Source organism: Diplotaxodon limnothrissa, linkage group LG23 (genome assembly GCF_057381915.1).
Source record: "Diplotaxodon limnothrissa isolate DT_005_m linkage group LG23, D_limnothrissa_male_GT1.1, whole genome shotgun sequence".
Classification (NCBI taxonomy): domain Eukaryota; kingdom Metazoa; phylum Chordata; class Actinopteri; order Cichliformes; family Cichlidae; genus Diplotaxodon; species Diplotaxodon limnothrissa.
In genome coordinates, this window is record NC_140617.1 from 32,323,059 (window position 1) to 32,394,477 (window position 71,419).

A 71,419-nucleotide genomic window follows, 5' to 3' on the forward strand; every position below is an offset into this window, starting at 1 on the left:
GACTCCTAAAATTAATGTTTTCAGTGATTGGGCTTTCTCTGTGCTGTTAGACCACCCTGCTGCAGTTCTGGGAGAAAACTGCTCAGGCCATGTCAGAAATCCACAAGGCCTTCCAGGGACATGTACCATACCAGTTTACCACACTCAAGGTATTTCAGAATGTTGCCCTTTGCTTCTACTTAAACACCAAACTGTAGTGGTTCAAAGTACTTGAATCTAAAGTTTTCCATAGATTGAAATGTACCACTGTTTGTACTTCCCTCAGGATCTGCGGGATCCCCTGGAGCAAATCTCAGACTCTAAAAAACAAGAGGAGAAAGAGAAGGCAGCACTGCAGAGCAACACAGAAAGGTATGAGAACATGATGGGACAAATCTGAATTGAAAAGTGTCTCATGAAATCCTTTTGTACGATCAGGACTTGGAGCAGTGTTTACCCAAGTGGTTTCTAAAAGCGTCTCCAAATCAAATCAAGGCCACTGCATTGCTATAAATAGCAAAAGCATCCTATAAGACACTTTTTATCGTTATTTACCCTTTTCTCTCTTTCGTTTCTTAGTCTGCTTTCCTTGGATGATGACAACCTGTCAGGAAGTGCCACCGATGCAGGTATGTACTGCCACCTGTCGGCTAAAAGGCAGTCTGCACCAGCTACACTCGAAGCATCCAAGCATACCTATAAAATCGAGGAAGAAAAATATCGTCAATAGCAAATTACACATTACTAATGAATTGTTTTATTTTCCAGACCTCCCACTCAGTAGTGATGGGCAGAGGCAGACTGATGACTGCGGTAAGTGACTGTCTGCTTGTTTAACTGTGTTCTGTAGCTGGCACTCGTGCAAATACAACATGCATGCATGAATTGCTGCTGCTGATTGTGGAATGGATGTCTATTGGCTTTATGATCGTTTGATCTCAGCTCACCAAATTGCTATCACATCCACACCAGCCCTGCAAAACCTCAGTGGACTGTCAAGAAGCTCTGATGATGACCTGATGCTTATGGCCTGTGACATGCCACAGCCCACAGCCCCAGCAAATGCCCTACACCAGCCTCAGGGCTTTGGAAACCTCGAGTTTGGCCTCTCACAGCTGCCTGCCACCGGTAAACTGGTTGGCTGTCTTTTTCCTCTCATTCTAACTTCAACCTGCTTCACTAAGTGTCGGCGTCCTACTTGACTTTGCTTGGTGTCATCAGAAATTCACTCCTACTGAGGTTTCAACTTGTGGGTTCAGTCTTTTTGCTTCCACTATCAGTCTTTTCTAAATGTGTGATTAACATTAAGCAATTGGGACCAATTCATCTCTTTATTTTCGGACTCATTTTATAGAGGACGGATACATAGCTGCGTTTCCCTCATTGCATGTTGTTACTCAACAAGTAGCTGAACTGAAGTCTTAACCTTCTGTTCTAATTTTAGTCCTCTTTTTCATGGTCAGACCTCATCTGACTTTGTTCGTTTCGGATGTGTTTTGTCTCTGGTTTAATAACTTTCCTGTTCTTCCCCCTTCCCTCTAGATGGGAGTCTGCACACTGGCCGTCAGCCACAGGAGGACGGTGAACCAGGGGACATGGCCTTCCTCAAAGACCTTCTTAGCCCTGGTTCAGGAGCTAGTGATGAGTTCAGCAAAGAATGGCAGGATGCTTTTGGGATGTTTACCTCTCCCAGTGTCCCCACAACCAGCCAAGGAGCACAGAGTGGTGCAACAGCAGCACGTCCACCCTCTAACCCCCCTAGCCCCACAGGCTTTCTGCCCTCCCAGCTGCTGGATCACAGTTTGAGTTCCACAGGTGAGCCACATGTTGCTTACTGCAGCATACTATCTGATAACTGATTGTGCTACTGGATTCTTCACAATGGCTGTTTACCTTTTAGGTTGGGCAACCCCTCCTATGTTCCAAGCTCCACCCCTGCAGGTTCCTCAAAGTCCAAACCAATCAGCTCAGCCAGCTCCCAAATTTGCAGGTAATGGTAAGCTCTTCCTCATTCCTCAGAAAGTACACTACTTAAAAATACTCCCTGGAGGAAGTAATTTGTGTTCCTTGTTACGCATCTTATGCATCCGTGGCCTTGGATGCATTCTCACATAACTGCCAGTTAAGAGACTGTACTGTAACTTTAATTAGTTGATATTTGCTAAATATATTGCTGATCCAGGTGTGGCTGCTGTGCAGTAAACTTATAAAATGTATAAATATGTGTGTGTGTATATGCAGCTACCCCTGGGGGATCCAAAGACATGTCTGCCTGGTTCAACCTGTTTGCAGACCTCGACCCTCTTTCCAACCCTGATGCCATCGGACGATCTGCAGACGAGCTGCTCAATGCCTGAATATGTGCTTGTGTGTATGTGCGTGCATCTTCTCTCCCCAAGGATTCTTTGCAATGTTCCATGTCATCATTCAAGTAAACAAACACGAACAGTGAGAAAGACGCATATGAGTAAAAGATGGTGTTTTAAACAGGAAACATTGTCAGTGAAGACTGTTAACACTACCTGTGAAGTCATGTACACAGCAAACCTCATGTTTTGGGTTTCAGGTTTACTTTGAAGGGTTTTTTTCTGTGGGTCACTGTCAGGGACTCAAAATGTCTCATCATAGGATATATTACATGTTTTACACTATTTTATATAGTGTATTTCCAGCTGCACCAGGAACACAGTGTATCACCATCACTGGAGAAACTCTGAATCTTCGCGTCTGCATTACTTTGATTTACTTTATTGATAGAGCTCTGTAATAACTGGCCTGCATTGTATGCTTAATCAGCTGGAGTTAGAGTGCAGGCACAGAGTCTTCTATCTGTCCATCTTCATCTGTGATTTCACTCAAACTGGGTCAAAATGTATGTTTGAAATAGTCTCATCTGTTGTTTAACAATCACAAATCCAGGGCCAAGAAAAATCTGTGAAGGATTTATTCTGTACTTTTGAAGGAAATTTTGGCCATGGGATTTTTATTGTTATTGGTACATAAAAATGTACTGATTTACAAATGACAGCACTATTACTGGTTGGAGAAACGGAGTTTTTGTTGTGCAGCGTACTGTAAAGATGGAAGAAAAGCAACACTATCAAGTAACACTGTAACTGACTATTTTAACTTTGTGTGGTGTGTATTTTGAAGATACACAGATATATATGGTTTATATGGAGGAATCAACACTGGAGAGCTGTTACCATGTCACATATTTAAAAAACATGGATCCTTCACTTGCTGTAGATTTAGTGATTGTACTTCTTTGAGTGCGAAAAACTGCAGAAACCTGCATTTCTGAGTATTTATAAGTTTAGTGAAAAAATGTGCAGAGCTGTGTTTCTAAAACCGATTTGATGAAAACGAGTTATCATGTAAATATTCTCTCCACATGCACAGACTGAAACCAAATCCTTAGTTACGATATTTGTGTGCCTGTATAACCACACTCAGTTGAGCTAAAGTAATAAGACTGTGTGTCTCGAAGTTGAGCAACTCACAAAAATGACTTAATACCAGCTGCACATTATTATCTCAGCTTTTGGGAATACAAACAAACCTCACTACTACTCAGCAATTGAGGCAAGGGGACAAGAAAGCAAGAAGGAAGCCTGACACTATAACTATGTATATGTGTGTGTATGTATGTGTGTGTGTGTGTGTGTATATATATATATATATATATATATATATATATACACACACACACACACACACAACTGACTCTTGATTTCCTCACTTTAGGTAAAAGAATGTATTTCTCAAGTCAATCACAGATGCTTTATTTAACTATTCCTTTTTATTTCACTCAAAAGAATTTAACTTGGCAGTTGTTTCCAATAAACGGGACAAGCAAACAAAAAACTGACGTGTCGACTTTTTGCTGTGTCGTGCCTCACTCCAATACGACTAAAAGTGGGGAATAAATCTGTATTTTCACATATACAAATCTTTTTGTTCCTGTAAACACATCTGAAAAAGACAAAAGGGAATATGTAGGTGTGATTGTTTGTCAGCATTTTCTTCATAGTTTAAACATGTTTTTTGTTACATAATCATTTTTTAGGACTACCTATTATTCTGGACCAGGTCACTGAACAATGCTTCTGTCTACTTCAGCTCTGCTACATATTTAAGTAATTCAGGATCTCCACTGTGTGAGGCTACATAAACAGCAGCTGTTGGTTTGCTCTCGGTTCAGTAAACTTGTTAGTGCGCACTGAGAAGTCTGAGTATCTTGTTTTCTGTGCACTACAACCTGAGATGGATGATGATGAAATCTCTTCAGGATTAAAACTCTTAAGACCCAATTACACTCCTATCTGATAAATAAATACATTATTATTATTCACAATAATGAGACATGTAGGAATTCACAGTACTTGGTGAGGGAATAGGAGGGGGGAGTAGGGGAGTCGTACACTTGTGACTCATTCTGATACATATCTTTTTCAGCCGATAAATACAAACACATCGTGCCTCTATATTTACAAACCCGGTACATTCCTATCCTACCATAGCAGGCACAGTCGAGTAGTAGACATATACAAGAATACAAGAGGATGGGCCGAGGCAGGGAGAGGCTGGTGACCCATAAACTGCACAAGAATACAGTTGTCTTCATACAATGATCTTTCATGTTGCTCGCTGAATTTAAATCACAGACTATACTTTTGTGCGCCAATCAGATGTGCAGCTGCAGACAGTATAAAAACAGATGCAGTGAAGCTGACATGGAAGTGCCTTAAAACAGTAATCTTAAGACAGAAATCTCAGGGAAAATCACCCTCAACTATCTCGCTCCATGAGCTCAGTAAACACTTGATTACTTTAAAGCAGGTTTGGGGAACTCCAGGCCTCAGGGGCTGGTGTCCTACAGTTTTTAGGTGTGTCCTTGATCCAACACAGCTGATTTAAATGGCTAAATTACCTCCTCGCCTGGTAATGAACTAATCATTTGATTCAGGGGTGTTGACCCAGGGTGATATCTAAAACCTGCAGGACACCAGCCCTCAAAGCCTGGAGTTCCCCACCCCTGCTTTAAAGGCTCAGTCCCCATTTTCAGGTGTTGCTGAACAGAACAGCAAGTCTGTTTTTTAAAACTATGCTCACTCTAAAGTCAGAAAGTACAACATTCAGGATGCACTCCTGCTACATCCGGGTTTTACTGTCTACAGTTACATCAGATCCAACCACGGTTGTTTATTTTTACACTACATTCAACTCTGATATTATTTTTTAATATTACAATCTATCTTTTACCTTTATCTTTAGTCTCTACAAATTTCTGAGGGAACTATCTGTCTAAATAGCTCATTAATGCTCTACTACCTTCACCACTAGTCTCTAATCTTTCACTTCAAATTGCTGCCCGTCAGTTTGTAGACCGAATCTACACAGTAAAGTGGGTTCTAATTTGTACGCCCCCCCATCGACCAGTCTGCTGTGTAATACTCAGGTTCACCAACATCTCCGTACTCTCAGCCCTGCACGTCAGAAGGGAGCCTGTCCTGCAGGGAAGAGGGGCCCTACTGGACACATTTGAACACAAGCTGAGCAAGTCAGAAGGAAATTAGCATTACGGTGAAAGTGAGAGAAAAAAGGGGATAAAGAGCTGGAAAAAGAAGGAACAAATACGGCGGAGTAAAAAGAGGGAGACTTGGGAAGGAGGCTGAACATGCTGCACGCTTAGCCCTGGCCTGTGTTCCTCAAAGATACAAGCTGCCCAGCAGGGGACCAGTTCACTGCTACCAGTTAGCGTAACAAAGGCACTGCTTTGTCCCAGTTTTAGCTAACTTTTGTGGCAAACAGCTAATAAAAGTACAAAACAGATGTCTGGATTTGGTTTACAAGGTGGTCCAAATAAAGTATTTACTTGTTTCAAGGTGTGAATTATGCACCGTCTCATTGTTTGCTTGTTTTGAAGATGGTTCAGCCTTTCTCTATGAATATATGGCCACGATAGTGCAAAGATGTCTCATCTAAACGTCAACATCATCAGAGCACTATGATGACTCAGGGAAATCAGTGAAAAATATCAGGCACATTTTGAACTCGTCTTTTTCCCCATCTCTTGAAGTTTTGCTACTATATTTTCTGGCAGCACCAAAATTAGCCTCTGTGGTCAAACTCTTGGTCACTAAGGAAACCAGCAGCCTTTTTTTGTTATCATGGAAGGCATATTTCATATCAAGAGAAATAACTACAGATAGAAAAAAAGATATGTCCGTGGAAAGGCGCCATGGTATAATACGATGAAATAAAAAAGTCTGTCCTTCCTCCCTTTTCCTCCCAAAAAAACAGGAACAATAACCAGCACTAAGGTAGAAGAAAGCGATGAAATGTTAGCTGCAGAGGTCTGCTCAGGCCTGCAGGACTCTCACATTGTAGTTGTCTGATGAGGAGAGGCAGTGGGAAGCGCTTTTTGAACAAGATAAGGACATCAGAGAGAGCTTAGCTGGCATGCTGAAGGCAGTTTTTTAGAGCAGAAGGGCCATTTCCTCAAATGTTTTTGGATTATGTTGGTGGGGGGAGGCTGTTTTAGAGGAAAGGAAGGGGTGTGTGCGGACTGGAAGGCTGCAGGGGGGGCATCAGAAACTCTCCGGCTCCTCCAGGAGGCAGGGCTGGGTGGACAGAGGCACAAGGGATGGGGATAGGCTTTGCAGGCCCACGCCGGAGCGAAAGTTGAGGTCCGGGGCGGGGAGTAAGGGCTTGAGGATGCTGACGAGGCAGAAGGCAGAGCCGCTGTTAGGAATGAAGTTGACCTTGTTGCGGTCAGGACACAGAAAGGGAGGGATCTCCTGCAGAGGCTTGGGCCTGGAAACACATGCAGAGTCATATTTAGCCTACATGTTAACCTCTTGTTTTTATACAAGTTCATCATGATTTTGCAAAACTCTTGACACACTTAGAAAAACACTTAGACACCTTTAATGGCGTTTGGACAACAATGTAACTGTGGAGAGATAAATTAAGGTTCGCTCACACACACACAAACAGTACTTGGCATATTTGATGTCGATTTTGGTTGTTCTATGTGATTTTATGGGACACCAACTGGAAGGACGCTGAACACCTCCTTTTCCACTCACATTGACTCCTCAGACACTTTGACCTTCTCACAGCCCTCTGGAGGTTCTCTCTTGAACATGTAGCTGTTGTTGGGTCTAGGAGAGGCGGCGTATTTGGGCAGCGGGGAGCAAGGTCCCAGCTCTGAGAATAAGCAAGAAGGTGGGTTAGCGACACGTCGAGCTCACAAAGGCACCGCTATGTGTCTGGTTTTGACTCTTGTATGTATGCGTGCGTTGGTCACCTTTGTCCTCGTATGGGCTGCCTCCACACGTGTCGTTGAGGACGGTGAGGTAGGAGGGTGAGATGGAGTCGGGACGGCTACTGCAGTTGCTATGGTTACTGCTCAGGCCCCCGCCAGAGGGAGTCTGCGTGTCGATGCTGCGGGTACTGCTACTTCGCTGTAGGGGGACAGGAGGGGGTGCACGGTGCCCATCGGGGACATCTTGTGGCTGTTGCACGAACACACACACACACAAAATCACAATTATATCTCCAATCTTTAAAAAAGAAACCAATCTGAGATTAGTTTTTTTTTAGGGAAGGACACGACATTTAACACACTGGGAGCACGTTAACTCATTGAAACTCACAACAATAGTCTCATCCTTCTCGGGGGTGTCACGGATGATGATGCGTTCGATCTCCTGGTTAAGGCCCTCCACGCTGTTGCGGAAACGAGGGGCCGACGACTTGGATATAGGGATGGGTATCAGAATGGTCTTAGGCATAGGCGACTGCAAAAACACAGACAAACCGAATTTATTACAAACGTCATCTGGGGGTTTAGTGACTTTAAACCAGCGGTCCCCAACCCCCGGGCCATGGACCGGTACCAGTGTGTGAGTCATTTGGTACCAGACCGCGAGAGTGAGACTCGGGTGTGAAATGTATGGTTTTCAGGGTTTTTAGTGTTATTTTGTTATCGTTTTTTTCATTAACTCGGTTTTCCTGGGTCTTTTCACGTGTGTTATGAATAAATCTTCTTTTTTTCGGTACCGGTACTAGTTTTACTTTGTTGTATTTATCCGCGACACCTTAAAGGCCATTCCGTGAAAATATTGCCGGGCACAAACCGGTCCGTGGCGCAAAACAGGTTGGGGACCTCTGCTTTAAACGGTCAATGCCATAGAAAGAAACAAATGTGGAGATAATTTATCAGAACTAACGTTTGCTATAGCATAAATGCACTATATCTGAGCCAGTCATTCATTTTCTTCCAGGACATCCAGAATACAGGACAGCTGAATTGCAACAGACTCCACAGGGAACGTGTGAGTGGCCCTACTGCCATCTCTGTCGCATACAGTAGAATGACATGAGTGGCCACTAAATGTGTACATACGTCTACATCACACACACACTGGAGCTAAATAAGGACATCGAGAAAGTGGGACGTCCTCAAAAACCCAGATCAGGTACCCAACACAGTCTTCCTCCAACCTGCATGCTGTCTCTATTAGTCACCTGCGATTGGATAATGGTGTGGCTGCCATTGAAAGGGGCCTTGCGCTCTTTGTCCCTCCGATGGCGGCTGCTGCGTTTGCTGCGCTGTAGCTGCTGACGCAATTTGGCGATCTGAAGAGAGCACATACAGACATCAGTGTTAACGGTGGCATGCTGAGAAACAAGGGATTCAGTATGCTCCAGGACCCGTATTGTAATTTGTTGTTTATTTGGGCCTGTAATCAGGTAAGAAAGTGACCTCCTTGAGCTGGTCGGTGCTCCCACAGGAGGCCGAGCGTTTGTGTGAGCCCCTCCTCCTCTCATCTGCCCAGGCCCTGGGAGTCTGACACACACAGATCCACACATACACTGTTCAGAACTAAAGCTCAAACACACAAGCTTAAAACTGCTAAACAGGAAAAAAAAATACAGCTGAAACCAAAAAACATTTGACAGTTCTTAATCAAATATATAGGGATTATTTAAACAGACAACACCAACTCCCCATTTATAGAACTGACTTATAGGATGGGTGCAGAACATGTTTTTTATGTTATAACTGAGAAGCCAGTTAAGAGCCTGGGGAAGGTCTTCCAACAGCAAACCGAGTGACACAACCATAACTCATGAAACACAAGAGAGCTGAAAACCTGGCTTATATTGTTGGACAAATCAGTAAAGTGTTGGCAGTAAAGTTCAAGGGCTGGATTTACTGGCATGGCATCCTGCCACACTGCTGGTTTACAATGTCACACTGGCCATTATGGGTTTGGGAGCACGATTGCTAGTAGGTGGTTGGCCCTTCCTTGTAGCCTAAAGTGGATTTGTGGTTCAGCAAGGGTAGCACGCTGACAGTCTGTTAGCAGTCTGGGATGGCCTGTCTACCTGTGGAGAGCTCTGTTATCAAGGCAGTGTATAAAGTGTCTGGTAAAACCGGTTTGTGCACCACTCTTGCTTATGCTGCTGCTGGTTTGTCAGCCAGCTGCAGAAAAGAGTGCAGTCATAACATACAAAGTGCTGAAGTGAAAAATACTGCAAACACTGTTTCTGCTTTTCATTCTCTATTTTAAAAAATATATATTTTTCATGGTTCTTCTGTTCTCTTCTGTTCAGCTGTTTGCCCTGTTCCACCCACCGGTGAACCAATCAGCATTTGCCAGACACACAGTTATGTTCAGCTGGGATTTTAGAGGACTGCACGGAAGCATATATCTGTCCGCTTACTGTCCGAACTGAAGCGTGTACGCAGATAGACACTTTTGCAGGACTGTGAATTACACAGAGGCAGCTTTATATGGGAGGAAGAATAAGATGTGACTCCTCTTGAGCAGACTATCAGAAGAATTCATGGTTTTCAGTCAAACCCAAACAACAGAGATGATGCTGTATAGAGACTCCAGTAACACCAGAGTCTCCTTGGTTGGCATAAGAGGTAAGGACAGGCAGGAAGTGGAGAGCTCTGGAACCTCAATAGGGCAAGGCCCAAGGAAGGGAAAGAAGCCAGTAGGTCCAGGAACTGACCCAAGCAGGGGTAGAGGAAACCCAATGCAGTAGGATGGTTGGGACACGGCAGCAAAGAATGTGGAATTTATGGGAGCAGTTAATGAACTGGAATATCTTGTGGTTAAAACTATGGAAGGCTGAGCCACCCTAGATCAAGTTTATCCAGTCAGTCTATAATGTCCTCCCAAACCTAACCAACCTCTCTTCCTGCAGTCTTGCAGAAACCACCCACATATACCTGCTGTGCCTGGGAAGAGGATGACTGAAACGCATCTTAAGCTGTTGCCCAATAAGCCTGAAAAAGGGCAACATAAAATTCCTACAATTTATTTTTAAGATTGTTAATTTTTCTTCCTTATGTCAGTCAGCACTTTGGGTTCTTTCCTCTTCCAGTAACAGTAATAATACTTTTACTATGTATTATGGCCTACGCATATAAACAAAATGCAAACTTTGTGTATCTCACAATTATTACTACACAAAGAGACGCTATACTCACCTGCGTCGCTTTGTCCCTCATGTAGGGAATGTGTTGTTGCTGGCTGTCGTCCTGAGGCCAGGGACCTGTCAGGTGAGAGCCAGCGAGCGTGCCCTGTGAGGGCCACAGCTGGACGCGATGGCGGGAAACCGAGAGAAGAATGAGGGAGCAGACTGCTCAGAGGGAGAGAAGGGGGGAATGCCGGAGGCGTCGAGGACAATCAGAGGAGAAATCTAGAAGGTTAAGGCCACAGATGCAGTCTGAAGGGAAAACAGAAAATGAGTTTGAGTAGATCTAGAGATGTAAAGACGTTTGATGTAAACACATCAACAAATCACCAGACATACAGCTGGCCAATGGGATAAGCTCGCAATGTCTGTCTAGGTCTGTGTGTATTTACTTTTGTGTCAGGGAGTCTGTGTGTGTGTGTGTGTGTGTGTGTGTGTGTGTGTGTGTGTGTGTGTGTGTGTGTGTGTGTCTGTGTGTGGCCAGATTGATGTTAATCCATCCCATGCTGGGCAGAGCAGCTATGCCAGGCTCACACGACCCCCTGGTTAATGGCATTAAGACACCTTAAATGAGAGCAGGGGAGCGTACCCAACTGACCCTGGCTGCAGGTTGAGGTTTTGCAGTGATTCACTGACACCCATGGGTTCTTGCATCCAGGGTACCAGCACCATCAGTGAATTGCACAAAACCTCTAGGATTGTGTATAGGCAAAAATTTGGTATACACAGTATATTACAACCTTGTATATAACGCCACTTATAGTGATTCTGTCCATCTCACTGTAGGGTTGTTGATATAGCATTAACAACAGCTTCTTTTATGTAATTCTGAGTCTATGCATTCTCTGAGAACAGAGAATTCTTTGCATTCTAATGAATCACATTTTCAATATTGAGATCATGATTATTTACAAAGTTTAAATACCAAAAAGTACAGTTCAACATCAGAATTCTCCCTCATCTGCTATGACAGCAGAACGGCAGTGCAACAGTGCAAACACACACTGCAGACAGTTTTAATGGATAACAAAGAATCAACTCATTCATCTTCTCTTATAATGTTGAAATGAATAGAACATGAATCCATAAATGCAAACACACAGCTCTGACTGGTAGTGTGTGTGTGTCCTTGAGCTAAATTCGGCAGGGGCCTTGACCAGTGCATATAGCTGTTGCTAGGAAACGTCGGTGGTGTGTGTGTGTGTGGGGGGGGGGGGGGTTCTGATCATTATTAACACACAAGAGAACTTGGTTGTGTGTGTGACTAAGCGGGGTTTTCAGCATCAGCAGTCTGCCAGTGAAATGCTCCCACCACTTTATTTTGATGGCAGCTTTTTCCTGCCTCAGCGGCTGCCCACAAATCACCTGCACAGTGTACGCTACCAGCAATAGTAACACTGGTAGCAGCAGTAGTAGTAGCAGAAATAATAGAAGAGTGGCTCAACCTTCTGTTATGTTGTTGTCAGAACAACATGAACAGCAGAACATTTTTTGGCCTAAGAACATGACCCGAACCACTAAGAGAATAGATGTGGTTTTAATTGTAAATGTTGAACATTGCCTGTTTTATTACTATCTATCCTCCATGCTAACTTGACATATTAGGGGATGAAATATCCCTTAGATGAGAGGATCTTAATACGAAAAATAAATGCTCCCTGCACGTTCATCTCCATACAAAAGCCTGCACGGTGAAATGTAGGCCGATTGTGTTTGGTGGGAAGCACGCCACCCCTCCTCACACATACAAAAACATATTCCACGCTGGTGCTATAATCCATGCTCAGGAACAGCATCCAAATTTCTGACCTTGTGTATGTAAAATCAGACTCACCTGCAAAATGCAGTCTCGGTGCGCTGCATGCAAAGGGGCATGGGAGCTCTTCGGCAGCCCCGGACCCTGTTGCCACTACTCGAAGATGCTACAGATGCGATGAGAAAAGGCAGGGCAGAATGACCAGGGTGAAGATTACAAGTAAGGAAGGTAGACTCAGATATCAAAGGCAGACACCGAAAAAGAGGGAAAAAATAGAAACACGGCCTTCGTGAGGACAGCAGCGATACCGCTTGTGTCAAAATGGGCGTTGCTGTGTTCGCACCCTGCCTCCTCGAGACGTCGGGGATGGATGTTTTTCTCTCCCGGCTGAAGCAACGCGACAGCTTTAAGCGTCTAGCCAAACGCTTTGTGTTCGAAGAAAATAACTGTTAAAAACAGAGCGAGGGTGCCTCGTCTGTGGAGTTTGTGATGAGCTGGAAAAAAAACTAAACAAACAAACAACAACAACAAAAAACAAGACAGGAATAACACATTCAGAAAGGATAGAAAGAAGAAGGCGGTGATGCTGGGCTAGCCTCCGCTCACACAACGGGAGAGGGACCAGTGCAGTGTGAAGTCAGCCGGTGTAACCGATACTTCCGGTTGTTATCCTCTAAATCAAATCTGCACGCTGTCAGGTCCACGTAATCATGATCATTTGGTACTTTCACTTTAATATATATGATCACGACAACAGTCATCTTTGGTATTTACATCAACACCGGCAAATGAGGACAAGTGGGGCCGATGGCGCGATATGACAGCCTCGCTTCTGTCAGTCTGCCCCAGGGCAGCTGTGGCTACAACTGTAGCTTTGCCTCCACCAGTGTTTGAATGTGAGAGTGAATGAATAGTGGAATTGTAAAGCGCTTTGAGGGCCTCGAAAAGCGCTATATAAATGCAATCCATTATTATTATTATTATTATTATAAGTGCAATACGGAAATAATTGTGTTTTTCGTTTTTGTATAGACACACACACACACACACACACACAACTTTATTGTAGTTTTGTATTATTCTTTTGCACTGAGGATTGCATCTTAATTTCGTTGCTCAACTAATGAAATCATTAGAAAGTTGTATAAAGCAGATAACCATAATTTTTATAGTATCATTTTTACAAATAAACGATTATATTAGCCGTTTTCCACTTTGAATTTCTTAGTTATGATGATACAAAATAATAATAAAAAAACACGAAAAAGCGTAGGTTTGTGGCACTTTATTTTGAATGTAATGTGATCGACTTCCGGTACGTCCTGGCTGCTCCCGGCTGACTTGGCGCAGAAGAAGTAGTGCTCTGACGTAGCTTACCAACGCTGAGCTGCTCGTGCTGATGCTGCAGTTGCTAGGGCGCGTGGAGCAGACAGCGGAGAACAGAGGTGAAGTAAACAAGCGCGAGAGGATATGACTACCTAGTGTTGATTAATCACTGAGAATTAAGAGGGTTGGTCGACAGGGGTGCAAAAAAGACAAAAGCAAAACAAAACAAAAAAAACCCAACCGATATTATTTCTGTTTGAATGATTCCATTGATTTACGTCCAAGACAGCCAAGTGTTTCATCATGCGGCTGTATTAGTGTAGCTTAGTCCTTTGGTGCTGCCACTGTTGTTCTGTTAAGCGTCTTAAAACACTTTAGACTCTTTCCTTATTCACAAGAGGCCACCACAGCGATGTTTGAGTTGGAAGATTATAACGCCGATGTCCTTCCTGACGAAAAACAAAAAAACAAACAAAAGCAAAAGAAAACAATAAGTAATCACCTTTTTTTGTCAATATTGGCCTCAGTGACAGCTATCAGCAGATTTACCAGTGGCAGTGACCAACATTGTACCACATTAATTTTGCACAAACAAAATGTTTAAAAATTGTGTGACCAAGACCAGAAAAGACTATACAATATAGTTATTTTGAAAAAAAATTCTTGTTTTCATAGCATAAAAGTGGTAAATATGGTGTTAAATAAATAAAATAGCTATTTCACAGCAGGTTCTAACCTTGCACATCGTCCACAAATGTTTTTCTTCTGAATAATGCTGACAACACCTCAGGGGCACCAAAGGCATGAACCCAAACACAGATTAAATGTATATACCCAACAATTATTTCATACATTTATTGAGGGGTTTTTCTTCTTCCATATTGACTTGAAAATGTTTACAGAAACTGTACCAAGCAGATGCATAGCAATGGAATCAAAGGCAATGTCCATTGAATGCAAAACACAATACCATAAAAATGATGCAAATATTAATGCGATACATGTAAGGATTGTTTTTTTGATACAAACTACAGATTACAAAAACATAAATGAGATCTTTTCATATGCGCTGAAGCAGCGCTGAAAATACAGAATGAGTATGTCGACATTTCAGCACGCCTGTACAGCGCGAGTAAATAACACGTGCACATTCACGCAACACACACACATCACTCACTCCACCGTCAGGGGATGAGACGACAAGAAACAAAAAAGTAATATCCAGCGTGCTTCAGTGTGTTTTTTTTCTTCAGTTTTTGATTTGTGTTTGAACAGCAGAATCTGGGGTTTGTAATATTTCATGTCTTGCAGACAGACAGCTAAATGCAGAGTCCATACTGAGGTCAAATGATAGTGGTACAGTGACTCCAGTCAGCCACTGTAACAGATGCCTCTGTAAGTTCAGCTCCAGTGATTGTAAGACCCCAGAATGAGATTTGTTACTGGTGTAATTGTGCAAGCAGACAAGTTCCACGTCAGCCCACTTTTAAGTCAGCTGGGACTGATTCTTTTGTGTTAGCGTTCCCATAAAGATAGTCCAAAGAGGAGGATTGTCAGCTATTTTCTCCTCGTGAGTCAGGTTGGGGGGAGCGAGGGTTACAATAGTGTGCGATGGATTGTTTACAAAACGACTGTGACTATTCATAAGTGCAACAGAGATTAACATATCAAAATAACAACAGGATAAAAAAATTGAAGCAATAAAAACACTGAAAGCATCTAAAAGCTACATCCTATTGCACAATTAAAAGGTATGATACAAAAAGAGGATACAAAGTCATGAGACAACAATTGGTATTGCATACAAGGAAAATGTTTAAAAAGTTGCTTTGTCTTTTAAGACCATTAATTTGTTTACAGAGCCCACTCTCACTTTACTCGATAGAGCAAAGGGGGAGTAACCGAGCGCTCGAGTGTTGATTGTTTTTTCATCGCCTGTTTAAGTTTAGAGACCAATCTTCGTCTTGGTCGCAACAGACACGTTTAGGAAACACTGATTTCAAATTCATTCAAAGTGCACAAATAAAAAAAAAAAAAGAATTAATGTACCACTATGAAACTTCAAACCAAGATTTAAAAAACACAAAACAAACAATGCAGAAACAGAAGCCAATGAAAATGCTGCATAGCTGGATTCCATTTAAAGCAATGCCATCAGAAGGACACACAGGAGCGGGACAGACCTAATTACTGTACATGATCAGACTCTATTGTTGGTTTGTGACATATTCCATAGCTTCCTCGTGCTGATTCAGAGCAGAGAGCTCCACACAAAATAAAATAATAAGTGCTCTCTAGATAGTGTTGTCGGGCCTGTTAGAGGGTCCAAGTTTACACATGCGTGTCACTGGGTTCGCTGGCCAAGCTGCCCCCCCGCAGGTAGATGGCTGAACTGGACTTGGGCCGGTTCTGACTGTGACTTTGACCTCGGGTAGAGCCATTGTTGTTAACTTCTGGCCCCCGGGTATCTGTAGAGATGACCCATGTGGTGGGTCGCCACTTTTTCAGAGAATAAGGGGTTTTGACGCGCTTCTTGATCTTATCTCCGGTCCCCAACGCTCCATCTGGCTGGACTAAACCATCTCCTGGAAAACAGGGTGGAACAATGATTAATGAGCAATGTAGCAACACCTTTGTGCATGAAAATCATTAAAGAGACCATGAAAAACTACACATTTTGATAAGGACCTTCTTTTCTATTAACCACTGATTATTAACTGAATTGCTGGATTAGACATTTAATTTCTAAAATATTCTAAATGAAACAAAGAATAAAATATGTTTCTTATTTTGACCAACAATTCAGTTTAAACTATTGATTTCTACATTTCACAAGCCTCTTTTTTCCAACATTATTATTATTATTATTATTTTTTAAATAGATAAAAAACTACTGATAATAAATCCAATAACTGGAGCACAAAAAAAGAAGAAGAAGAAAAAAGAAGAATGACCAAAATCAAAGCAGCAGAAGCAGCAATTTTGACTGTGTAACCTACAAAAAGCTTTGGACCCTACATTTCCCATAATGCAACAACACTCTCTGTGCCTAGTAAACATTATGTCTTTCAAACTTCATGCTTCCATTATATATTGCAGACATCTGTTATGAGCAAATTGACTTTCATGTGCATAGTTAATAACGGATGGATTACAATTAGTTATAATACAATTTAGCAACAGAGGGCTGTTTGAAGTACTTTATTAAATGAAATATGCCAAACATTTGTAGGTTCCAGTTTGTCAAATGTGATTATTAGATTTAGTCTAGTGATACTCTGGGGCTTCTTGCCAATTCGTTTTATCTGCAGTCAAATTAACACTGAATGTATCTACAATATGTGTGGTTCAAAGCCCGAAATATATATAGACACTAGGGCTGCCACGATTTGTCGACTAGTCACGATTACGTCGACTATCAAAATCGTCGACGACTGATTTAATAGTCGACGTGTCGTTTGAAGCTTTGTAAGATCGCAAAAGACGCAGGAATAATAGCAGGATTTAAGAGTGTAATAACGGACTGAAACAGAAGATGGCAGCACAGCATGTACAAGGATGCTAGCTGCCGTTAAACCCCGAAGAAGAAGAAGCAGCTGTGTCCCAGAATTCATAGCGCGGCCCAGCTTAGTTTCCAACAATGGCGGTAGCTAGTTAGTTTTAATATTACTCTTATTATTCTTTCTGGGTCACAAAATAAACGTTTAACATATTTTCAGGCGAGAATGTAGCTGTGTAAACCTCAAATATCTGCTCAGTTTATCAGGACACCACATATTTTCAAAAGCGCTCCGACGTTTTCGGAGACGTCTGTTACCCACTAGCTCGATAGCTAGCCGGGGGCTAGGTCACTAGCGCCGTGAGAACACCGGACTCCCGGCAAATTGTTTTCAAACCCACCGCCGTCTTTCGCGACTCAGGTTAAATATATATGAGTCACTTAGATAAATTAAAAATGTTATTGTTTGGCTTTTTTTTAGTATTTTATTTGTTCCTGAGTAAATCGGTTTGGCTGAGATTAAAGTTATAGTTTTTACACAGCTGAATAAACGTCAAGCAGACAGCTGATTATCAGAAGTGTGAGATGCTCCAGAATATACTCCAGTGTCCTGTTATATTTTAGATAGCAAGGAGTTTATTAAACTTTACCGAAACAATCTGCAAATTTCATTAAAATTGAATAAACTATCATCTTGTCTTTATTTTTAGTTAGCACCTTAAAAGCTTAAAGCTGTAAGCTAATGATAGTTATATAAGAGCAGATGCTGCTGGTGCAATAAGCTGTAGTTTTATGTCCAGTGGATGATGATCTGATTAGTCGACTAATCGCATAAATAATCGGTGACTAGTCGACTATCAAAATAATCGTTTGTGGCAGCCCTAATAGACACACACACACACCTTTGTGCTTCCAAAAATAGTCAGTTTAGCAACAAATTGGATTAGCTGCCACTGAAAACAGCCCCTCATGGAGATGTACCATTTCTCCATGTTCAGTAATATTTAATATAAACAACAGAGACCTGCTCTGTTTGGAAATTACTGAACCCTCTGAGAAATTTAAGAGTTGTTTTTAGACAATTAAACTGCAGTATGATCCAATGGGCCAATACAACTACAGAATACTTGCAAATGATTTTCACCTAGTGAGGCCAGGTCCTGTGTTGTGAAGGACAGATCCAGAGAGTTAGGTCTCTCTGGCCTACGGGCTCTGGGCTGCCTGAGCAGGGCCTCTCCTCTCATGGTGACTGGAGCTTCCCCCTGGGGGTCTGTTGCAACAGTGCCCGACAGTGAGCTTTCTCCTGGGGGCACCGTAGTTTCCCTGCTTGTCCCCTCACTGCTTCCCTCTGGCTCGCCTTCATCACTTTCTCCGCCGCTGTCGCCATCCCCCTGGCCATGCCCCGTGTTGCTGTTGTTGTTGTTGGTGTTGGGTCGGGCCGAGCGGAGAGCGGTCACATTCGTGGACGCGTCTCTTTGATCAGGCTGCTCTCGTTCTTGGCTCAAAAGAGGCTCGTGTTCATCGGGGCTCGCTGTGATGACGCCGAGGGACAGCCGGCTGTCATCTGACCTCAGAGCTCCAGATCCATTGTGAGTTATGTTGGAGCCTCCAAAACCTGTCGCTCCACCTGTTACTATGGATGAGATCCCAGCACTGATGTGACCATTGACGGTGCCGTTAATGGCTGCATTGGCATGTGTATCCCGTCGAACAGGTAAGTTGTTTGTGCCTGTGCCTCGGTGAACCTCTCCAGCCGAATTTGTGCCCGTAACTGTACTAATGTTCATCTTTGTTCCCTCCACCTGGCGCAGGTTGGACTTTCCTGAGCGCCCAAACTTAAACCTTAGTGAAGAGGAGGAGGATTCCTTCTTGACAGGCTTGTTGCGCAGGGGCAGACTGGATGGTCTCTTGGGCAAGTTTTGCTGCTTGGGCAAGGGAAAGATGGTAGGGGGCATTGTGGCAGCAGTGTCTGATGTACCGGAGACCTCACTCGCCATCTTTATAAGTGGATAAAGCAGGCTGGAACTGCCAGGACTAAGTGGGTCTGGTGAGCAGAACTGCTTCTGGGAGTGCTCCATTAAGTTCTCATCCGAGCTCTCCTTCAGGTTTTTGTCTACTTCTTTAGGGTCCAGCTTTGTGGTTTCCAGGTCTTCTTGGGTAAGATGTAGGCACACGGGCACTGTGGTGGCCCCTGCGAGTCCCTCTGACTCAGAGATGATAGTGGTAGTCGTAGTAGAGGCTGAAGGGCTACCTCTCATGCCCATGCTGGTGGTGCTGCTTTCTGGGCTGGGCAGACGGGCGTTTGCTTGCTGCTGACGCTCCTGGTTGATGGAATTCCTGTTCCTCTCTCCGGTCCCAACCCCAACTCTACCAGTCAAAGAACTAGTTGCATCCACCTGCGTGTTCTTGGCTACACCTTCATGCTCTTCAATGTACGTAGACGAATGGTCTGTGTACGGGCCAGACTTTGGCGTCATGCGATTTCTGGATCAAAGAAACAGTGTTGAAAACCTCAGCAAGATCATTTGAAACAATGAATACAATGACAGGATGTGGCTTTGTTGAAACATACCTCTCGTTGTGCAGTGTAGTGGACATGGGGTTGAGTGTAGGGCTGACAGACTTGGAGCGGTCCCATATGAGGAGCAGCTCCGCCAGACGCTCCTCAGCGCACTGAGCTGTGAGACGAGCCTCTGCGTCCTGGTCCCAGCAGTCCTCCATTGTCTCTTTCAGAGATCGAACCGCCTGGAAAACACAGCATATTATGGCTATTAACTACATGACTAGTATCAACAATATCAACACTGCAGTGCTTGTAATAGAAACACTTTCTGCATTTTGTCATTTATCCCCTAAGCTGGAGTAACTTTAGAAAATGAACTCTCCACCTGCAACACACACAGAGAAATTATAAACAATTGGGGGGTTTGGTGGTTTGCTTTGGACTATGTAATCAAGTGTATGTCCAATTGAACCAAACCCAGAGCTAGGTTTCTGGAAACAGTGGTCATTTCGACTGCAAATTTTGATTTTGTTTTATTCATTCTTTTCACTAAAACTTCTAAGTTCTTAAAATTTTAGTGAACTAAGTATCATAAGACTAAGAGATATCATAAGACTAAATCTAAAGTTATCAGTTGATTTTTAGTGTTTTTACCGGTGAGATTAGCTTCACAAATTGTCCTTGATATCAATACGTCTACTCTTCTCTCCTTCTGAGCACTGGCATTTTGTTGCATTTTCATGGGCTGAGGCCATCCTCCCAGCCTGTTTGTTGGGAGCAGATCAAATTGTGCGTGTCTGACCTTACTGAGATTACTTCTGATTGGATCGCTTCCAAACTCGTCCTGCCTTTCTACACAACTTCATCATCTTCACCATCCACATGTACGCAAGTATTTTTGTAAACATTACTAGTTTTTCCCTCACACATAAACAGGATTTTGGAGCTACAGAAAAATTAGCTTCTGAACAAATAAAGCCAGGGTAAACATCTTTGGAAAAGATTGATGGGGAAAAAAATATTTTGCTATATAGCCAAGCTCCAAAACAGACTATTTCTAAGCTTTTTTGTTTGCGGAATTGTTTTGCTATCCTGTTACAATGTGGCAGTATTCTCAAAGCATTCTCATTTTAGCCCTATTCCCTACATACATACGCACCAGACTGTTCTCTTTCCAGGCCTCAGGGAATTTAGGCCTTTGCTTCTCCCTGGATACCAGAACTTGCATGTCCTCAAATGTTGGGTGGTTCCCTGCTTCCGCCTGGAAGGCCATCTGGTACTCTGGCACAGACTCTCCTAGGGATAAGCAGGGACAGGAAGAGAAAAGCCTCGTTTTAGATGTCTATGACATATCAGAAATACCCATTAAGTTTGTTAAAAATGCACCTTTCACCTGGTGCTTCCTTTCCTGAGCATAACACAAGTAGCTTTACAGTCTTTTCTATATTTAATGTGTGCCTTTTTCTTATTTTGTATACATTTTGTCTGTTTGCTATTTATTCCTGCTGTCTTACTATTTATATTTTACTCCTGCACAGTTGGTGTGCAGCACACATAATTTCGTTGTACATGCAGAATGACAATAAATGGCTATTCTGTTCTATTCTTAAGTTGCAGTCCCACAGTAGGAATGACTTAACACAAAGCAGATATAACTCACCAGGGAAAAGGTCAGTACATCTCATGAAGGTCTCCCAGTAGACTAGGCCTAGGGCATACATGTCCACCTGCTTTAGTGCTGCCTCACAGTCCCTCAGGTTCACCGCGCCCTCAAGCACCTCGGGGGCCATGTAACGGATAGTCCCCACCTGGAAGACAAAGAAGGTGTAAGTGGGGGTGTGGTGGAACTGTTAAACTGTCCAGAAATACTGTAACACCGACACAGGTGGGTTTTGTTTGCTGTGGATGTAGTTGGATCACATTATTAGATCTCATAATCTCAGCTTTGACAAAATATCAGCAGGCTATATCTTTGCTGACAAAGTGCTAAACTAAATGAATGCATATATGCCAGAAACCACATTGACTGTTTTCTATAGAAACATAATCTCCTGTAGCCTATAGCCTCTCCGTGTTTAGTTCAGTAGCCATGCCATTTTATTTCATCTGAACTTGATGCTTGTAAGATGCAGTCTATTCTTTGCTGTTTGCTGTCTACTCCCGTTTTAGTAAGCAAATACAGAGACGTGCTTAACCCTGACTGCCTGCCTCTGCTGCTGTCTTTCTAGTAGACTACACTCATCAATACAGGTGCATCCTCTGCTTCCTCCTGAACGCTCACCTCACTTATAGCGGCGTTTTCCTCTTCCCCGTGCCGTGCTGCTCTGTTCCCTGTCAGCTTCATGGAAAGGCCAAAGTCGATAATGACACACGTGCCATCGGCTTTGACGAGGATGTTTCGGCTGTTCAGGTCCCTGTGTGAAACCGCTGGCTTATACAAGTCTTGAAGGGAGAATTGCAAAATTTAGGCTAATTTCTTTTTCATTAAGGATGTTAGCATGTACAGTACTCCCAAAACCTCTCAGACAGCACACTCAAGCAGGTTTTGTGGGATTTGCTAATGAATGATAATTGATTAAAAAAGGCTTCATATATGCATAGATTCAGATTTCCCTCATTACTCACTGTTCAAAACAAGCTGCACTATTAACAGACAACTAAATCCTCTAATCTAATCTACAACAATGGGATTAAGATCATATCAATGGCCTCCACTTGCAGTATCCTTCTGTCCAGCAGAGGGTGCACTGAAGACTGCTGCAAGCTGTGGAAGTCACCACAGCTATGTGCTGCCTGCTATTGATGTGCAGGACCAATGGGGGGGCGGGGGGGCAAGAGATTCTGCTGTTAGCTGCTGCACAGAGCTAACAAACACCAACTCCCTCTGTCCCTGTTGCCTGTGACTTTAGCCCCCTCTGTCTTTTTTCCTTTGCAAAATAATACAAGTTTATCTTGTTTGTGCTGCAAGTTGGGCTTACAGTCTCTCTTACTCACAAAAAGTATTAGTGTACCTTCTTTCCCATGCCATTTCTTAAAAAAGAAAAAAAGGAGGGCCAAGTGTAGCCAATCAGTCTGAGGTTTGGTGACTTGAGACTCTGGCTCCAGCGAGCTCTATGCTACAGGGATATTCGCATATTACCTCAATTCCTATCTCTCCTCTCTTGTTTGTCTCCCTTTTCCCCTCTCTCTGAGGCTAGCTTGAGGCCAGTCTATAAATACCCATGGCTGGGCGTGTGCTAAGTGTGTACGTGTGTTTTTCAAAATGCAGGGATATACAGCACTCTAAGACAAATTGACCCACGTGCAGCTGCAGTGTGCCGCAAGTAAGACAGCTGAAAGTACTAGGAACAGAGCGGAGAAAGAGAAACACAGGCTATCCAAAGCATTTCTTTAAAAAAACAAAACAAAACACAGCAACAAACTAACTGGGCTAAAAACAAAGATACTTTCCCATTTCCCACGACAATTCTTTAAATGTGTTTGTGCTTCAGTAACAGGAGAAAGCGGCAGTCTTGGTAGTAATTAACTCTAAATCTCTCTGTGTAGCTCACCTCCTTTAAAGAGCTCGGTGTGCAGGTAGGCCAGGCCGCGGGTGACAGAGTGAGCCAGTCGGCAGCTGCCCACCCAATCGTTGGTCTGGATGTTCAGGTAGCGACTGAGAGAGCCCTGAGAACCACATGGAGGACAAGAATATAGAGGACAAAGAAATTAAGATGGTGTAGGATGCAGAGTTTCACAGTGTAACTGAACCAAACATCTTATCACTGCACTTCCGTCGAGTTTTGAGGCAACTGCAGTGATTTTATTGTTCTGCAGTAGAAAAGTCATTTATGATTTAGATGAAAAAAATCTGGCATAAAGTTATGACATCTTATGATAGGTATCAGCAACAACTCTATGAAAACTGGTTAGTGGAAATTATATTGGATATTATTAATTTCCTGCTTCAATTATCTCCATCAGTCTTGGCTGGGCCTAGTGCACCAAACAACCCCCCCCGCCCCCTCCCTCCCAACACACACACATTTAATTTTTTTCTCTCACAATCAATCACAAGGCAATTTGTGCATCCGTTACTACAGAAAATTACATTACATCTGTTCATTTTAAATTGATTATATTATCATTTACTTGAATGCATTATGTGTCCCAGTCTCCTGTCCTGGACTGCACTGTGTTTCCATGACAATGTGTATTAGGACTAATGGTTATCATAAATTAGAGGTTCCTTTTATAGGCTGGACTGCAAGTCAGCTGACTAGTAATTAGCTCAAGGTTTGGACAACAAGCATATTGAGCTTTTTGCTAAGTACACATTAAAATTGAAGTTGAGTTCCTAAGAGTAGCTTTCAGCAGTCAGTGTTAAGGTTCTTTTTATGTGCCTCTTTTTAACCTACTCAACATTTTTTCTCTTCTCTGCTACATTTTGAGAATGGCTGGAAGCACACTTCCAATAATGACACTGAAAAAACAGGATAAGTTAGCCATTTTTGTTTGCAATAAAGACATGTTAGATGTTGGTTGTGGGAGATTTTACATAGACTGAAGAGGTTTTAATCATCTTCTCATGCTGCTACTTCAAATTACTATCTTCCTATTGGCAAAACAAAGGTGGCCTTAACTGTGAAACACTGACAGGAAACACATTCAAATTATCAAGTGTGTGTCCACAATTTTCTCTCAGTGAACCTGCTTTAATATGTCCAGATGTTATGGAGGCACTATAAACAGCCAGTGTTTATGTTACCTTTCTAGCTGGAGAATGCCCTTTAATTGGCTGAGCTAGTGTGAGGAGAATTATTGATGCTGGATGCAGCATGAAATCGTATTACAGTTGCTGTAATTATTGACTGACTTCCTTATTAAAACGCCATGAGTTTGATTTGCTGCACCAGCTGTGTTTGCTTCTCCCAGAATTCTGTAGTATTAAATTAAACAGGCGTTGTCAATCCTCCATTACTCAAAGCTTAACAAATAGTTCAAGGAACAGCAGGTAAAAAGAAAAAGAAAACACTCTGTATGCTGAACACACATGCTTCATGTATAACACTTACATGGGTACTGCTTCCCCTGTACTCACATGTGGGTAGTAGTCCATGACCAGCAGGTACTCTGTGCGTCCCTCTGGGCCCGTCCGCTCATCGGCTGCCACGAACCGAGAAATGTTATCATGCTCTAGCAGCGGCAGCCGGTAGATAGAGCATTCGTTGAGGAAGTTCTGTCTGTTGGCTGCAGTAAACACCTTTACGGCGACAGGCCGCTCATCCAGAGAGCCGCAGTACACAGCTCCATATCTGCCACGCCCAATCAGCTGAAAGAGGTGGTGACAGCAGACTTCTTTGACATTCTAGACCTTTGGTACTTGTTTGTCTAGTAAGAGAATATCTGAATGAAGCGGTAATTATGTCTGAGTTGGTTTGAGTCCTATTACAGAAACACTAGCACACAGAAAAGACTTTTTGCAAACACGAAAGAGCCAAAAACAGAAACGGTAACAGAGGTAGGTACGACAACAAACCCAGACAGGCAGGGAAGAAGACAGATAGGAAAGAAAGTAAATTACAGGCAAACAGCAGAGTTAAACAGCCAAATCATTCAATTAGAGAGCTGAAAAAACAGCAAGCCATTAAGCCCCAAACAGTCTGGCTAAAAAGTCATCAGCAAGAGGTTAAGAACTGAATTTACCAGGGCATTTATTTCTGGGCAATTTTCATCTCCAAACATTCGTGCCTGGTTATAAAATCTACTGCGGGAAACAATGGACCCTGTTTTGTCTGAGTAAGGTTTGCTGGCTTTCCAGCCTTCAGTTTAACGTGAAGGAACATGTGCCTGCGTTTGATAAACTGCAAGGACAGTGTTCTGAATTCAACTCCTGCCTGAACAAAATGTCACTCTCTCTCTCTCACTGACTCTGAATTTAAACCCACTGAACAGATGTCAGAAAGAGGAGAAAAACATGCCTGCACCAGTGTCGTTGGGTCATTATGTTCATATCTTATTTCTCTCATGAAAGTACACAACGGAAATTGTATTTTCTAGCTGTTGTTCATTTTAACTGGCCTAACATATACTAACACACACACACTCGCTTCTTTTTTGTGGGACAATCAACTGCTGTGACTCTTGGATCTATTTACTATCATTTTGTGATAAGGTGACTAAAAGTAAAGAGTTTGCTTATGTCTTTTAAAGAATATACTTTATGTACTAAAATGTAAGATTGAATGTTTTATTTCTTCTCCTAAAAGGTCAGTTTGAACCTTCGGGATCCCCGACAGCCGAAAACTGAATGTTTTAGGTCAATTAGTAGTTACTGACACAACTACACATATTTTTTCAGAATATTTAAGTGTTTACCTCTTTGAAATAAATGGTGAATACTACTAAGGACAAACTGGCAGGTTGATAACCAATCCTAGCTTTAAAAGGAAAGCTCATGCTTGCCATACACCACAGTGGGATAGTGCACTCAGCATGAGTCACAGACTGAGAGTCAGGCTGAAAAATGCCAGAATTTCATTTGAGGAATCAGGTTGTAAACAACCAAAAAATAGCCCGTGTTGCTTTGGAAATTTCAGCATATTGCAGAAATTGAGTTTGTAGGAAACTGAACTATGATGATGACATTAAATGGAAACATTTTAATAAGTGAAACTGTGATTTTGAAATTTTGCTGCCATCCTGCTGTCTCCCTGGACTTACTTTAATCAGATCCAGCATTAATTTGTATTCCAGTCCTTTGTTTATATTGCTAACGTGGCTGCATCCAAACTCTGCCGACTTCCTATCACATTATGAGCTCTCCCTCTTTAGTATCAGGATTTCAGGATCCTGTGACAGTGTAAGCACATTTCTATTTTTGTATGCCTGCCCCTGTCACTGAATGCCTCCTGTTGTGATCAGATGATAAAAGTCACATTGAAATGACAAACATAACCAGAATCCTTGATGTATTTTGAGTGCATTTTTGTTTTCTCCTTTCTCTTTCTAGCTTAGAGTCTCTGTACTCTCAAAAACACACTACCTTGTGCAGAGATGCTGGAGAAGCAACATCATCTCTTTAAAGAAAAAACAAAAAAAACCCACCAGTATAAAGGCCTCAGGATTTGGAGGAGAAAAAAAGAAGAAGAGGGATTTACTTTACTATTTTCACATACATCCCTATTGTACCAATTAAAAACTAAGAATAATGTGCTGTGTGGAACCATGGCAGTAATCTTACTAAATCTAGAGTATTTAAATAGCTGGACAACAATTCAGTCATGGCTGTATTTTCTTCCTATTGGCTCATTTGATCATGTTGAGCTGGCACATCCCACCGCTACACTAAATACTCTGGCTCTTTCCTGGGCCAGAAAACAAACTGATTCAACTTATGAAAGATGACTGCGCAGCTCCAAACTAAATATATTCCAAGTCACAGCTCCTGCAGCCACAAAAGAGGACAAGGAGTCTGATATGCGCACTGACCTCCAGCAGTTTGAGATTGTCCAGGTCCAGAGAACTTTCCGAACCCGCAGCTTCCATCATATTCAGATTGTGAAGGCCTTGTTTGCCATTTCCTATAATACACAGGATACAAAAAACACAAATATATAGACACATTTATGTGTATGAATGTGAGAGTGAATGAATAGTGGTATTGTAAAGCGCTTTGGGTGCCTTGAAAAGCACTATATAAATCCAATCCATTATTATTATTTAAGCAAAACAACAGCTCTGATTTAGTTCATCAAATTCTACCAAAAAACATTTAAAAAGCCTTGAATAATGAATTCTCTTCCTCACACCTTGGCGTCATGGCAACTCACCATGCATCATGCGGTAACCAAAGAAGGCTGCTGCAGCTACCACAGCCAGCACGGAGACTGTTGCCAGGGCGATAATTACCGTCTCTTTGTAGCCCAGTGTGGGAGGATCTACAAGCAGATGAAAACATTGTAAATAAAAGTAAAAATCAAACTGTGACCTTTCTGTTATATTTGGGCCTGAGGCTGGGGGTTAATGGTCAAAGCCACTCTCTGGCCTTTGATTTCTAAATAAGAGTCAGAGGAAAGAAATGTACTACAGCTACACCCAGCTACCAGTTCTAAAAGGTACAGTCTGATGCAATGGAGCACAAGAGATGTGCAATACAACAGTATTGATTCATTTATGCCTATAAAAAGGGTGTAAATCTTCACGAGCATCATCAGATAAAAATACAAACCATTACCATTAAGAAGATTTTATTTAAATCAGGTGATTAAAACAACATAACTGGACATTTTCACAGGTTTTTTTTTCCTTTTTACCACGGCATAGCTTAGGGTTTTATCTCTTTATGAAGCGCCTTGAGGCGACTTATGTTGTGATTTGGCGCTATATAAATAAAATTGAATTGAATTGAATCTCTACTGTAATTCTAAACTGTAATTACATTCAGTTAAATTTTATTTAAATTTTATTTATACCACACCAAATCACAACAACAGTCACCTCAAGGCGCTTTGTATTGTCAGGTAGATCCTACAATAATACAGAGAAAAACCCAATAATCATATGACCCCCTATGAGCAAGCATCTCTGAAAACATTAGAGCACTTATGCAAATATGTGATGTCTTGATAAATCGAGCAGATATTTGAAGTTTACACAGCACCATTCTCGCATGAAAATATCTTAAAAGTTTATTTTGTGACCCAGAAGGAGTAATATTTCAAACTCCGCCACTCTGTGTTCCTCCGCCACTGCCTCATTTGAGTTTTGGACGAAATGGATTCTGGGATATTGCATTTCATCATTTCGAGCTGATTGGAGACCAAAACAGCCAATCAGATTTTTTTGCACGAAGTCTGTGATTGGCTGGTTTTGTAGCACAAATATAACGTGTAGAGAAAGAGTTGAACATGCACGGGCAGAAATGTTGAGAGCGCAAGTAACACATTGCGAGCGAGCGCAAATGCAAAAACTGAGCAAGCGGGGCTGCTATTGTGTGTGTGTATGGATAATAGCAAACACTGAAATACATTTTCAGCAATGAATTTTGTTCACTCAAATTTAGCTTTTCTTTGCTCAAAATAAATTTCTCCTCAAAATGCAACACTTGCACCTGCAAATTTTTTTTTTAACATGTGCTCAATTTTTTTTTACGTGCGCTCAGAATAGTGGCACAAAAATAACGCCATACACAACCAGTAGTAGTAAGATATACTGGAAAGTTTGTTTTACTATCAATTATTTTTAAATCCTGTTTCCATCGATGATTGTTATCTGTACTTGTACAGATAATTGCTTCTATCACATACGGGCACAAGGACACACATTTACGCACCAAGCTGAACAGTGGTGCAACACATATTCCAGCAGGGTTTTTTCTTCTTTTCTGCTCTTGTGCTGAAGCAGCGTGCCAAAATACAGGTAAGAAAACACAGCTTGTACTAAAAATGGATGTATAATTTAAGGAAATGCATTCACTATTATAATTTCATGTACAACAGGATTGTTTTTCCAAATACCCCTATACTGGTGGAGTCCCACAGAGGCTATTTTATTAATTGCTGTCTGGAGCACTGTGAAAAACATTGTTTTTCCTCTTCCGAGGTTACGCCCACACTAGCCCGGATAGATTTGAAAACGCTGCACGTCCACACTACCGTTTTTGGTCGTTTTCACAGAGTTGCGCGTCCACATTGAAATGGCCAAAAACGCTTACGTTCCAGTAAGTGTTTTCGGCCAGTAAGAAGATTCAACCTGCCTCATTTCGGTCTGCCACTTATTTACTTTCCGGCTCTTTGAAATGTCATGGCAAAATATCGAGGAAAAGCACAGAGTTTTTTTAAATAGACTAACAATGAGGTGGAGTTGTTGCTGCGAGTAACACAAAAGTACAAAGTTGCAAAAGCAAGTGAGAATTAAAGAATTTGAGGAAAAGCTATCTGTAGCATGTACAGACTGATATTAATCTTTAATAGGGCTGTCAAAATTGCCCTCCGCTATCTTAGTTTAATTGGTCACATGACTGCATCACATGACTAACATGCGTCAATGTTTTAGAAATTCTCCGTTTTCGCTGTCTACACTGCGATGCGAAAGCACAGTTTTCAAATGTATGTTTTCGAGAGCATTTTCAAAACGCTGCGTTTTCCATGAGCGAAAACGCCGTCTCAGTGTGGTCGGGAGGCCAAAAGGGAGAGAAAACGGACAGACGGAAGGACGTAGCCTTACTCACAGATGTAATCATAATATTAAAGATAAACCATTTGCAACTCTATAACACACATTTACAAAATGACAATGCTGCACCACATGCTGGGTTACGTTAGCAAGACAGGTAGCTGAATATTGTTTTAAAAGCTGTGACAGAAGACAGATTAAAGATGATGAGAGGAAAGCAGAAATACATCAAAATAACGAGACCAGTGACTAGCTGTGCTCTTAACTACATTTCACATCTCGGATAATGCTAATGAGGGAGTTGTTGATGGCAAAAGGGAAAAACGTACACTGCATAAAGGCAGAACAAGCAGCCTGTTAAGGACTTACTGGATTGCTGCATTACAAAACTTTTCATAGTATAATTATTTATTGTGTTTGCTCTGTGGTGTAATGTTTGGCTGTTTGTTTAATTTCTTCTTTCTTTGTATTCTATGAACAGAAGAATATAAAGGGGCCCATTAATGCTTAAATTATATTGGTGATGACTGATGATGCAATTGGAAACCAAAAGGGAGGTAGGGGTGCACAACAAATGGAGATTAGCAGGTTAGTGGTGTTAAACTCAGAATCTCCTGTGTCATAAAGTTGGCTTTTTTTCACCATGGTAAATTATAGAATTTCAAGAGTTTCTGTAAAGAGGAGTGGGCCAAGTAGTCTCTGCCGCATACTAAAATCATGTTTTGCTTCAGGATCAAATACGTAACTTACTTTTTACTCAATGACTGCAAATTCAGCAGGAGATCAAATATTTTTCATTGATCCTTTGATTTGCAGCCAGCTTTCTGCTAGGGATACATGTACAAGGTGATGCCTGCTCTAGCATGCAGCCATCACCGCATGCAGCATAAAATAAATAACTTGTGCGATAAATATACAGATTAACGATTTTCTGCAGCATTAACATCTCATCCTACTTATAAAAATGCTGCAAACTGGTATATTTTCTATGCTGTTCAATAGATTTTTAATACCATTTTATCCTCATCATCTGATAATAACCCTGATTGGAGTAGCTGGCACTTATAGGAAAGATTTTTATGCTTACATCTATTTTTATGCTAGTGCACCTGGAGCCAGAAGTAGACTGACCGGCTTAACAGAGAAAACTGATAACCACTGTCATGACGCACATCACCTCTAACTGAGGGTTTAGGTTTTGTCGAGCCAGCTAACACAGTGTTTAGCTGTGTTTAACATTGTTCCTAGAATAACATTTCACACAACTTTGCATTAAAAGGTACAGTCAATCGTTTTTTGAGTTTATTAATGGGGAAAAAAATAACACTATAAAAAATGGCAAGAATTTCAAAGCAATGTTTGATGATCTTAGTATAATACTTTGGCTAAATAAAAACAATTACTGCTGCTTTGGTAAAAGCAGTAACTCTCGCTCTAAAGTGGTCTACAAAACAAGCAGATTTTAAACATACTAAAAAAGTACGTTGCAATTTTTCTTCCTTCCCAAATAGCAAGTCACCCACCGCACACAACTATCTGAATGCAATTTTAAGTATTTGTGTCTGAAAATGTTTGGGTGTGCCGTAAAGAAAAGAAGAGCTCAAATAAAACAAACATGAATGGCCCAGGGAGCAGTTTATGAAGAGAGAAACAGAGGATGTGTGGGAAGTGAATGTTAAAGAGAAAAAGAAAATATGTAAAAAAGAGAGAATAGTAGGCAGATGGTCGGCTGTTTTTGCTTACCATAACAGATAAAAGCAGTTAGCTGAGGTGGAGACAAGCAGATATTAAATATTTTAACACTCGCACCCTCACATATACTACTACTGTGCACAAACAGTGGAGAGTCCACAAACACACTTTCTTGCATCTGTTACAAAAGTCAACACAATGGATATGTCATGAAACACACGTATTTTATAAATAATTGATGGCTTCCAGACCCTAAGGGCAACTCTGACTGACATACTACAATGAGCATGGATGTACACACTCTAGTGCGCACACGTGGGGGGTTGACTAGGCTCGGCTGAAATGCCAAGGTCACAGAGTTCATAATTAACAAGAGTGTTTTACAGGAAGTCATGTGACAGAACATACCAAGAGACTGTTAGAATCTCCCAACCATCCCAGACAGTGCCAGCTCTGCTGCCTTAAGAACATCAAAGAGGCAAAACTGAAATACAGGAGCATTTGCATTAAGCTTTAAAAAAAAAAAAAAAGGAAATTTATATTTCACCATTGAAACTTATGTGACAGCTGTAGTCGCTAATTAAAGCGCATCTTAAGATTTTGATGTGATTTTGATGTTGACGAATTAAAGTAGTTTTAAAGTAGTTCACTATTTGGTCAGAAAAGGGGTAAATTCTCACACTGGAGAAATGAAAATTAGCAAATACCCCTAACCAGGGCTCGCAAAATCTGTAATAAACTCTCTTTTCCAAAGATGAGTGATTCCTCAATCAGATACAGGGCTCGCAATACGGGCTAGCGATTTTTCCAGTCGGGCTACCAAAAATCTCTCTCTGCCCTGCCCGTCGGGCTATCGCAGGAAGGAAAAATATATGTCAATGCTTTTGCATTCTTTCAGAAATGTAGCTGGGTAATTATGTCATTGGCATCGGTGAGCCACTGTCAATATGTGACATATTGAAATCCAATTGAATTTGTGCTTGTTTTTTTGCTTTCACTTTGCAATCACGTGAACTGTGTATAGAGAGCGACAGCACTGATTGGTGAGTGATGATAATTTGTGCACCAATTCCTCTGACATCGTCTTATTAATCGTTAGCTTACTACGCAAACATGACAAGTGAAATCTCCGGCAGCAAGCTTAAACATGTGAGAGGTTGATCACGCAGAGAATCGCTGAGGGTTATGTGAGTGCGTGTGTAAAAGCAGCAGGATATATATTTTAGTTCAGCTGAGCCAAATAAGACAGGTCAGGGTGAAGAAGTGACAGCCAAAGAAAAGCTTACCACAAAATGGAAAAGTTATGACAAATCAGACTATAAGGCAAAAAGAAAGTGCAGCTTTATGGTTTCATGGACAAAAGAATTTCTGTGGCTGCGATATGACGAGCTAAATAACCAGGGCTGCACATAAGTGGTCCGCAGGTGCGCATTCGCTGTCAAAATAAAAAACGCGCACAAGATAAGAAGGTGCAACGCGTGTTTGCGTACATACGATTTTCTGGAAGAGGACAGACATTTGTTTAGAACTCTTAAAGATGTCGAAGAAGCAAGCTCCTTTAAGCAATTACTTTGGTTTTCCTCCACCTCCAAACAAATGTCAGAAGTAGTCCGAACCACAAAAGAAGCACGTATTCTCGGAAAAGTGGTTGCAGGAGGTGAGCTGGCTTCAAACAAATGATGAACGCACAGAGATTTGGTGCAGAATGTGCCGTGAAAATCCCACTCTAGTGGACAAAAACAGTGCTTTTTATATGGACGCAAACACGCGTTGCAACTTCTTATCTGGTGCGCGTCTTTTATTTTGACAGCAAATGCGCACCTGCAGACCACTTATGTGCACCCGTGTAAATAACATAATGTTCTGCCGGGTGTGTTGTTGGTTTTCTCTCGATTTCTGAGTCGACAAGCGCCTTTGTTACTGGGACATGTAATTTTAAGAAAGGCCCCCATTAGAACCCATGAGAAATGCAAGAAATGCATTATTGCTCAGTCTGCAATATCTTTACCGGAACAAACACCAACTGCAAATAACATACTAAAAATAAACCTGGAAAATCTGTTTAGAACAGCGTACTATGTTGCAAAGAGTGAACTACCACTGGCAAAATTTAGCAGCCTTTGAAAACTTCAAAAAGCAAATGTCCTAGATCTTGGTTCCACTTGCCTCTTACCCGTGACTTCAGTGGAAATTCAGGATCTGACACAGACTGATTCATGTTCTACACAGTTCTTACAAGTTCATAGAAATTTCTGTTCAATTAGAACCAAGTATTTGAGTTGATGATTGTAATTTTTATACAATGTTGTAATTTGTGTTTCAACAATTTTTTGATTAATGTTTTGTTTCCGTTATAATAATATACTTTAATGTATAATATTATAACGGAAACAAAACATCAATCAAAAAATTGCTCTGTTTTTTATTCGGGCTACTTAAATTTATTTTGGGCTACCAAAAACTGAAGAGTCCCTGCCCGAAGGGCTACCAGGGACTTTGAAATTTTGCGAGCCCTGCCCCTAACCCTAACCCACATAGTGGAAAGTCAGAAATCATGTTATTAGAATTATAACTTTTATTTACTTAGTGGTCAGAAGTTCAACAAGACATAAGAACTAAATTCTAAATCATCTCACCATTGAGTGAATATTTGGACGAAGTTTGAACGAGGTTTCTCCAGGAGTTGTTGAAATACCTTGTCCGGGAGAATGTGACATACATAGGAGTGTATAGATAACTTAAAAATGTATCTCCAGCCGCAGGTGAATGAATAATTTTTGCAGTCTTTCCAATTTTTCTCTTCTACGTCTAAATCTATTTCATTTTAGTAACTAAATTAAAAAGTGCCGATATACAAAGGTGATGCACTGTCCCTGCTCCTGTATTGCAGCCACAGCCAAAATACATTCAGAAGGTAAGATGAGTGCTGAGAACCCAGCTCAGTGGTAGGAATAAGATCTGAGCTATCGATACATATGCTACCAGATCAGATACCCAGCTAGAATAATATGCTGGCCACAGGAGGAGACCCAATACTACTGATGTCAAAACATAAAATCTCCTCACAATATAGAGGCTTCTACCCAAAGTCCAGCGGCAGAAACAAGAAGGATGAGAATTATTGCCAGAGCTACAATCCAGGAAGAAACACACAAATACATCAAGAACATGGGTCCACAATATGAGCTCCTCCAAGAATGGCTCAGGCAGAGAAGACAGATGGTGATGAAGAAAAGGAGGAGGAGCTATCATGTACCATTGACAAAGGAAGTAGCTGACATCAAGAAAACCTACAACTAGCTAATAAAGGCCCATCTAGAGGACGCCGCGGAGGTTCTGATTATGGCAGCACATGAATATGCCCTAAGCACCAGATCCATAGAGACAGGTCTTTCACAGCCAACATGACAAGTTACAGCCAGTGAAAAGTACTGAACTGGAGACAGTTGAATACTTTGTAACAGGATGTAAGATGCAAGCTGGGACATTGTACAGGCACAACCAAGAAGCTGGGATAGTGTAGAGTAGGGCTGCTCAATTAATCGAATTTTAATCGCGATTCTGATCTGGGCTTTCAACGATCATTAAAAATGACTGAGTCGATTATTAGCCCCTCGCTCATGCTTTACTGCTCCGTGTGGCAAATCGAGCGCAACTCTCTGCATTTCGAACACGCGTCACAACAGTTAAGAGGACCCGAGGGAAGCTCGGAAAGCTAAGCAGGAGTTATTTGGAGAGGAGAGTGACTGCCGTTGGTTGAAAAGAGAGGTAAAAAAAACTTCAGTGGTGTGGAAACATTATGGGTTCGCGGAGTCAGACGTGGATCAAGTAGACACAGTGTGTAAACTTTGCTACAGTGTCGTAGCTGCACCACAGAGCAACACTGCAACGTTCACTAAACATAGATGTTTACATTTTTCATTTATTTTTTATATTGCAAACATTTGTACTGTTATCAGTATTTGCACACTATGTTATATTATTTTTTGACAATCTTTAAAACCATTTTTCAATACATTGTTATTGTTAAATAAATATCGTCAAATAATCGAGATCTCAATTTCAGTGAAAATAATCGTGATTATCATTTTTGCCATAATCGAGCAGCCCTAGTGTAGAGGAACTTCTGTGCTGCCAAATGGATTAGACATCCCTAGTCCTGATGGGAGACGCTGCCGAAGGTGGTTGAAAACAACAGGGCTAAGGTCCTGTGTGGACTTCTTCAAGTTCCAGATAGGGCTGCTCGATTATGGCAAAAATGATAATCACGATTATTTTCACTGAAATTGAGATCACGATTATTTGACGATATTTATTTAACCCTTTAAGACCTACTATAGAACCAAGTCCACCAGAGCTTATATTATTTTTTTACATGCTGTAGTGCCATTTGTGGGAGCATTTCAAGTTGCTATACATCAATACAACTGTTATAGCCCATATTTTAATAATATGTATGCATTAAGTCCATAGTAATTACATAAATTGCAAAAAAGTGCAATAAACTACAAAAAAAATTGAAAATCGCTTTTGTTTTGTTTACATATATTTCTACTTGGAGAAATTTAAGAGGCTTATCCCTCAAAACTTTAAATACAATAAAGTTGCAAAAAATAGTTTACAACAACAGGAAATTTATTTTGAGTGTCTTCATAGTTTTATTTTGGAGATACAGCAATTTTTATATACTGCAGGAAAAACAAAAAACAATCCTATGATGCAAATTTGCAAAGAAAACAGCAGGTGCATCATTTCACTGTGGGAAGTCTTACGAACAGCTGATGGATCGGCAAAGCGTGTTTCTGGAATATTATGTTTTTGTTCCTGCAAGCGCTTTTTATGCAATTTTTGCAAAGCTATATGTGGAACGAAACCGTGACCGAGGACAAGCTGATGGCATCAGATGTAAGTACAACTCCTCCGGTTTCATATGCAAAACAAATTATTGCGCTAGCTTACACGGTTCAGGTTCTACAGGGATTTAAAAATAGTTACGCAAAACGGAGCGTGCTGCTCTGACCGGCTTTAAAGGGTTAACAATGACTTTAAAAAAATAATATAAAATAGTGTGCAACACCACTGAAGTTTTTTTTTTTTTAAACTCTCTTTTCAACCAACGGCAGTCACTCTCCAAATAACTTCTGCTTAGCTTTCCGAGCTTCCCTCGGGTCCTCTTAATCAGCGGTCTCCAACCTTTTTTGCGCCACGGACGGTTTATGCCCGACAATATTTTCACGGACCGGCCTTTAAGGTGTCGCGGATAAATTAGGGAGGGGCTAATAATCGGCTCAGTCATTTTTAATGATCGTTGAAAGCCCAGATCGTAATCGTGATTAAAATTCGATTAATTGAGCAGCCCTAGTTCCAGACAAGCAGTTGCTGGCCATCCAACCAGACAGAGTAGTGGTTATCAGCACAAGACTGCAGTTATCATAGATGTGACAATCCCAGCAGACAGAAAAACAGAGAAGTACCAGGAACTTGAGAAAAAACTGGAGCAGAAGTGGAAGCCAAAGGGCAAAGTGGTGCCTGTGATAATAGCAGCATTAGCAGCTGTAACCCCTAAACTGAAAGAGTGACTTCAGCAGATTCCATCACATCATCCAAAAAAAAAAAAAAAAAAAAACAGTGCAGTCCAGGAAACAGCAAATTTGTGAACCCTCAAACTCCCAGGCCTGATAGAAGACCTGAGCTTGAGAAACACACACATGGCATACAACTAAACCCTGAATTGGGACCTCCTGTATCAATAAATGCGTACATTCTCTGTAAACTTCTAACTTCAGTAATTTTAAATAAAATGATGAATTCCGAAGCTTTACTTAAATTTCTGTACCTACAAGTTTCTTCACTACACGAATAGGCGTTAAGCCAATCGCCTGTTTTCTAACTCGTCTCAGTGCCTCTTACCTAGACCTTAATGTCACTCTTGAATCTTGGCCTAAGATCATTCAGACAGCCAACTGATTCAAACCATTTCCTACTTCTAACAACACAAGAGTACGTCTGCCCAGACATGCCGAGAAATAACACCGTACTGAAAACGGAAACAGGATTTAGAGTTACAATACAACACAAACTTGAGTTTCCAGCAGCATCAATTTTTTCCCCTACAATTTCTTTTCTTTGTCATCTGTCTACACAGTTGAACAGTCACCGGCACACCCACAGACAGACGGATAAAGCAGACGCCATGTAATCCGTGGAATGCAGAGAGACGACATGGATGGTAGGAAGCGTGTTTGTGTGTAGGCAAGGGAGATGACAAGCTGCTGTTGCCACCGCCCCCACCTCATGCTCTTTCATTCACGGGTCAACCTTGAGAAGAATTAACAATTAACAATTTATCTGTTTGCTTTGTCTGACACCTTTCACAGTATTCAGTCACGACTTAAACCGAATCCCCTATCAACCACTGTCATGGTCCTTTAGGGGTTATAATCTACACGGCTCCTAAGAGTGGATGTGGACAATACTATAATGTCATTTGTTGTATCCAGTTCTTCATCTTTCTGATCCACCGTTGTCAAGGTTTTCTAACTGGTGACAATTGGAAAGGTCATCTCAAAGTCCCTGTTGCTAAATGATATAGCAGACTAGCAAAGGGGGCTAGAGAGAGCAATAAGTAGGTGTAGCTATGGCAGCCCTTTTTTGTCTATCTAGGACTAAAAAAAGTCAATGTAACAATTAATAAAACCATAAATTTGGATCAGATCTGACTTTAGGTCAACTAATTTGCATTCACTGGCTAGAGGAAGACAAGACCTTTGGCTTGAAATTCACAACACTGACAGCATGTTTAGTATTCAATTTTATCTTCTGTAATCTCTCACAGGTGGCTGGGCGTGAGGCTAAAAGGTAACGGGGGTAAGAGAGTGTTCTTACGTATGGGTTGCGCAGTGGTGGGGCTTGGCAGCGGGAAGTCCTCTGTGAAGTTCACATTGCACATGTCACTGCCACAGCAGCAGAAGTGGTAAGTCCCATTCTGTATCTGTGGAGGCAAGTTGGTAACCACACAGCGGTCATCTCGGCATGCCTGGTTGTCGCCTAGGTGAGTCCAGCAACCTGAAGAAGGGTAAAAAAAAAAAAAAAATGTTGGAGAAACCCCGCCCAAAAAACGTATTAACCCCTCAGTTTTAAAATAACAGTTATTGAATGTGACAGCACAATTGGGTCAGATATAGTGAAAGTAAAAACTAATTTCAGGGCTCTAGAGTGCGACCAAAAAAAAAAAAATCTGCAACCTTCCCTGTGGTCAACAACAGACACATTTTGCCCCTATTGTGGACTAAACCAATCAGAGCTAGTAAGGGGCTTTCACTGTTTCACTAAATAAAAAGCATCTTAAAAACATGATTATAGATAAAAGAAAAACTGTGATTTTATGAAACAGATAACAAAGTTCTGTGTCTATTTCATACTATATACTTTTGACTATGCCCTTGGATGAAGGCATTTGACAATGTGTATGTACAAAGGAGTGCTGAAGTGGACATTCAAAATAGCTCTTTGAGTCTATTCTAGGAAACCATTTCAATGTAAAAATTGAGCTTACAGCTCTTTTCAACTCTTTCAGATAACTTGAAACATTCATATGAATTTTCAAGTAGTGTGGTAGAGGTCAGCTTCTGTCACAAAGAATTTTTCCAGCCAAGATTGAGACACAAATGAAATATGCGTAAGGAGCCTTTTATTTCACTTTTTCTTAAATAATATTTCAGTCTAATATGTCACAAAACAGATAAAGATTCAAACATTTGTCTCTCAAACAGACAAACACCCCCAATTATTTAATTTAATATAATGTAAAGGAAAGCAGCAGATTACGACTTTTAAAGGGCCTCCAACAAGAAGATTTCTGCGTATGAACCATTAACATTTTTATTTACATCTTGAGCAAATGATTTGAACAGTTGATGATGACTGAAAAAACAAAAATGGAGGATTTGTAATTTTTCTTACTGCATTCTGGTTAAAATTGTGTCCCAATTTATGGGTTTTTGAAACAATTTATGGAGAAAATGTCTTTAAAATGCAAATGAAAATATTGGGCACTGCATGACATTGAATACTAAAAAATACTGTGACAAATAAGACAATATAAATACAAGTCTCTCAGGCTTGTATTCGACCCACCCTTCTGTCTTCCTTTATGTGTTGTTTGAGGATGTAACCTTTCTGAACATCCAAGCGACAGCTTTATATGTCAACGATGAATTCATTCTTCTCCGCATTTAAAGCATATCGAACACAGATGTTTTGTCTTCTGGTTTTTGTGGCCCTAAATGTAGTCAATGGCTCCATATTGTAGTGACTTATACATTTGCCCACCAAGTGAAGAGTTGCTGGTTTGATTCCAACGACTCGTTGTGACTGTGTCAGGAAGGGAATTAGGCATAAAAACTAAATTAAACATATAAAGCTTCCTGCTGTACCAAACCCTTGTAGCAAGTCAGCATTTAAAACTCACAAACAACATATGCTCTCCTCACCTGCATGAGTAAAGCAGGACAGCATGTGTTTTTTTATGCATCCACTACATTAGTGAATCTCCTCTGTGGTTTTCCTGCTTTCCTCTAGCCTGGCAGATCCACGCGTACTTATATGATGCTATATGATGCTAAAAATCAAGTTGTAGGTGTATTATGAGCTGAACTGTTGCTAAGCCACAACGTATGGAGTACTTTCCACACAGACCTATACACAACAATTTTACTGAGTAATTAAAAACTGATGATATTAATTTTCTGTCAGCCCACTACTTTAATAATTACACAGTTTCATGCCGAGAACCTGGAATGATTAAAAATTCAACTGACATATACTAAGATTGATCAAGGATTGGGAAAATAACTAGCACCTGGTTTTCCCACTAGTGACAGCATATTTGTTGCAGTCACAAAGATTGTTTGAGCCAGAAAGGTTCTAAGCTTTTTGGCGACTTTTCACAATCTAACAAACAAACATTGTCACAGTGAAAATACCTTGCTTCACCAGGCGCACTTCTCCTGGAGGAGTTTTCTCCCACAGCCCAAAACAGTGTCTGCCTTTGGCACATCGGATAGTGGTATTCTCTGGGGAGACCCGGCCTTCATCCCCCGCCACTCGTTCCACCTCCCATTGCTGCTGCTGGTCTGTGAAGGCACATTCCCTCACCTCACCCTGCGCCGCTGTGAAGAGATAGAGAGCAAAGATGTATGTTATGTAAAAGAAAAGAAAAAAGAAAATTATTATTTTATATACATTTAGAGAGAGAGATATTTTTGTGTGTGTTTACGTGTGTGTTATAGGAGCTATAGAGGTAGGCACTGGAAAGATCCAAATATATATATTTTAGGGGTGCAACGATATTCGTATCGATATTGAACCGTTCGATACAGTGCTTTCGGTTCGGTACGCATATGTATCGAACAATACAAAATTTGAAATTTATTTTATCAACTTTCCTTCTGACGATGCTGTCTGTGTTGAGCGTTCGTGAATCTGCGTTCGACTACTCCACCTAGGCTGCACTGTCGAGCGCAGATCCACTGAGCACTCAACACAGACAGCATCGTCAGAAGGAAGAGTGCAGGGCAAGCTAGCGAGACAGAAGTTAAGCTCTCCTTGCAACATGGCAAATTGAACCTCCCCCACCCTCATTCAGATCTGGCGTTTGGAATTATTTTGGTTTTCATGTGATGTATGACCCTGAAGGTAAGCGCGTCATGGACTAAAGTATGTTGGATGTGCCACGCAATGCTCAATTACACGGGTGGGAATTAGTGTGTTAGCGCAGTTAGCTCGTTAACGTGTTGGCCGTCTAGCCCCATGCACGGGGCGATCAGGGGTAGCTCGTTAACGGAGATTTGCCGTGTTGTGGCGTTAAGGTCATTTCAACGAGATTAACCTGAAAGCACTAGTGGGAACACAACGAATATGACTGCACATTTACGCCGACATCATCCTAGTGCAAAGACAAGTGGAAGCAGACAAAAACAACAAGCAAGCATGCTACAAACTTTACCAGAGTCATTTAGACAGCCTTTAGCACATGATTCTCCTCATGGGGACCTGATATGTTTAATATGCTGCTGAGAATATAGCCCAGAAGAAGCGTATAGTATAGCTTTTATTTTTTGAAAGAGCCATTTCTCTGTAATAAACTCTCTTTTCCAAAGATGAGTGATTCCTCAATCAGATACAGGGCTCGCAATACGGGCTAGCGATTTTTCCAGTCGGGCTACCAAAATCTCTCTCTGCCCTGCCCGTCGGGCTATCGCAGGAAGGAAAAATATATGTCAATGCTTTTGCATTCTTTCGGAAATGTAGCTGGGCAATTATGTCATTGGCATCGGTGAGCCACTGTCAATATGTGACATAATGAAATCCAATTGAATTTGTGCTTGTTTTTGCTTTCACTTTGCAATCACGTGAACTGTGTATAGAGAGCGACAGCACTGATTGGTGAGTGATGATAATTTGTGCACCAATTCCTCTGACATCGTCTTATTAATCGTTAGCTTACTACGCAAACATGACAAGTGAAATCTCCGGCAGCAAGCTTAAACATGTGAGAGGTTAATCGTGCAGAGAATCGCTGAGCGTTATGTGAGTGCGTGTGTAAAAGCAGCAGGATATATATTTTAGTTCAGCTGAGCCAAATAAGACAGGTCAGGGTGAAGAAGTGACAGCCAAAGAAAAGCTTACCACAAAACAGAAAAGTTATGATGAATCAGACTATAGGGCAAAAAGTGCAGCTTTATGGTTTCATGGACAAAAGAATTTCTGTGGCTGCGATATGACGAGCTAAATAACCAGGGCTGCACATAAGTGGTCCACAGGTGCACATTCGCTGTCAAAATAAAAAACGCGCACAAGGGTTAGGGTTAAATTTAAAAACTGACGGCATATTGTTCAATTTGTCTTTTGTAAAAATGGATGCAGAAACTTTGATAAAAATATCTGAGGAAAAAAAAAAACTGTACTTTTGAGTTAAAATATATATTTATAATTTTAATAAATGACAAATTAAAAAGGCATGAACATTTTTTTGTATCGAACCAGATAGATAGATAGATAGATAGATAGATAGATAGATAGATAGATAGATAGATAGATAGATAGATAGATAGATAGATAGATAGATAGATAGATAGATAGATAGATAGATAGATAGATAGATAGATAGATAGATAGATAGATAGATAGATAGATAGATAGATAGATAGATAGATAGATAGATAGAGCGAGCAGCTGGATAGCGTAGTGGTTAGACTACACGCCTTTGGAACAGAGGATCGCAAGTTCGATTCCTGCCTGGGGCGTCTGTATCCAGTAAGGGTCCTAAGGCTAGACCCCCTATGCTAAGCAAGCCTACCGCAGACATGAGCGAGACAGATAAATATGAAGGCATGCCGGCTCGGACGTCGCCCGGATCAACAAGGTCCGCGTTAGGTGTTGAGGAACCAGGGCACCCTGACGAAAAGTGGGCTACTGGAACAAGAAGGCATCGGTGGGCAAGAGACGAAAACAGGGCGTTGTTGGAATGCTACTACGCAAGTAACCCTGGCGGAAGGGGCTACATGAATAGGCTGAGGGACCTATGGATTCTTCGATACCCAACATCCACAATGACGGCGAAACAACTAGTAGCTCAGTGTTCCAACATTCGAAAGAAGGGACTGCTCTCACAGCTAGAGATTGACAAGGTACAACACAAATGCTACGGCAAGGAGGAGTCAGGACGCCAGGTCAGGGGGGCGATATCATCACCCCCACCCGAGATTGGGTACATAGCCCCAAGTGCGATAGGAGAAGGATCGTTAAGTGCGAGAGGAACTGACCTGAAAGATAGGATCATGGCCAAGCTTGAAACCTGGATCCCCCGTAGCCGGTTACCAAGATTACGTGAAGTACCCTCAGAAGGTCTGCTAGATGATGTTAATGCAGCACTACGGACGATACCTACAACCACGATTACCGACACTAACAAGCTGATCTACAATACGGCAGCAGTGATCAGTGAGATGCTTGGCTACAAGTTAAACAGCCACAAGGGGCAGTACCCTCCATGGAGAAGGAGGCTAGAGGGCAAGATCAAAGTAGCACGGAGGGAGGTTAGCCAACTAACGGAGTTGCAGAAAGGTGCGACAAAGAAGGTGCATAAGAAATACAGCAAGCTGTCCATACCTGAGGCCTTAGAAACTGCCAAGCAAAGACTCACAGCCTTGGCCAGCCGCTTGAGAAGGTACACCAGAGAGATAGAAGGCAGGAGAATAAACCAGCTGTTCTCCACAGAACCAGCAAAGGTGTACTCTCAGTGGCAAGGGAACAATAAGAGAACAGCACCACCAAGGCTGGAGACCGAGCAATACTGGAAGAGCATATGGGAGAAGGACGCAACCCATAACGGCAGTGGCTAGTGGATCTGAGGGCAGACCACAGCAACCTCCCCGAACAGGGTCCAGTAACCATCACAGTGGCAGATATCCAAGAAAGGGTCTCCAGTATGAAGAGTTGGACAGCACCAGGGCCCGACATGGTTCACGCCTACTGGCTAAAGAAGCTGACTGCACTCCACGAGCGTCTAGCAGCACAAATGAACCAGCTGCTAGTTAACGAGAGACACCTGGAATGGCTAACCGAAGGTCGGACGGTCCTGATCCCCAAGGACCCCAAGAAGGGACCGGTCCCCTCCAACTACCGACCAATAACCTGCCTCAGTACTACATGGAAGCTCCTGTCAGGCATCATATCGGCTAAGATGAACAGGCACATGGGTCAATACATGAGCGGGACACAGAAAGGAATTGGCAAGAATACCAGAGGCGCAAAACACCAGCTACTGGTAGACAGAACAGTCAGCCGAGACTGCAAGACCAGACTGACCAACCTGTGCACTGCCTGGATTGATTACAAGAAGGCCTATGACTCAATGCCCCACAGCTGGATACTGGAATGCCTAGAATTGTACAAGATCAATGGGACCCTAAGAGCCTTCATCAGGAACTCAATGGGGATGTGGCGTACAACACTAGAGGCCAACTCCAAGCCCATAGCACAAGTCACCATCAAGTGCGGGATCTACCAAGGAGATGCTCTGTCCCCACTGCTGTTCTGCATAGGCCTGAACCCCCTCAGTGAGATCATTAACAAGACTGGCTACGGATACCGACTACGGAACGGAGCAGTTGTCAGCCACCTCCTGTACATGGATGACATCAAGCTGTATGCCAAGAGTGAACGAGACATCGATTCACTGATCCACACTACCAGGCTATACAGCAATGACATTGGAATGTCGTTCGGACTGGAGAAGTGTAGTCGGATGGTAACAAAGAGAGGGAAGGTAGTCAGAACTGAGGGGATTGAACTACCAGAAGGCAACATTGCAGACATAGAGGACAGTTACAAGTACCTGGGGATCCCGCAGGCGAATGGGAACCATGAAGAGGCCGCTAGAAAAGCTGCAACCACCAAGTACCTGCAGAGGGTCAGGCAAGTCCTGAGGAGTCAGCTGAATGGTAAGAACAAGATCCGGGCCATCAACACCTATGCCCTGCCCGTGATCAGGTACCCTGCTGGGGTAATAGGCTGGCCAAAGGAGGAGATAGAAGCCACTGACATAAAGACAAGAAAGCTCCTTACCATGCATGGAGGGTTTCACCCCAAGTCCAGCACCCTGAGGCTGTACGCTAAGCGGAAGGAAGGGGGCCGGGGACTGGTGAGTGTCAGCACCACAGTCCAGGATGAGACAACGAACATCCAAGAATACATTGGGAAGATGGCCCCAACTGACCGAGTGCTCAGTGAATACCTCAGGCAGCAGAAACCCAAGAAAGAGGAGGGAGACGAGGAACCATCATGGAAGGACAGGCCCCTGCACGGTATGTACCACCGGCAGATAGAGGAGGTGGCTGATATCCAGAAATCCTACCAGTGGCTGGACAAAGCTGGACTGAAAGACAGCACAGAGGCACTAATCATGGCAGCACAAGAACAAGCTCTGAGCACAAGATCCATAGAGGCTGGGGTCTATCACACCAGGCAAGACCCCAGGTGCAGGCTGTGTAAAGATGCCCCAGAGACAATCCAGCACATAACAGCAGGGTGCAAGATGCTAGCAGGCAAGGCATACATGGAACGCCATAACCAAGTGGCCGGCATAGTGTACAGGAACATCTGTGCCGAGTATAACCTGGAAGTCCTGAGGTCAAAATGGGAGATGCCCCCAAGGGTGGTGGAGAATGACCGAGCTAAGATCCTGTGGGACTTCCAGATACAGACGGACAAAATGGTGGTGGCTAACCAACCGGACATAGTGGTGGTAGATAAACAGAAGAAGACGGCCGTAGTGATCGATGTAGCGGTTCCGAATGACAGCAATATCAGGAAGAAGGAACACGAGAAGCTGGAGAAATACCAAGGGCTCAGAGAAGAGCTCGAGAGGATGTGGAGGGTGAAGGTAACGGTGGTCCCCGGAGCACTAGGTGCGGTGACTCCCAAGCTAGGCGAGTGGCTCCAGCAGATCCCGGGAACAACATCGGAGATCTCTGTCCAGAAGAGCGCAGTCCTGGGAACAGCTAAGATACTGCGCAGGACCCTCAAGCTCCCAGGCCTCTGGTAGAGGACCCGAGCTTGAAGGATAAACCGCCCGCAGGGGCGTGCTGGGTGTTTTTATTTATTTTTTATATACACACACACATATATATATATATACATATATATATATATATATATATATATATATATACATATATATGTGTATATATATATATATATATATATATACACACATATATATACATATATATACACATACACACACACACATATAAAGTCTTCCCACAAAGACAACTGGTTCTCTCAAGCAGAAGATTAATACAAATACCAATTTCAACTCTAGCCTGAAGGACATAACACATTCCCATACAGAGGAGTATGTGAGGATTGGAGCTAAAGGGTTCCAAATGGCACCAATTAAAAAACATCAATAAAAAGATGAGTAATAACAGCAGTGTCTAGAAGACCAGAGTTTAAGCAGCTCAGTGTGCATGGTTAAGTTCCAACCTTGTTCCTAAATAATAAAACAATTTTATAGGTCGTATTACATAAAATCAGAATAAACCTTGAATCTAATGTAATATTGTTGATTTTTGTGTAAGAAGTCAGAAAGTGTCCGTTCTCCTTTTTTCGTGTGCAGTGAATGTCTGGAAAACTGTGTGCTATGCCAGCAAGAAATGTGTGCACAGGATGCTTCCGTGGGTAATTTCAGATAAGGGAGACATAATATGCTACTTAGTTTCCTTTACTCCCAGCTCCTCCCTTTCCTGCATCTGAGGGTGTGGGGGGCTGAAAACTGTTTAAAGGGGCGGACAAAGGAAAGTGGCTGTGCTCAGTCCAAGGTCAAGCTAGCTTGTGTGGGCAGAGGGTGACATGATGGAGTGGTAGCTCTGCTGGGCATGAAGCCAACTCTCCTCCGCTGCTCCCATCATCTGATAAAGCTATCAACCCTGGTCTACTGTGGGCCTCGGCGACCCTCAACCTGTGGGCTCCTCACTGCCTTCTGTTCTGTGGGTTGCATGCTTTGTAAAGCGGGAAAGGAGTTCAAACTCAGTTATAACTATGTTGAAGAATTTTCATTTTCATGAGGAAATGGCTGACGGCTCTGCCGGGGTTAGCCGGTAAAATTCTAGCAGGGTGTTGCATTCTGATTACTAAATAGTACACACACTAACATCTTATCATACATACGGCTTCATATTGTTTCTATTCCACCAAGCTAAAATATGACAAATAAATGCTGCACGGTTGACAATGGGCACAGAAAGTCTTCTGATGCAGCTGTATTTTCATTTTTCTTTACTTTGAAGATTTGAAAAATAACTGATCTCTCTAGTCACATTTTTTCTTATTGAATAACGTCGGTGAAATCTCAGTGTCTGAATAGAGCTTTTGTGCGTTTCTTACATTTTCTCCCTGTTGAAAACATTTTGCAATTCCAAGGTGTTTTGATATTGAAAGAGACAGACAAACACTTTTTCTGACCAAGAACTTGGAAATCAGGTATACTATTTAAAATACTTTTTTAGAAAGGATCATCAATACAAAACACTTCAAAATAACTTCTATAAAAGACTGTTCTACTGTTCATGGCAAAAGAAATTATCCTGCCCAACATTTGTTCCAACGGTGAGTCAGCAAACTTTTTGCCAAAACCTCCACTTCAAGCATGATTGTTCAATTGCAGCACAGCCCCCACGACTAACTTTGGTAGCTATTTGAAGCGTTGAATTTATCCACATGTTGCAGCAGAAAGTACCGAGAGCAGCATGTTAGGAGGAAGGCAGCAGCTCCAGTGCTTCATCATCACATCCTGCAAAGGATGTGCTCAGAAACAGTATTAAACCGTAGGTCACCCACATTTAAGCAGTGTATTTTTATGCTACAGGCTTTCTTTTCGAGAGTACGGCATGACTGAAACATAACCATTGTGAAATCTTTTGACAAAACTGATTAGTATGGGCTGTGTAGTCATGCCATACCCAGTATTGTGAACACATGGATAGCAGAGAACCTCCCAGCTTCTCACTGGGACTCCTCTGACCGTAATTTAATTTGAAAACAACAGCTATTATTGCACCTCTTCACTGTCTTTTACTCATATCTCACACCACTTTTGTTTATAAATACAAGATTGCTGTCCACCATATGCATATGATGATGTATTTTCAACCTCTTATTTATCATTTATAATTTTCGTTGGCCTTTTCCCTTTTATCATTTAATAGCCACTTCTAAAAAGGCGGAAGGGAAGGCTAAACATGTATAGATTTAATCAGCAATCATCTTTTCTTTTGTCATTTTCTATCATTTGTCAGCACTCAAATTCAGCAATAAGACTGGTATAGATGGTGGAAGTCAGAACAACTCTAGTACAAAGAGGAGAAACATAAAGGGACAACAGAAGGAAGTGCAGAGCCTGTGACAACACCCACAAACAGTTAAACACTCTTGTATGCCTGGCTTGGTAGAAATAAAATAAAAATAGTAGTGCATACAAAAATTATTTAGTAATACTTCTATTAGTATTTAAAGTCATGACATGAACCCTTTTCATAAAGCTTAATCTACAAGAGCGTTGAGGTATAAAAACAAATAAAAGCCCTCATCCTGTCAAGCAACGTGCCCACAGTCCCCAAACCCTTCACTCCCACCCAATCTAAACACATGATTGCCTGTCTGGCTAAAATATCATTATACCACACTGACTGACCTGCAACACATTGAATAGTTCCATTCTGTTTGTGTGGCTGCACATAACAAGCGTGCACAAGATTAACAGAGAACACGGGTCACACGGCAACTTCTTTAGCATCTACTCACATCTAAATCTTTACAGGAAAAGACATTCATTGTCTGAAATGTATTTATTGAATTTAGTAGCTCAATATACAAAAGTAGACTGAGAAGGAAGACAGTGGAGCATGGAATGAAGCCAAGTGACCCAGGCTTTACTCATTTGCAGTCTGAGCCATGGGAACAGTCCAGTAATCACTTTTCATTGGATTGCCTGCAACTCTACTTGACTTGGGTTCTGTGTTTTTTCCTTCTCCATTTATGATTGGTCATGGAAGGCTCTGTACCTGGGTGCTGTGGGTCAGATGCAGGCAAGGCCAGTGGACCGAGGAGGAGAGAGGGGAGGAGAGAGGGGGTAGTCATATCAGAAGGCTTCAGAGTAGTTTACTGCTCTGTGCCTCTTCATTGGATGGTGGCGGGCACTGCTGAGTGTTTACCCATGGCCCAGTTATTTGCTAATCTCTCTCCACCTCCCCCAGCTGGCCTTCAGTGCACCCTCCCACTCCTGTGGACTACCCCCTTCCCCTACTAAAAAAACAACAGCGATCTAATCTGGCTCTCTCTCCCTCTCTCAGTGCTGCCAAGGCCCATAGCACCAATGCAAGAGACGGCAGTCTGAGACTTGATTAAAAGTCACCCAGTGCATGGATGTGTTGGCTGTTTTTTCTCCACACATTCAAGATTAGAGACACAGGGTGGAAAAGGAAAGGAGGGAAAAAACAGAGCAGGGCTTTTTGACTAAAGGCTGAAATGTGCTTGGTGCATCATGCACACACCATCATCTCTGCTGGCACGCGATCACGGTCTACTCCAGGATGCGAGATGTGCTCTCTTGCTTTGCTTTTTATGTGGAGCTGAAAGTATGCTGCACATAGAAATTTTAAACAGAGCTGATTCTGACTCAAACAAATATATTCCAACACCTGTACTACTAAAACACACTCATTTCCTTCTAGTGTTTACGTTTTCATTTCACATCTCAACACAACACAAATATGCTGAAAATGCAGAGGGGCATTATCTTTGCCCAGGAGCACGGTGTTTTCAGTGTCACAAGAGCTCAAGCTGCTGCACGCCGACAGCCATTAAAACACTAGTGTCTCTAAATTATATTGTTATTTGGGTGCATGCTTGCTGCTGAAGTACGATGGACAGGAATTTAAGGTATTTTCTGACACTCCCAATTTTTCAAGTCCCCTGGCTGAGTTTTAAGATGCTGGAGATGTGGGGTGAGGAGAGTGGGCTTTAATCTGTCCCATCTGTTGCCTCAGGGACTGCCCCCCCCCCAAAAAACAAAAAAAACAAAAAACCAAACCACCACTCAGTCTGTATCTGTCTGGGTCTGGTACAGTTATGCTAATCCTGTGGCTTGTACTGCCCCTCAAAGCTTAAAGGCCTTCGTTACAGACCACCATGTATTTATACTAAAACCCAACCCCCCACCCTCTTTCTATATTTAAAACTTTCTCAAATATTTCATGAAAACACAGATGAGAACTAGACCGAAGAGGTGTTTATTATCATTTTGCGAGTATAGGATAATCTCAGATTTATGGATAAGCTCTCATTTTAGGCTGTGTCTGAATTTAGTCTGTGTTTATAACACATATTTTCTCGTTGAATAAATGAACAAGTACAGGCTTGACGGGCTACATAATAGCTTGACTGGTTGATTTCCCCTACACATCCACCCACTCTACCAGAGGACTGTGGCTGTCTGATATGGTGGATTTTTCACCTGTTCTCTAAGATTTAACACGTGCTGTAATGTTCTGCACAACTAAAATCTCAGCTCAATAAAAAGATCTGAAACAATTAGGTCACAGAAAGAATGGAAGCCAATGACTCTGGTAGTTAATTTATTATGCTGCTACCATGCAAAGAGCGGACAGTCATCGCTAGTTTAAGCTACAATAAGTCATATTTTCTGCCATTTTGAAATATATTTGGTACTGTATTTTAAAGTGGTTTGAACTCAGGGCTGATAAAGAATGTTATATGCATATGTTCTTGGTTTCCTGAGTTGCCCTTTACTGTGATTCGCATCAGTGCTGTACCAGCTAAATGGTATTGTGAAAACTAGTTTAGAAACTACAAAAGTTTTTTTTTGTTTTTCCCAGCGGCATCAATTATTCCTATCAACACTGTTTTGCAGAGAGGTGGTCTCTGGTTAGCGCTGGGTAGCTAGCAGAGATGTTCCAAATGTAAGTAGCAAAGAAAGTATCACAGTAAAGTAAAACACTAGATTCCTCTCTACTCAAGTTGGAACAGCATAACTGATCCTCCTCTATGATGACAAGCATTCCCAGTGTCCTACTTACAACTAAAATGTTTGAATAACACACTTCTAGAGAATCCTTAGGCTAAGCTAAGGTTGTCATCAAGAGGCCTGCTACCACAGCCAATGCTACAATCTATCTCTACAAATCAAATTAGGGCTGCTCGATTATGGCAAAAATGATAATCACGATTATTTTCACTAAAATTGAGATCTCGATTATTTGACGATATTTATTTAACCCTTTAAGACCTACTATAGAACCAAGTCCGCCAGAGCTTATATTATTTTTTTACATGTTGTAGTGCCATTTGTGGGAGCATTTCAAGTTGCTATACAACTGTTATAGCCCATATTTTAATAATATGTATGCATTAAGTCCATAGTAACTACATTAATTGCAAAAAAGTGCAATAAACTACAAAAAAATTGAAAATCGTTTTTGTTTTTTTTACATTTCTACTTGGAGAAATTTAAGAGGTTTATCCCTCAAAACTTTAAATACAAAAAAGTTGCAAAAAATAGTTTACAACAACAGGAAATTTATTTTGAGTGTCTTCATAGTTTTATTTTGGAGATACACCAATTTTTATATACTGCAGGAAAAACGAAAAAAAACAATCCTATGATGCAAATTTGCTAAGAAAACAGCATGTGCATCAAAATAAACTATTTCCAGCAGTGCAATTCGAGTTCTAAGCATCCCAGAAACTATTCAGAAAAGTCTAACATGACCAGTATAGGTTTTTAAGGCCTACAAGTAAAAAACTACATTTTCCGCGAAAATGACGTCACTTCCGGTTTCGGGCAGGAAATGGCGGACATGCGATCGTTCACGCTGACGTCTGTTTCACTGTGGGAAGTCTTACGAACAGCTGATCGGATCGGCAAAGCGTGTTTCTGGAATATTATGTTTTTGTTCCTGCAAGCGCTTTTTATGCAATTTTTGCAAAGCTTTATGTGGAAGGAAACCGTGACCGAGGACAAGCTGATGGCATAAGATGTAAGTTTCATATGCAAAAAAAATTATTGCGCTAGCTTACATGGTTCCGGTTCTACAGGGATTTAAAAATAGTTATGCAAAACGGAGCATGCTGCTTTGACTGGCTTTAAAGGGTTAACAATGACTTTAAAAAATAATATAAAATAGTGTGCAACACCACTGAAGCTTTTTTTAACCTCTCTTTTCAACCAAAAGGCAGTCACTCTCTCCTCTCCAAATAACTTCTGCTTAGCTTTCCGAGTTTCCCTCGGGTCCTCTTAATCAGCGGTCTCCAACCTTTTTTGCGCCACGGACCGGTTTATGCCCGACAATATTTTCACGGACCGGCCTTTAAGGTGTCGCGGATAAATTAGGGAGGGGCTAATAATCGGCTCAGTCCTTTTTAATGATCGTTGAAAGCCCAGATCGTAATCGTGATTAAAATTCGATTAATTGAGCAGCCCTAAATCAAATAATTGGCTATAAATCAAGTGACTAAGCTAGCTAAAGGACATTAGCTAGCTTAGGACTAGCTAATGTCCTTTGTTATCCTAGGGGCTAAAGGTAGCAAGATAATACCCAATAACAGTAGTTGGAAAACAATTCAACTAATATATTTAAGACATACTCTTTAGTTGAAAAAAATAAAATAAATAAAGGAAGACGAAAAAAATAATAAAGAAGTGGAAACAACACTCAATCTCACAGTAAATAAAGGTAAGTTATGATACCATCGCTGTCATTTGTATTATCTGGGGGGGTTTTCATGTAAGAAGAGGCAGTGCACATGAATGACTACGACCGCTTAAGCCATCATGTGACAGGCTTTGTCTATAGTCCCAGCCAGGTAACTTCATTAACTTTTTACCCCACAAAAATGCTGAATGCTTGTTGGAAATGTAAAGAATGTTTCATACTTTTGAATTTTCGACTTAAAAAAATTAAGGTAATCACATTTTTTCAATTATCCATCAGGTTAATTAATACTGTTAAACTCTGCCATCAATAATACAGCAACCATGCTTTGGAAAGTGTGATATTTCATATAAAAATAAAAAGTCAAGGTGAACAAAATCAAGATTTTATACAGGTTTTAAAACATTACTACCAGCTGAATTCCAATATTAATCCAATATCAGGTGCTTTATCTGATCACCTGGCCTGCTTCATTTCTGCTGCCTTTTTCCCTTACTTTTGTTAAATGCACATCTGGTCTAACTTCCTACCAAATGTTAATTTTAAGTAGGGCTGCTCAATTAATCGAATTTTAATCACGATTACGATCTGGGCTTTCAACGATCATTAAAAATGACTGAGCCGATTATTAGCCCCTCCCTAATTTATCCGCGACACCTTAAAGGCCGGTCCGTGAAAATATTGTCGGGCATAAACCGGTCCGTGGCGCAAAAAAGGTTGGAGACCGCTGATTAAGAGGACCCGGGGGAAACTCGGAAAGCTAAGCAGAAGTTATTTGGAGAGGAGAGAGTGACTGCCTTTTGGTTGAAAAGAGAGGTTAAAAAAAACTTCAGTGGTGTTGCACACTATTTTATATTATTTTTTAAAGTCATTGTTAACCCTTTAAAGCCGGTCAAAGCAGCATGCTCCGTTTTGCATAACTATTTTTAAATCCCTGTAGAACCGGAACCATGTAAGCTAGCGCAATAATTTGTTTTGCATATGAAACTTACATCTTATGCCATCAGCTTGTCCTCGGTCACGGTTTCGTTCCACATATAGCTTTGCAAAAATTGCATAAATAGCGCTTGCAGGAACAAAAACATAATATTCCAGAAACACGCTTTGCCGATCCATCAGCTGTTCGTAACCCTTCCCACAGTGAAATGATGCACCTGCTGTTTTCTTTGCAAATTTGCATCATAGGATTGTTTTTTGTTTTTCCTGCAGTATATAAAAATTGCTGTATCTCCGAAATAAAACTATGAAGACACTCAAAATAAATTTCCTGTGGTGGGAAACTATTTTTTGCAACTTTATTGTATTTAAAGTTTTGAGGGATAAACCTCTTAAATTTCTCCAAGTAGAAATATATGTAAACAAAACAAAAGCGATTTTCAATTTTTTTTGTAGTTTATTGCACTTTTTTGCAATTTATGTAATTACTATGGACTTAATGCATACATATTATTAAAATATGGGCTATAACAGTTGTATTGATGTATAGCAACTTGAAATGCTCCCACAAATGGCACTACAACATGTAAAAAAATAATATAAGCTCTGGTGGACTTGGTTCTATAGTAGGTCTTAAAGGGTTAAATAAATATCGTCAAATAATCGTGATCTCAATTTCAGTGAAAATAATCGTGATTATCATTTTTGCCATAATCGAGCAGCCCTAATTTTAAGGAACATAATAACTGCACTTCATTCTGTTGCAGCTATCACTGTAAGTCAATGTGGACATGAGGAATACTGACGTCTGAGGATTTAAAACCTACAAAGAGGAGGATACACATTTGCAGCAAATTCCACATAAGTGGCAGTTAACAGATTGCCTTCTTTTTAAACCTTCTGTTCATGTAAGTACGCACGAACCCAAGCAGAACTGTTAATCCACACACTGAACAACACTTTTTGCACACTCTAGATGTATTGTCTGCACTGGTCAAGGAAAATGCCTCGTACTAATCATAGGCTGTCACTCTGAGTTACCATCTCAAGGTTGCACCTTTTGTTTTCTAAAGCATCCGCTAATTTCTCCTTTTTGCCAAATCGGAAGCATGTTAAACACTGCTCTATTGTATCTCTTGCTGCTTTTACCTCCGCCCAGAACTTAAACCAGTGGTACTGGAAGAGAGACACATTGATTTTTTTCAGCTAATAGAGTACAACGCTGGCTGTATTAGAGATCAAATGACCTCCCACCTCCTGCCCATTCCAGCATCCATTGGTCTGTTTCTATCTGCAGTCAGTATCACATCTTAAAAAATAATGACGAGGACCAACCAAAATATCATGGAATCAAAGTGAGGCCAGTGCTTTTCTCCAGCCTAAGCTTTTAATTTGCACTGTTCCAGTTATGTAAATATTATTTCTGCTTCTACGTGGCTGATATTTTAGCATTTCATGAGTGACTGTCCTCCTGTTTACTATCCTTCTGCTTCTCAGGATGTACGGCATCACATCCTGAGAGCTTAATGCACACTCAGCAGTGTAGGGTGAGGGCCAAAGTGGACACAGCTTGGTAATTTGAGCTTGTGGGCTTTGGGTAATTTTTTCACACTGCTGACACTGAGTAAAGACAGTTAAATCATTCCTAAAGCTTGGTTTGATTATATTAGTGTGCATCATAATAAGCCACTATTTGGATTACTAATTCTCCCAAAAAGCTTTCAACGAACAAAAGATAAGCAGAAACTATTTTTGAGAACATTTAACTGTCCTAAAAATATTTGATAGGTGCAGCCTGTAACTTAGGGAAAGTACTCTCTGTGCCATCTTCGCCACCAAGACAAATTCCTCAAATTTTATTGAGAGTGATATTTAAATAATTCTGATCCATCCTCTTCTACATGTTTTCCAACCAAACTTGCATTTTAAAAGAATGAGCAAATCAAAGGATCCACAGCAGTTTACACCTGGCTAAAAGAATTCCATGGCCTACAATGTGGGCCAGGACGCACATCTAACAACCACACCACAGTCCAACAGGAGTCTGTAATCTTGAGCCACCAACTTCACTTTCTGTTGAGCCACTGATGTGGCCAAGCTGACAGATTCAAGAGACCTGCCGTGGCCTTGCAAGGCTAGAGAGGGGCGACCAGGCTAGGGAACAGTAGGTCTGTCAACGCCACAGTATGGGGCCCTCGAGACAATGTCTTTAGGTTTGGGCAAGCGGAGCAAATGAGCAGGCCTTTTATTCTATAGTATATTGGTGCTACTATAATCCTCTTTGGACCCCCAAATCTCCAGCTTACCTGGTAGAAGACTAAGTTTTTGGCTGTGGCGAAAAATTTTTATATTTTTAAATTGTCACACAGGTTTTCAGCATGAATATGCTACAACTTAGGCCTTACTTGGAAAGAATTCTCTGTAAATAAAAGCCCTGTTACAAAGAAAGCCTGTGGTCGCACTGCAGGTATGGTGTGCAAGTTTCTGCCATGTTTGAAACGGTTTCTACATGACATATTGGAGCAGCAGGCATACACCTACACCCACATCCACATACTGACGAGTCACCATGGACAGTCAGCGAAAGGACGACCCAGGCCAAGCTGCAAACAGGTTAAACACATGGCAGCAGAGGGAATTCAGACATGAACAGAGGTAACAGAAAAGTCATGAAAAGGGGACAACAGGAGGAGGAAGAAAAAAAAAAAAAAAAAAAAAAAAAAAAAAAAAAAAAAACGCAAGACGTTTAGTCAGAGAGATGACTAACACTTCTGCCAGATATACAGCCCTGTGCTGCTTCTCATCTTTATCGTTCCAAGGATGACCTCAAGATCGGTGCACCGGGATGTGTCTGCTTTGCATTCATAAAGCAACAGCATAGAGAGCAAGCAGTTTGTCTTCTTTCTCTCTGACTGCTGTCCTAATTAATTTTGCACAGTCCAACGATTTGGATTTATTGGTCGTTTACACCACACATACACACATAAGCGTCAATTAATTGCCCTTGTGTTGATTACTGAAGTAATATGTCAATCTTCTGACAGTCGGCGCAAGTAAGCCACACTCATGAAGGTAAAGTATTAATTAAATATCAAATGACATCACCACAATTTACATTTTGCTTTTTGTTTGTCTTCTTTTTTTAAAGCACCTCTGTAAATGATTTTAGCCACAACCTGAAAGGCTCTCTCTTCAAGAAATGTTTGTCTATTGAATCATGCTTTTTCTCCACTAGATAGGTACAAACCCGAGTCAATAGGTCTCACAATAGGTTAAAAAAGCAGACTTCAATGTCATGTTATAAAACCACCTTGTCTGTTAAATACACATCTAAATGCAAATAGGGCACCATCCGCAGGCAGCTTTAAAATATGAACACAGTCACACAGTGTATTCCAATTTTGCTAAATGCATTCTTATACTTTCCTATGCAACAGCAGTTTTAAATGTGGGTTTCTGATAATAACCTGTCTATGAATGGATGGAGGAGCCTAGGCAATAACACACACTCACAGAAATAATAATACATTATTAAGAAGCACACACATTCACACCCACGCACTGGGATGGGCAAACCAGGCAACACAAACCCCCCTATTTTCAAACATGGTGCCAGAGCCTGAGCACAATCTTGAACTTCACCAAAAGCACCCATCTTTTAAAATACCTTCCCACACATTCCACCTGCTCCCTCTTCTCTCCTCCTTTCCCTGCATACACTGCTCCACTATCTCTGTGCAGCTCTGCTACTATCTTATCACACTCAAGGTCTCACAGAAGCCTGGCTTCAGCCCAAAGTCTTGAACAGGGGGCACAACTTGGCAGACAATGGCTGCAGTATGTTTGGCAGTGTTTTTCTAAGCACTTTTGTACACCCAATGATTAAAATAAGCAAGGGGTGAATTTGCTGCTGTGTTTAAGAGAAGATATCTATGATGTTTTATTACATTCAATGATATGAGTGATATAGAAGACTCCAGAAAAGACCTAACCAGACAAGATGCGGGGGAAGAAAAAACAAACAGATGAGGCAGACGCACACAAACACAGGGAGCAACAAATGTCTTTCGGATTTTTTTAACCACAGCCAAAACACACACACACACACACACACACACACACACACACACAAATAAATAAATACAATTAACAAAAAACGAAAATCGTTTTATATTCAAACATCTGCACCATGGCGAAGGTATAGAAAGAAGCAGAAACCAACAGGAAAGCATTAAATATTAATGAGGAGCACATTTTCTCTCAAACCAAAAATCAATTTACCAGTAACACACTCACCAGCCACTGAAGTCAGGAAAATCGCCAAGCAAATTCCAAATTCAGCCAGCGACTTTATCGTGATTCGGCCCACAGCCATGACAGTCTTGACTGACTTTGGTCTCGTAGTTAGAGGTCCACCGAGTTTTCTTTTTACTTCTTCTGTAGTTCCCACTTTGTTTTCAGACCCTCTCCCTCACGTCATAACTTGAACTACTCTCACGGACATGGAATAATACATCGAGCAATTGTGCAAAAAAGTAACGCTGTTAGGTTGGGGTCGGTGATTTGTTCACGATCGTTAAGTGCAAATGAAAGTTAAGTTAGTCCCGTTTCCGACCCCAGCACAGCCTGGACAGACGAGCCGAGCGGCTAACTTGTTTGGCGGATCTGCCATCCACAACTAGCCAGCGAGGAACGTCCATATCTGCTAGCTAACATGCTAGCTGCCAGGGGTTACTGTCTGGTACTACAAAACTTAGGCAAAGAGGGTAAATACCACGAAAAATCAGGCACTCAGTTCTTTCGTCTAGATTTCAAACCATTCTCAGCTTTAACCCTTTATAAAAATGTCCAGTCGTCGACACTTACAGCTATAAATTCGGCATTTAAAGATTAGCCACTTAGCCCGGATAGGTCGCAAGCTGACTGCTAACCGACGCTAGCTTAATTCCAAGCCAGTTACTTCTCTGTCCCGTCTCATTTCTCGCGCTTCCTTGCAGAAGAAAACAAAATTCATAAATCAGTGGCGCCTATACTGAGCTTTTCTGGTGTGCGGTACACCGCGACTACTCCTCCGGCGCTGACAGATGGCGGCGGGAGGAGATGGATATCTCTCGTTCTGAACAGGGCGGCTGGGAACGCCTCGTTTGCAGGCTTGTCTGGACCGCTCGTCTCCGGTATCAGGTTGCTGTGGGTTGGTGTTGGGGGTGGAGGACAGAATTCCACCGCGGGAGGGGTGAGCCAGCGCCACTGTGCTGCAGACTATGGATACAACACCCTGAATCATGTGCTGCATTCAGGCTATCGATGGAACTGTCGAAACGTTAATTACTGTAAACACCGGCCTGACGTTAACATCTTATACCTCGAAAAATAGTCGCCAATGTTATACGCCAACGTTATAACACGGTTATAGTACAAAGCGATAGGTATTGATAAAAACAAATAAATAACTGCTGTTTGTTAAAAGATGATAACAATCAAACATGCTCAAATATAACGTAAAAGTAAAGTAAAATTTTATTTATATAGCACCTCTCAAGATAAAAATCACAAAGTGCTTCACAGAAACTAAAACCTAAAAATAAAAATCAACCAAAAGCAAGTTTAAAAAGATGAGTTTTTAGCTGTTTTTTAAAAGCGACCACGGAGTCCACAGATCTCAGGCTCAAAGGGAGAGAGTTCCACAATCCGGGGGCCAGTTACAAAAGCTTTGTCGCCTCTTGTTTTCAGCCTCGTGTGTTGGACAACCAGCAAGCCCTGGTCACATGACCTCAGGGACCTGCTGGGAATGTATGGATGTAAAAGTTCACTTATATATGTTGGTGCTTGTCTATGCAGAGCCCTGAAAGTCAAGGTCAAAACCTTAAAGTGGATTCTGAATTTAACGGGGAGCCAGTGCAGCTGAATCAGCAGGGGTGTGACATGGGAGTACTTGGAGGACTTGGTCAGAAGCTCTGCAGCAGCATTCTGAACAACTTGCAGATGCTCCAAAGAGGCATTACATAAACAAGTAAACAAAGAATTACAATAATCCAGACGAGATGAAACAAATGCATGAATGGCAACTTCCAATTCGGAGCGCGATACAATGGGACTCAGCTTAGCAATGTTTCTCAAGTGATAAAAACAGGAGCGAACCAGAGATTTTACATGGGCATCCAAAGTCAGAGCTGAGTCAATAATAACACCAAGGTTCCTGATAGACGGTTTGGCAAATGTAGCAAGTTGGACCCAAGTTTTCCATAACACTAGGTACAAAATTTTTAGGAGCACAAACAAGGACTTCAGTCTTCTCCTCATTTAGTTGAAGACAGTTTCCAGCCATCCAACCTCTAATGCACTTATGCAAAATCTGTAGCTTGGAAACATCATGGGGCTTAAAGGAGATATATAACTGAATATCATCTGCATAGCAGTGATACGAAATCTCAATAAGTGTTGAAGAGGAAGTAAATACAGCAAGAACAATAAAGGCCCCAAAACTGAACCTTGCGGCACACCATAGGCAAGAAAAGTAGAAGAGGAACTGTACTTACAGGTAGCCACAGAAAAGGATCATTCATGCAAATAGGATTCAAACCAGTCCAAAGCAGCCCCTGATATACCCACCCAGTGTCTCAGCCTATCTAGCAGAATATGATGTTCCACAGTATCAAAGGTAGAAGTCAGGTCCAACATCAACAGAACGGAGCATTCTCCTGCATCACATCTCATCAAAATGTCGTTGGAGACTCTAAGAAGTGTAGTTTAAGTAGAGTGAGCTCTACGAAAGCCAGATTGGAATTTATCCAGAATGCTGTATTCATCTAGAACAGCTATAAGCTGCTTAGCCACAACCTTTTCTAAAATCTTAGCAATGAACGGTAATTTTGAAATTGGTCTGTAGCTACTAAGAAGAGAAGCTTAGTTTTTTTTTAACAGTGGGTGAATAACAGCATTCTTACAATAAACAGGGACCTGACCAGAAACCAGTGAGGTATTGATAATTGTGAGCACACAGGGACCAATAGACTGAAAGACATTTTTAAACAAAGATCTAGGTAAAATATCAAGAGAGCAGGATGACGCTTTCATCGAATTAACTAACTTGACCAGCTCTGGTAAGGACACAGGTAAAAATCTTTCTAAAATTACAGGCCTAGCTTGAGTTGGAGCAGACAAGAGAGACACAGAAGGAGAGATATTGTTCCTCACGTTACTGACTTTTTCAACGAAGAAAGAAAGAAATTTTTCACAATCTTCATTTGATATAATTGGGACAGCAGGTGGAGCAGGAGCAACAATATCACTAATGGTGTTGAATAGTACCTTGGGGTTACCTGCTCTTAGACACTAAGTCTGAGAAATAGGCAGCCCTCGCATCTCGAACTGAAGTGTTAAAAGAGACTAAAAGGTCTAAAAGAGACTAAAAGGCGGCTAAGCTGTCATCCCTGATGGACAACATCTCCCACCCCATGCAGCAGACTGTGACAGCACTGAGCAGCTCCTTCAGTGGGAGACTGCGGCACCCACGGTGTGGGACGGAGAGATTTCGCAGGTCTTTCCTCCCCACTGCTGTCAGACTCCATAATAAAGACTTTAACTGATCAAGCACACACATCCATACATATGCAATAATACTAAGTGCAATAATCCTTTCTGTCATCGTTGTATTTTTACTCAGTTGTATATAGTATTTGTATTCTATTTTTATCTTATTGTATATTTATTTTATTTTATTCTACTGTATATAGTATTTTATTTTATTCTATTCTGTACAGTTGTGTACTGTATTTATTCTTATTGTATTCTAATTTTTGCCTCATAACTTTTGCACTGTCCACTTCCTGCTGTGACAAAACAAATTTCCCACGTGTGGGACTAATAAAGGTTATCTTATCTTATCTTTAAATGAAGGAGCTTGACATGCAAAAGCGTTTTCCTCCATAAACGCTCAACCTTACGGCAGCAACGCTTCAAGGAGCGAATGCTGTCATTTATCCAGGGAGACGAATTTGAAACCTGAGCTAGTCTAGTTTTGACAGGACAAACCACGTCTAAAATAGAAAGACAATGATTATTAAAAAGATTTGTTACAAAATGAACATCGTTATAAGGAGATAAAACTAAATTAAAGGCATCGGAAAATTTAACAGCAGTGGAGGAATTTAAGATGCGAGAGCTAACCACATGTCGAATAGGTGAGAGAGACAGATGAAAAGACAGGTTAAAAAGAATACAACGATGGTCCGAAATAAAAATGTCCTCAGTACAAATAAAATCAATGTTTAAACCTAAAGTAAAAACAAGGTCCAGTGTGTGTCCTTTGGTGTGTGTGGGACCAGACACATCCTGAGTAAAATGAAAAGAATCCATGACGCTAAGGAAACCTCTGGCAAAGAGGTCAGAGTATATATTAAAATCCCCGACTATGCTTCAAAGTCGAGGATAAAAAGTCACTGAACTCCTTTAAAACATACTGTTTAGGCCACACACTACAGCGCAGTAAAACGGATCTTTATTTCCAATTCTAACCAGCTGTAGTTCAAAGGATGACAAATGTCCGACAAACACCGCAGCGACACCTCCTTCTCGACCCGACGTCCGAGGCTGGCTGATGAAGGAGTACCCACTCGGGGAAAGTTCGATGAAGGATGAAAAGTCACCATCGCGCTGCCAGGTTTCAATTAGAAATAAGAAGCCCAGTTTCTTGGAAAGAATAAAATCGTTCAGCAAGAACGTTTTATTAGTCATTGATCGAGCGTTAATATATAATGTACTATTCCTGCATTTACCTACTTATACTTAGAATTTTCCAATTGTCATTTAAGGCATCGTTTGTTATTCAATCATTAGTGTTACTTTACTGCCTCTGTGTAGTGAATAAAACATTATAAGTGTTAAAGTACACTGTAATTATTCCAGCAGGTGGCAACGTTAGCCCGTGCCTATGACTAACCGGTGTGTGGTTTTCCCTCATCTAATCTCAAAAATCAAGTTTTCCTATATATATTTTCCTATATAGTCCTTTTATGAATATATAAAACAAATAACCCTAATTGCAATGGAAAACACTGAAGCTTTTAATATTGGAAATAGACAGAAAACACTTAAACCTCACATCATCTATACCACGGAAAAACATTAGAACGTTTCCCGTTTCAAGGGTAGTTAATATGGGCCACAGCTCAACTCAAGGGCTCTGATTTCCGAGGCTCCCTTTTCACAGCGGGTAGCTCGTCGTGTTTAATTTTGTAGTTTTACAAATTTCCTTCCTGACTCAAGTCCACAGGCCATATGTATTTCCCACTGGAATCGAACCACCTGACAGCAGCTTTCACTATCGTATGAGGAAACAATTACACTATGGAGTCACAGAACTTGGCCAGATAGGCACATGATGGCTGAAAAAGCTCTGTCCTAATGACTAAAGGAGGCGTGTCTGTTTGCGAAAGGGACCTCGGCTGCCGGGACGAGACGCCGCAGGATTTTGGATGTTGCTCTCTGGTCGCTGTTGACTGGGGACGCAGTCGCCAGGTATCCTGGGCTACACTGTCCGCTAGCGTTAAGTTTACGAAAAGCATGACGACAGAATAAAACTGCACGATTCTGCGCTTAGGCAAGTCGGACATCCCGGAGCGCAGAGTATCTACGTTTTGCAGCGACAGCTTGTAAACAACCTCGCACACCGTGTGCTCGTCGCGGGACCTGTCTGTCTGATGAAAGGTGGGCTATACTATGGCTGCTGCGCCACTGGAGGCGAGGAAGTTTACCCGGGGTCTCAACAAACCGGGAACCGCCGCAGAGCTGAGGCAGAGCGTCTCCGAGGCTGTCAGGACGTCAGTGTTGATGGTAAGAGAAAGGCTCTTACCAAGGCAAGTGAACATATTTGACCCACTGTGTATCATGCAGTGTACCTTTGGAGTAGTTTGCTTCGTTCTTGCTACAGAGGAGAATTTGTTTGGTGCAAAGTTCAGTGCCTTGCTCAAAGGCAGTACTTCTAAAGAATGGCGTGTTTTACTGTATCAAAAACATTATGTTCAAACTGCCAATTTCTGGTGCATATACTTTACACTCGCCACGACCTACTGTTTTCCCGAAGAGGTTGCCAGGTAACTGAAATATACACCAGCTCTAACATAATGAAGGCTAAACACACCCATCCATACACATTCTGTCATCTGACCCGCACAGTTTCATCTTTTAACTAGACAATGACCAAACGGCCACACAATGACAAAGGTAACAAAATATGCCTGTCTTATTTCAAATTCAAATTCAAATTGTTATTTGTCACGTACACAGTCATACACAGTACGATATGGATATGTAGTGAAATGCTTGGACAACTGCTCGTGACCTAAAGAAAACCAAAAAGGAAAAGGCTATGAATAAGATAGGAAATAAATATGAAAAATTAAAAAGGGTAAATTTAACTAGGAAGGAATAAAATATAAATTAAGGTTAAAAATGAAATAACTGTACAACACAAATTAGAATGAAGGGTAGGGCTGCTCGATTATGGCAAAAATGATAATCACGATTATTTTCACTGAAATTGAGATCGCGATTATTTGACGATATTTATTTAACCCTTTAAGACCTACTATAGAACCAAGTCCGCCAGAGCTTATATTATTTTTTTTTACATGTTGTAGTGCCATTTGTGGGAGCATTTCAAGTTGCTAAATAACTGTTATAGCCCATATTTTAATAATATGTATGCATTAAGTCCATAGTAACTACATTAATTGCAAAAAAGTGCAATAAACTACAAAAAAATTTATATCGTTTTTGTTTTGTTTTTTTACATATATTTCTACTTGGAGAAATTTAAGAGGCTTATCCCTCAAAACTTTAAATACAAAAAAGTTGCAAAAAATAGTTTACAACAACAGGAAATTTAGTTTGAGTGTCTTCATAGTTTTATTTTGGAGATACACCAATTTTTATATACTGCAGGAAAAACAAAAAAAACAATCCTATGATGCAAATTTGCAAAGAAAACAGCAGGTGCATCAAAATAAACTATTTCCAGCAGTGCAATTTGAGTTCTAAGCATCCCAGAAACTATTCAGAAAAGTCAAACATGACCAGTATAGGCTTTTAAGGCCTACAAGTAAAAAACTACATTTCCGCGAAAATGACGTCACTTCCGGTTTCGGCCAGGAAATGGCGGACATGCGACAGTTCGCGCTGACGTCTGTTTCACTGTGGGAAGTGTTACGAACAGCTGATCGGATCGGCAAAGCGTGTTTCTGGAATATTATGTTTTTGTTCCTGCAAGCGCTTTTTATGCAATTTTTGCAAAGCTTTATGTGGAACGAAACCGTGAACGAGGACAAGCTGATGGCATAAGATGTAAGTACAACTCCTCCGGTTTCATATGCAAAACAAATTATTGCGCTAGCTTATGCGGTTTGGGTTCTACAGGGATTTAAAAATAGTTACACAAAACGGAGCATGCTGCTTTGACCGGATTTAAAGGGTTAACAATGACTTTAGAAAATAATATAAAATAGTGTGCAACACCACTGAAGTTTTTTTTTTTTTACCTCTCTTTTCAACCAACAGCAGTCACTCTCCTCTCCAAATAACTTCTGCTTAGCTTTCCGAGCTTCCCTCGGGTCCTCTTAATCAGCGGTCTCCAACCTTTTTTGCGCCACGGACCGGTTTATGCCCGACAATATTTTCACGACCGGCCTTTAAGGTGTCGCGGATAAATGAGGGAGGGGCTAATAATCGGCTCTGTCATTTTTAATGATCGTTGAAAGCCCAGATCGTAATCGTGATTAAAATTCGATTAATTGAGCAGCCCTAATGAAGGGTAAATTTAATTGGGAAAGAATAAGATAAAATATATAAATTAAAGTTGAAAATAAAATAACTGTACAACAAAATACACAATATAGAACTATATAAGAATGTATGAAGAAATATAAATAAATCTATACACAATAACAGCAGCTGTACAAGTATTAACTGGAAATGAAGAATGTAGTGTCCAGTGTTGTGCAATCCACATTATGTCTTGTGCAGTGCAAATATGCTTAAAGTGATTTAAGTGATGAAGTGAAAACAATGTCCAGAATGTCCAGTGTGTGTGTAAGAACTGTATGTGTGGGTCAGTACTGTGTGGTGGTGTGATTGAGAGACCGTATCGCCTGCGGGAAGAAGCTCCTCCTCAGTCTCTCTGTGTTGGTCTTCAGGGAGCGGAATCGCTTTCCTGACCTCAACAGAGAGAACAGTCTGTTGTTGGGATGGCTGAGGTCCTTCACGATCTTCCTGGCCTTGGTCCAGCACCGCCTGCTGTAGATTGAGTGCAGGTCAGGGAGCTCGGAGCGGATGGTGCGCTCAGCTGACCACACAACCCTCTGTAGAGCTCGTCTGTCCTGCATGGTGCTGTTCCCGAACCAGGTTAAGATGTTTCCCGTCAGGATGCTCTCTATGGTGCAGGAGTAAAAGTTCCTGAGCACCTTGGAGGGCAGTTGGAAGTCTCTCAAGCGTCTGAGGTGGTAGAGACGCTGACGGGCCTTTTTCACCACGGTGTTGATGTGACAGGACCATGACAGGTCCTGCGTGATGTGAACTCCGAGGTATTTGAAGCTGTCCACTCTCTCCACTCTCATATTTACAGTATGAAGGAAGATTATTCTGCACTTGTGTGCTCTGTGGCACATGTAATAGTAAAACAAACAAATAAAAAATGTATCATTCCTGACCAGCTCATCAGGATAGTTAAAAATACTGCAGTGGGGTTTTCACATGCAACTATGTCTATGTAAAGAGTGGAAACAAGGAGAAATAAAACAGCTCTGTTTAAGAGTAATGTGATCCACCGGTGCCTGTAAAGCTCACAAATTGTTGCATGACTGTCATGTCATAAATTCTTGTCATCGTCAGACTCAGAAAACAGTGCATCCAATCAAGGACTGTCCAACACATAACCCCTTAAGCCATATAATCTTTTGTTTTTAAAGCACGGATTAGATTAATATTTAAGTCATATTTATTTTTGTCATATTTTAAATGTTAAGCTTCAAAGATATTGGTAGGCTGAGTTTACTACCTTTACCTCCCCCTTGCTTTAATTTATTATATTAAGCTAACTGACTTATCATTTAGACTTCTGTCAAGCCCTTATATCTTGTTTTCTGTTTCTCTCTTTGCAAATTGAAATATTAAATAAAAGTTAAGATGAATAACTACATACATGTATATATCTAAATTTAGTAATATCCTTCTACGATTTTTCACAGGTAAAAATAGGATTAGTGAAAATAGTTAGCAGAAGCCTGAAAGATATCTTTTCAGTTGTTAATTTAAGTTAAAAACTCTGGTCCAGCAAAAATGAGGTTGGCTGGTGTTGGACTGTGGTTGCTTGGTGGTTTAATCAACAAGGATACAGGATTGAGAAAAACACAGGAAGTGTTTGGTAGATGGGCATGGGCTGCTGTACATACAGCTCTTCAACTTACATAAAACAATCCATTATGTAGTGTTAGTCTTCATTTCTGTTATGTCACAGTAGACTATTAATTCTGTCTTAGGCCAGTGTGTGGAGTGGCATAATGGATACTGAATCAAATCTCTGGGTTGTGTTTAATAATGGATGAGATGATGGCTATTTTTAAACTTGCCCTCTTTCTCTTCCGTAATGTGGTGTCACATTAAGCACCCGCGGGGTCATCAATTATGAATACCCGCAGATGCAATAAATCGTCTAAATTCAAGAGTGAGGCCAGTTCTTGGAACAAGTGCTCGTACACACGCTGTAGTGTAAACAAAGTGGAGGCCAAGCAGTAGAGCTAAGGAGCTAAGGACAGCCTATGGCATTTTAATAATGACTTCCAACTGTGGGAAATGTTTACTTAGACATTTTATACATCATTCTGCCATTTCCCTGCCTTGCCTTTACCCACTTCTTCATACTCATGCCCAGTTAAATTCTGTCTTTTTCTTTTAATATTTTAGGTTCTTTGTTAATGAGCCTGAATAACCTCGTGGCCCCTGTAAATGTGTGAAAGTGAGAGACACTAACCATATAATGTGCATCCTGATACCTTAATATCACCTCCTATTTTCGGTGGAACCGTGGAACCACTTAAGAGTCAATTCCACTCCAGAGGATTTGGTCTGATTAGAGCATTAAAAAACTGGCAGAGATAAGCTGCAGATTTGCAGATGCTTTAGCACTGCTGACCTATATCTGTGACATGATACAGGGGCTGTGATGGTGCCGGCCGTTTGGTTGTCTGCTGGTTTTTGTGGTCCTGAGTTGCTATGACTGATCGCTGAGCCTAAGCCTTTTCAAACCATGTGGTTTCCATGCTTTCTTTATTTAGGCTGCCTCATGCTCTGTGTCATTACCACCCTTACAGTGAAGTAAACACCGTGGTCAGTCTGGTGTAGAGGAGACTGCAGGAGAAACATTATTTCTTTTTTATTCGTTGTAAGAAAACAACAAAAGTCAACATCACTGTAATCTGAAATTCCAACATCATGACATGATTTTGACATTTTGCCAACCAAACCAAACCAGACAGGCCACTGATCCTTTTAATGCCCGCAGGCTCACAAATGAAGAAGCTGCTTCTTGTTTGAACGCCACGTCATGTTTTTTGGATTGTCTCTGCATGTTTTTGCCGTGTTTTTATTTCTGCTGCATAGCCTGCAGCTGTAATTTAAGTGAGTGTATAGGAGAGGCTTCAACTTGTTGCAAAATGTTTTGTGTGTTTTGACGTTGCTGTTTTGTTCATTGGAGGTTTTTTTGCCTCAGATTTTGCAGGAAGCATTTATTGCATTTCAACTGAAGAGTCTTTTGCAGAGCTCAACAAATCTTAATTATTCTGTGAACAAATGAAACAAGACTAAGATAATCCCAAATTAAGATTTCTTCTTTGTTTAGCCAGATTTTCCTGCCATCGTGATTGGCAAAGCCATAAAACACATTGTAGAGCTAAACATGATAATTACTCATGTATAGTTTTATCTTTTATATGTAAAATTGTAAATAGTTACACTTTATAAGTATGATATTTCATGTAATTTTATGTATTTGTTGTCTGAACTGGATCGTTATAAATTGTTTGATGTTGTTGTTAAATTTCTTATTTATTGTTTTTGTCTGACCTGCCAGGTCAAGCGTGACACGTAGACTTTTGGCTAACTCTGGCATACTGACACTGATGTTCATTAATCAGAATCAGAATCAGAATACTTTATTGATCCCTGGGGGAAATTATTTTTTGTTACAGTGCTCCATTTTAAACCAACATTAAGACAAGACAGACAATACGCTAACTAAGAATAGTACAATATATACATATATACATACATACATACATAAGTCACTTATAAATAAATAGTTGGAAAAGAAACATGTGTAGCTGTAGCATTAACCAGTGTGTTAAGTGGATGCGTTGTACAGGGAGATGGCCACAGGCAGGAATGATTTCCTGTGTCGTTCAGTGGTGCTTTTCGGTAATCTCAGTCTCTCACTGAACGAGCTCCTGTGACTGACCAACATGTCATGGAGTGGGTGGGAGGTGTTATCCAACATTGTCTTTATCTTGGACAGCATCCGCCTCTCCGACACCACCTTGAGGGAGTCCAGCTCCATCCCCACAACATTGCTGGCCTTACGGATCAGTTTATTAAGTCTGTTGGCATCTGCGACCCTCAGCCTGCTCCCCCAGCATGCAACAGCATAGAGGATCGCACTGGCCACAACAGACTCATAGAAAATCCTCAGCATTTTCTGGCAGATGTTGAAGGACCTCAGTCGCCTCAAAAAATAGAGACGACTCTGGCCCTTCCTGTAAAGTGCTGTGGTGTTTTTAGCCCAGTCCAGTTTATTGTCAATGTGTACTCCAAGGTATTTATAGTCCTCCACAATGTCAACACTGACCCCCTGGATTGAAACAGGGGTCAAGTGTTTCCTGGTCTTCCTGAAGTCCACGATCAGTTCCTTGGTCTTTGCCACGTTGAGCTGCAGATGATTCTGCTCACACCACGTGACAAAGGAGTCGACCACAGCCCGGTACTCTGTCTCATCATCCCTGCTGATGCATCCAACCACCGCAGAGTCATCAGAAAACTTCTGAAGATGGCAGGTCTCTGTGCAGTGGCTGAAGTCTGTGGTGTAGAGGGTGAAGAGGAAGGGGGAGAGGACAGTCCCCTGTGGTGCCCCTGTGTTGCTAATCACCTTGTCAGACACACACTGTGGGAGACGTACATATTGTGGTCTTCCTGTCAGGTAATCAACAATCCAGGACACCAGAGAAGCATCCACCTGCATCGCTGCTAACTTATCACCCAGGAGGGTCGGCCTGATGGTGTTGAAAGCACTGGAAAAGTCAAAAAACATGACCCTCACAGTGCTCGCCGGCTGGTCCAGATGGGTGTAGACACGATTGAGCAGGTAGATGATGGCGTCCTCTGTTCCGAGACGAGGCTGATAAGCGAACTGAAGGGGATCCAGATGTGGTCTTACTATGGGTCGCAGCTGGTCCAGGATGAGCCTTTCCAGGGTCTTCATGATGTGGGAGGTCAGTGCCACGGGCCTGTAATCCTGGGGGCCACTGGGACGAGGCGTCTTTGGTACAGGGACGAGGCATGATGTCTTCCACATCACCGGGACATGCAGACTCAGACTCAGCATAAACAGTTTATGAAAGACTCCACACAGCTGGGGGGCACAGGTCTTGAGGACAAGGGGACTCACTCCGTCTGGTCCAGCAGACTTGCCTGAGTGAAGTCTCCTCATTTGCATCTCAACCTGGTATTGAGTGAAGGTGATGGGTGGGGGAGGGGTGTCAGGAATCTCACAGGAGGCAACATGTGAAGAGAGAGGCTGGCACAGTGGTGTGGCTCTGGATTCCAGGCTGACTACAGGTGAGGTTGTGGGGGTGGGAGCAGACACTGTGGTGTCGAATCTATTGAAAAACAGATTCAACTCGTCGGCTCTATTCTCACCTCCCTCAGCTCCCCTGCTGTTGGTTGGCCTGAATCCAGTGATGGTCTTCATGCCCCTCCACACCTCTCTCATGCTGTTCTGCTGGAGTTTCCACTCCAGCTTCCTCCTGTAATTGTCCTTAGCCTCTCTGATCTTGTCCTTTAGTAACACCTGGATCTTCCTCACCTCCTCTTTGTTGCCCCCTCTGAAAGCCCTCTTCTTGTTGTTGAGGAGGGCTTTGATGTCCTTAGTCACCCACGGCTTGTTATTTGGGTAACAATGAACAGTCTGAGCTGGAACAATGGAGTCGGTGCAGAAAGTTATGTAGCCTGTGATACACTCAGTAAGCCCATTGATGTCCTCGGCGTGAGGCTCACAGAGTGTTTCCCAGTCGGTCACCTCGAAACAGCCCTGTAGTTCCGCTATTGCCTCCTCTGACCACCTCCTAACAGTCCTGGTGGTCACAGGTTCCCTCCTCACAATTGGCACATAGCGGGGGGTGAGGTGAATCAGGTTATGATCTGACCTACCAAGTGGGGGGAGGGAGGAGGAGCTGTATGCATCCTTGACGTTAGCATACAGTAAGTCTAAAGTTTTCTCTCCCCTGGTGGGACAGTCCACATATTGTTTGAATGTTGGTAGTGTATTGTCCAGTGATACATGGTTGAAGTCACCCGAGATCACAATAAAGGCACTCGGGTGCTGAGTCTGTAGCCGAGCTATGGCAGAGTGGATAGTGTCACATGCAGCTGTGGGGTTAGCAGAGGGGGGAACATAGACAGCCACCAAGATGACGTGAGAGAATTCCCTGGGTAAATAATACGGCCTGAGTCCA

General features: G+C 41.6%; 3 protein-coding genes across 5 annotated transcripts in view; 1 reads left to right on the top strand and 2 right to left on the bottom strand.

The window, feature by feature from the left end:
• ical1 (islet cell autoantigen 1-like) overlaps positions 1-3,834 on the top strand; it is a 9,561-nt gene extending 5,727 nt beyond the window's left edge. The window contains exons 8-15 of one of the 3 annotated variants that reach the window (XM_085347304.1): positions 51-149; positions 266-351; positions 559-608; positions 748-792; positions 952-1,107; positions 1,522-1,794; positions 1,880-1,975; positions 2,221-3,834. In XM_085347304.1, the coding sequence (XP_085203430.1) occupies positions 51-149; positions 266-351; positions 559-608; positions 748-792; positions 952-1,107; positions 1,522-1,794; positions 1,880-1,975; positions 2,221-2,336 (921 nt within the window). In that variant the 3' untranslated portion in view covers positions 2,337-3,834. The remainder of the gene's footprint in view (positions 1-50; positions 150-265; positions 352-558; positions 609-747; positions 793-951; positions 1,108-1,521; positions 1,795-1,879; positions 1,976-2,220) is intronic. The other 2 variants (XM_085347305.1, XM_085347306.1) reach the window with 2 other exon arrangements.
• A 2,738-nt stretch (positions 3,835-6,572) lies between these two features.
• On the bottom strand, positions 6,573-10,519 carry fam117ba (family with sequence similarity 117 member Ba). Its single transcript, XM_085348727.1, has 7 exons — positions 10,499-10,519; positions 8,756-8,839; positions 8,518-8,628; positions 7,644-7,787; positions 7,295-7,502; positions 7,074-7,194; positions 6,573-6,798 (listed from the first exon to the last, which is right to left on the bottom strand). The coding sequence occupies exons 1-7, from the start codon at positions 10,517-10,519 to the stop codon at positions 6,573-6,575; spliced, it is 915 nt and encodes a 304-aa protein (XP_085204853.1).
• A 3,914-nt stretch (positions 10,520-14,433) lies between these two features.
• LOC146608529 (bone morphogenetic protein receptor type-2-like) lies at positions 14,434-58,807 on the bottom strand. Its single transcript, XM_085347192.1, has 13 exons — positions 57,945-58,807; positions 40,401-40,586; positions 38,302-38,481; positions 27,381-27,488; positions 27,040-27,131; positions 24,650-24,880; positions 23,121-23,235; positions 21,851-22,011; positions 21,230-21,377; positions 20,729-20,865; positions 19,639-19,811; positions 18,211-19,550; positions 14,434-16,152 (listed from the first exon to the last, which is right to left on the bottom strand). Exons 1-13 carry the CDS (start codon positions 58,021-58,023, stop codon positions 15,899-15,901), a joined length of 3,204 nt encoding a protein of 1,067 aa, XP_085203318.1. The 5' UTR covers positions 58,024-58,807; the 3' UTR covers positions 14,434-15,898.
• Between the last annotated feature and the right edge of the window lie 12,612 nt (positions 58,808-71,419).

Coding starts and splice junctions, on each gene's coding strand:
- LOC146608529 (XM_085347192.1), bottom strand. CDS start 58,023: ATGGCTGTGGGCCGAATCACGATAAAGTCGCTGGCTGAATTTGGAATT. Junction 40,587..57,944: donor TTTCCTGACTTCAGTGGCTG/GTGAGTGTGTTA, acceptor ATCTCTTCACAG/CGGCGCAGGGTGAGGTGAGG. Junction 27,489..38,301: donor CACCACTGCGCAACCCATAC/GTAAGAACACTC, acceptor ATCTGCTTGTAG/ATCCTCCCACACTGGGCTAC.
- fam117ba (XM_085348727.1), bottom strand. CDS start 10,519: ATGAGGGACAAAGCGACGCAG. Junction 8,629..8,755: donor GCACCGACCAGCTCAAGGAG/GTCACTTTCTTA, acceptor TGCTCTCTTCAG/ATCGCCAAATTGCGTCAGCA. Junction 6,799..7,073: donor AAAGTGTCTGAGGAGTCAAT/GTGAGTGGAAAA, acceptor ATGTGTTTCCAG/GCCCAAGCCTCTGCAGGAGA.